This window comes from Macrotis lagotis, chromosome 1 (assembly GCF_037893015.1).
Source record: "Macrotis lagotis isolate mMagLag1 chromosome 1, bilby.v1.9.chrom.fasta, whole genome shotgun sequence".
NCBI classification, from domain to species: domain Eukaryota; kingdom Metazoa; phylum Chordata; class Mammalia; order Peramelemorphia; family Peramelidae; genus Macrotis; species Macrotis lagotis.
In genome coordinates, this window is record NC_133658.1 from 252,015,213 (window position 1) to 252,076,160 (window position 60,948).

General features: G+C 39.4%; 1 long non-coding RNA gene across 8 annotated transcripts; it reads right to left on the bottom strand.

Annotated features, from left to right (window-relative positions):
• Positions 1-10,708: 10,708 nt before the first annotated feature.
• LOC141515901 (uncharacterized) lies at positions 10,709-60,697 on the bottom strand. 8 transcript variants are annotated; one of them, XR_012476568.1, is made up of 8 exons: positions 60,509-60,697; positions 55,563-55,668; positions 49,899-50,028; positions 49,449-49,581; positions 49,291-49,355; positions 44,566-44,672; positions 43,958-44,060; positions 14,770-15,034 (listed from the first exon to the last, which is right to left on the bottom strand). It is a non-coding gene; the product is annotated as an uncharacterized LOC141515901 (long non-coding RNA). The 8 variants fall into 8 exon arrangements; XR_012476564.1 differs by lacking the exons at positions 14,770-15,034; positions 55,563-55,668 and adding an exon at positions 10,709-10,791; XR_012476562.1 differs by lacking the exon at positions 55,563-55,668.
• Between the last annotated feature and the right edge of the window lie 251 nt (positions 60,698-60,948).

A 60,948-nucleotide genomic window follows, 5' to 3' on the forward strand; every position in this document is an offset into this window, starting at 1 on the left:
TTTATCATGGATAAAAACTTGGGGCATAGAAAGTCAATGCTGGAAGAGACCTATGAGATAGTCTAGTTCAGTCTTTATCATTTTATGTTAGTTTTAGAAAAGCTTTTGCTTTTATGCTCATCTCTCAATGTGCCAACCCTCCATCACTGAAAAACTTTTTTTGTAATTAAGTCATGGGTGGAGAGGTGGAGGAAAGGGGGTCAGCGGAGAGGGGTAGAGGAAGAAGCAAACATTTTTTAATCACCTACTATTTTGTAGGTGTGGGCACTATGAGTACTTAGATATTATCCTCACAATAATCCTGTGAAGTAGATGATATTATTATAATATTACATTACATTATATTATATTATTATGATATTATATTATGTTATCTGCATTTTACTGAGGGAGAAAGAGGTTACCCAAGGTCACACAGCTAGTAAATGTCTGAAACTTGAATTTAATGTAGTCTTACTGACTCCAGGTCCAGCATCCTCCACTGTGTCACTTAGCTGCCCACTTACCAACACAGTGACAGAATCTGGCAGTATTCAAAAAGAGAATTCCTCACCCATAAGCATCTACTTTCTGCATTCATTGCTGGTCATTATGAATAATCAGTTTAGCGAATGGCTTAGTTATTCTCAACAATACAATGATCCAAGACAACTCTGGTCTTGAAAAATAATGAAAAATGTTATTCATTCCCAGAGAAAGAACTGATGGATTCTGAATACAGATTGAAGCATATTTTTTTACTTTATTTTTCTTGGGTTTTTATTTTGGTTTATATTTCTTTTACAGCATGACTAATACGGAAATATGTTTTACATGACTACACGTGTATCATCCATATCAAATTGCTTGCCTACTCAATGAGGGGGTGAGGGAAAGGAGGGAGAGAATTTTAAAAACTAATGTTGAAAATTGTTTCATATGTAATTGAGTAAAAATAAAATACTAAATAAGGCTTAGTTTCATTTAAGTATTTTTTTTTCACCAATACCTCCATGCATCCTCATTTTATAGCAAAAGTAACTGAGTTTGAGAGTTTAGGTGACTCTCTCCTGGTCAGAAAACCAGTAAGCAGTAGAGTTGAATCCATGGGTGAAGCTTATGTGACTCAAGCCTCTGAGCAAAGACTCTGAAACTTTTCCATTAATCCATCTAACACTTATCATATATCATCTGGCATCTTTGGGCATATGTTCAGATGTATGAGTCTTAACCTTTCTAAATAGGCTTTTTGGTCTTAATGTCCCCCACATGCCAAGCCTATACCAGTATACACTAGTTGACCAGCTTTCATTGATGTACCCATATTTGTCAATGCAGACAACTAAAAAGAGAAATGTACAAAGGAGCAGGCATCATCATTTGGTCAATAAACATTTATTAAACATCTATGATGTTCCAGACCCCATTAAGTACTGCATATACAAATACCGACAAAAAATGAAAAATAATTACTGTTCTCTAGGAGCTTACAATCTAATAAGGAAGCTCAATAGGGAGTAAGAGGAAGCTTGATGGAGAAGTATAAGGACGTCCAAAAGAGTGCAGAGCTTCATAAGAAATGACAAGATGAGGGCAGCTAGGTGGGGTAGTGGATAGAGCATGCCCTGGAGTCAGGAGGACCTGAATTCAAATGTGACCTCGGACACAGTAATTACCTAGCTGTGTGACCTTCGGCAAGTCACTTAATCTTGTTGCCTTGCAAAAATTAAAAAAAAAAAAAAAAGAAATGACAAGATGGCTGGCCTGGGTCTCCTCCTTAATGGAACTAAGTATGGCATAATGGAGAGAACACTGAAATTGGAGTCAAAGTCCTGGGTTCAAATTTTACCTTAGACACCTACTGGTTGTGTGATTCTGGAAAAGCACTTAAATTCTCTCTGCTTCAATTTTCTCATCTAAATGAGGGAGGTAGATGTGATGACCTCCTAAAGTCCTTTTAGCTCCAAACCTATGTCTTGTTTCTGATTAAATAACTCAAAGGCCAAGCCTCTGTGGGGCTATGGATTGGAGGTATTATATTTGTGGCCAGAGGACTGCATTGTTATTTAGCAAATCACAAGGAAAATTTAAAAAAAAAACTAGAAATGAGGAGGAGGAATAGAGGATTTAAGAATGAAGACTATGGAACATAGATTGCTAGAGCTAAGAGAGACCTTAGAGATCATAGAGTCCAAGGAATTCATCTTACATATGAGAAAACTAAGAACAAGGCAGGGAATATGACTTGGAAGGAGATAAAATAGAAAAAGGAGCATTTGAAAGAGAAGAGATTAAGAAACTTTTCTAGGTTTAGTCCCAGACCAGTATGAAGGAGGAGTTGCAATAGACTGAACATGTACCAACCCTCTGGTCCTTTCATCTTCTATCTGCTGACTGCATGCCCCACATTATTCTCCTCCTTTCTCTCTCTCAGTATAAACTCTTCTCTCTACTGATTCCTCTTGGTCACCATATCTTCTCCCATCTACCAAAAATGACTTTGGAGAAACAGCTTTGCTGTTCAATTATAAGAAGATGAAGGCTTAATAAACAAGACAAAAGATAACCAAAAAATTCTGGTGTTTCCAGCAATGCTTTCACTGTTCCTGAGTCAGACCAGAGGCAGCTTTGGGCCTCCTCTGTGGTTATGTGTTTATTTACAGAATTGGAATCTCTAGTCACTCCCTCTTTCACATACTAATCATTCACTCATTTTTTTTCATTCCCTCATTCATTTATTTACTCCACTGCAGGGTTTTATCAAGCTCCTCCAGTGAACTCAGACCTCTGCTAGGTTTTGTGGGGAACTATAGGCCAAACTCAACTTCCAGCTCTCACTGCTTTTCCTATTGATGAGTTTTCAAGGAGTATGCCACCACTCCCACCAGTCATAATTCCTAAGGACCCTTAGTTGAGCCTTCTTCCATGTATCCACTGACCTATAAGTCACTTGTTTCATATCCTTGTCCAATCACTTATCACCCATAGGAATACACTCTAAAATTTCACAAAGGTACCCCTACCTCTCATCTCAATTGGGAGAGTAGAAATGGCTGCACATTTGATGTTGAAGGACCTACATACAAATCCCAGCTCTGTTATTTACTCACTCTGTAACTAGAGGAAAGTCATTTTGCCTTCTGTGCTAAGCTTCCTCTCCTATAAATGAGGCAAATGAACATGATTATATCTCAGGTTCTTCCAAGCTCAGACATCTTAACTTATGATGTTAAAGCACTATAATTCAGATAGGGAGACCTGGGAGTGGTCAGGGAGGTCTTCACTGGGGCAGCTATATGTTGCAGTAGATAGGACAGTGACCCTGGAGTCAGAAGGACCTGAGTTCATAATCAGCCTCTGATACTTAATAATTACCTTGGGCAAGTCACTTAACCACATTGCCTTGCAAAAACAAATAATAAAAAACAAAAAAAAACTAATCTGTCTCAAAGGTAGGTTGAGAAAAGAGAAAGGGTATCCTGGGAAGAGGAAACTATTCAGTCTTGAAGACATATATATATATATATATGGAAAAGAAAACATATGGTAGAAAGAATGACTTCATTTGGGGTAAGATGAATTAAAGTCACAAGCTGACTCTGTTACTTTTTATCAGTGTAATTCTATACAAATTGTTTCATTTCCCTAGGACTTGATTTCCTTATCTTTCAATCAAAGTGGGATGGAATAGGTCACTTCTAAGGTCCCTTTTTCCTCCAAATTCTGTAAAAAATAAATAGGACATAGGCTCAAAGTATATAGAGCTGGAAAGAACCATAGAGAGCATCTAGTCCAGCCCCAATTTAAACATGGAATGGAGATGGGGCCCTGATAGAAAGCTGAATTTAATTGCCCAAAGTCACCCAGGTAATGAATGACAAACAAGTCTTCTGACTTTAAGCTCAGGGCTCTTTCTACCATATAACTAATTGGTTTGATCAGAATGTAGGGGGACACATGCAGGAGAGCAGAGAGGCAAGATACAAGCAAAGAGACAGTGTTAAACACTAACATCATATGTTTGACCTTTTTAAGTTGCTTGACTAACCTACCATCCAAGGTATAGATTGAGGGCTGGATAGCCATCATACAAGGCTTACCCAGGGTTCAGCCCATTGTCTTGCTGACCAGGGAGAGTTTTTTCCAGAGTACAAGATTTAAGAATTTCCAATCCCCAAAGAGAGTGGAACTGGGAATGGATCCCATCAATGTTTCACTAAAACCAAAGGAGCAAGAAGTCCTGCTTCTTCTCCCTCTCTTCCTCTCCAAGATGCTGGGGGTTTGAGATGGTTGAGTTATTCAGGCCCTAGACTCTAAACCTTTTGGCAACCACCCTGCCTCCTTGAAATGGCCAACAACAAACTCTCCCAAAAAAGACATTAAACTTTGCAAATCCTGAAACAGAGAGGCCAGACAGCTGGAAGCCACTGACACATGAGACCTGCATCAGATGCTGACCTAGTTCTAGGGTAAAACCCAACAGCACAGGCCAGATGAGTCTCACTAAAGCAAAACTTCCTTCTAGATGTGTTTTCAGGACCTGCCTCCTCCTCCCCCACCTGACTCAAGCTTTGACAGGGAGAGGAAGAGTTGGAGAACTTAACTTAATGGATTTCTGGACACCAGCTTGCCTTTCCAAGAAGTGAATGACTTATGAGACTTTATGGTCAGTCAATAAACATTTGTTAACTTTATGGGAATCACCCTTGGGCCACCACCATCTAGACAAGCAGACATTACAGGGCAGTGGGAGGCAGAAAGAGGACCAGGTTAGAAATCAGTCCATGGTCCCCACCTAAAGCAGGTCAGTCTCAAGTCTTGTATCAGCCCCATTTGGGAAACTAAAGACCTATTTCCTGATACCTCTTTCAATACTTCCTTAAAAGGAAGAAACCACTGAATTAACCAACTTAAATATCTCTATTTCCCTCATTTGGAATCTACCCTTGATTAGACCCTTTAAAGTTTGTCAGTATTTTTTCCTCCAAATGATCCTGTGAGATAGGTTGAGCAAGCCAATGTAATTATTACAGGTCCTCCATCTACTCTATTAGGGTGACTTCAGAGATAAGCATAGGGACTGAAAGTGGGATTTTATTAGTATAGGAGACTTCAAGATGAAAAAATGCCCTTCACTTAAACAGAGAGGTATCTGGTCCACAAATTCTATTTTCCAAGAGATACGTAGGACACTGAGAGGTCATGTTTCCAAGTTACCCAGTCAATATATGCAGTTAGAACTTCAATTTAACTCTTCCTGTCTCCAAGGCTAGCAGGTTAACCATTATACTATGAAGCACATCATGTTCTCTTATAATCACAGAATTCTAGAATCACAACATGTAGATTTGTAGACTCATGGTATTTCTAGATGTTTTTTAGTCCAACCTCATCCAAAAAAAATTATATTCCAGTCTGTCAAATGTTCAGTCAATAAACATTTGTTAAGAACCAAATGTTAAGAGCTTTTGTTAAGGCTCTATGATATGTACTAAAAATACAAACAAATATAAGAGACAATCCCTGCCCTCAAGGAATTTACAATCTAACATACAATATAATATACTACATATAATGGATAAATTGGAAATCATCTAAATCAGTACTCTCCAGTTCCCTAGAACTCTAGAATTCTTTGTATAGGGCTGCTAGGTAGTGAAGTGGATAGAGCACTGGCCTTGGAGTCAGGAGCATGGGAATTCAAATTCAGCCTCAGGTACTTGATACTTACTAGCTGTGTGACCTTGGGCAAGTCACTTAACCCTGAATGCCTTGCAATCAGGGCTGTCTCCAGTCATCCGGATTCATATCTGGCCACTGGACCCAGATGGCTGTGGAGGAGCGAGTGAGACTGGTGACTTACCACAGTCCCCATCACCCAAATCCAATTCATGTGCTTGCTGTGATTTCACCTCCCTGATGTCATGATCTTTTTAGAGAATGAAAGACAAACTTCATCAGAATTCTCAGTTTCCACCTCTAGGCCTTTGCTTTTGCTTTATCTCTACCTAGAACACCATAGTGTTGAAGTCTGTCCCCTTGGTGAACTGCCTCATAATGTTTTCGTTTATTATTATCCTTTTAACATTTTTAAATTAAAAAATTGTACCACCTTTGTAGGAATGGGGAGCTATGAGTGTAGAATATTGCCTATGCAATATTCTATATATGATTGATTTTTCTGAATGACTTTTTTTTAGATTTTTCAAGGCAATGGGGTTAAGTGGCTTGCCCAAGGCCACAAGGCTAGGTAATTATCAAGTGTTCTGAGGTCAGATTTGAACCCAGGTACTCCTGACTCCAAGGCTGGTGCTCTATTCACTGCTCCACCTAGCCACCCCATGACTTTCTTTTTAAAATTTTTAGGGATTGTTCCCTGGATACATGAAAGGAAAGATAGTAATAATGTGTGTGTGTGTGTGTGTGTGTGTGTGTGTGTGTGTGATTCTTGGTTATCCACAAAGGAGAATGAGTGAGTTTAGGCCCTTTCTGAGAGTAAATTTCCATAGAAGACAAAAAAAGCAAGAAAGTTCTGGAAGCCTGGGGGGAAGGGGGGAAGGACCAAGAAAGGTCTCAGACTTCTGAGGACTTTATTGTGGATTGTTAGCTTTTCCAATTAGACCACTATCTTGACTTTCCTCTTCCTTTCTGGGAAGTTGGAGTGTGTTGGGTTTTTTTCCCTGTGGTGTCTAGGTTTTGTTATTATTTTGTTCTTTTCTCAGCCTGTCTTTGGTTTGGATTCTGGCCCTTTGTCCTGCCTGGGGACCTTCAACCCAAGCAGGTCATTCCCTCTCTCATGACTGCACGTCCCTCCTTCTGTACCTTAATAGTCTCCTCTGTCTCCCTGCCCTGCCTCTACCCAGTCTCCAGAGCACACCATTGAGTTCCAAGATGCTGGCATCCTAACCTGTCCTGGAAATACCAGCCCTGACTGAGGACCATAGGCAGTGCTGCCCAACAGTGACATAAGTCATACTGAGGAGGTTAAAAGGATGCGATTATAAGATGTCAAACTTGGGAAATGAGGAAATCAAAAGCCCCAGTCAGAATCATCTAGGAGCTACATGTGATTTTCTATCTAGCCTTCATCCTGTTTCCATAGCCCAATGAGTCTTTACCTTATTTGTGTACTGGACCCCTCTGACAGTCTGGTGAAGCCCTTGGACCCCTTCTCAAAATAATGCTTTGTTTTTGTTTTTTAGGTTTTTGCAAGGCAAATGGGGTTAAGTGGCTTGCCCAAGGCCACACAGCTAGGCAATTACTAAGTGTCTGAGGTCGGATTTGAACTCAGGTACTCCTGACTCCAGGGCCGGTGCTTTATCCACTGCGCCACCTAGCTGCCCCCAAAATAATGTTTTTAAATAATTGAAGAAAATGCTCAATTCCTCTTAGGGGGCTAATGAAAAGAAGTGGATTTTTCCTCATTCAGATTCATGCATCTTTGACATATATCCCTGGACTTCAGGTTCAGAACTTGAGGCACAGATCCTCCAGGCCTAGAAGGCCTGGGCAGGACTAAGCCTGACTCTTAGCCCCTCTGCTGATCTCCTTTTGGAATGACCTTCTCCTTGACTTGTTCCATAGGGAACAGGACCCTGGAGACCCTAGCAAGTTTGAAGACTCACAGCCTCTGTTGTAATTTCAGCCAGGCCCCTCCTTGCAGCCTGGAGAGATTCTGTATCACAGGGACCCATGGAAAAAGTGAAACTTCTGTGGTTTCCACCCCATTTCTACCACTGGCAAGGAAATCTTGGCTGTAGTTAGACTTAGAGCTCATTAAAAAGTGGCTCAGGAGAAAAACATTTCCACTGAGCATTCCTGTGCTAGGAAGAGTCACTGTGTAAGCTTGGCACATGCTTGTGTATATACAGGAAACTGAGAAAGTACCCTTATGAGAAAGGCAAGAAGCCAGGTATGTGCAAGCAAGGACTCCTTGTATGTGAGGCGTGCTCTTGGGGGAGGGAAGATGGGGGGCAATTTCTGAGAAGGGGAAGGGAATCCCTGCTTTCCATAGGGACCCTTTCCATAGGGATCCTAGATCCAAGTCATTCTCCCTTTTTCAATTTATAATAAAGTCCTTTCATTCATATTAGAAAGAAGTCCTGAGTTACTACTATTTTTGCAGTCCCAGACGGGGGACAGAAAGACTCAAGTGCATAACATTTCTAGTCAGAAGATCAGGGTTCAAATCTTGCCTGTTACTTCCTCCTTGGGTCACCTTGAACAAGTTGTTTACTTTCTCAGCTTCAGGTCATCTGAACCATGAGCGGTTCCCTTTCATCTCTAGAATTCAAATAATACACACTCCTATGCCCCTATCCCTCATTCTCAAGGAGCTGCCATTATTGTAGAGAAGTATTCTGGTACTGCCCAGAATAGAAGTTCCAGTAAAATGGATAAGGGGTGGGAAACCATGAATTCCCACTTCCTTCCCATCCTTCATGTCTCTGGGCCAAGCAGAAAATTGAGACTGGTAGAAGATGGTTGGCTGACCACCAGGAATTCTTGAGCTGTGATGGTGACTTTAGTGAGTGATAACTAGAGTTTTAGATCTGGTTCTGCCCCTTACTAACCAAGATATGACTGTAGGCAATTTATTTCTCTCCAAGCTTCTTTCCTCATCTATGAAACGGGTATTATAATATGTACGAGCTCCTTTGCAAGTTTGCCATGAAGATCAAATGATGGGGCAGCGAGGTGGTGTAGTGGATGGAGCACCCACCCTGGGGTCAGGAGGACATGAGTTCAAATCCAGCCTCAGACACTTGAATCTTACTGTGTGACCTTGGGTAAGTCACTTAACCCCACTGCTTCACAAAAACAAAAACAAAAAAATGAAGATCAAATGAGACAACATATTTGAATTGTTTGATGTAATATAACTGTCATCCACTGAGAGGTCCTGCAGCTAATGACATGAATACCAGGCATGGAATCAGGAAGACCTAAGTTCAAATCCTGCCTCAGATGCTGATCAGCTGTGTGTCCCTGGCCCAATCTCAGTTCGTTCCTCTCTAAAATGAGAATACTAATAGCTCTTACAGAGTTGATGTAAGATTAAATGAGTTAATTCATGCAAAGCATTTTATAAACCTTGAGGCTCTGTGTAAATGTTAGTTTTAATATTGTTGTTTTTCAAGGTCCTCACAACCTAGTTCTAAGACCCCCTTTTTTGGCAATTACACACTTTTCTCCTTAAATACTTTATAGTGTTCAGTCCTATGCCTCTTAGACTTCCTTGCTTCTTTCAAATCTCAGTTCAAATGTCACTTTCTCTAGGAGGCCTTGCCTGATTCCCTCCAGCTGCTAGTGCCTCCCTTACCCCTAGCAATTACTTTGCTTAATTTTTACATATTTTTGTGGTTGTGTTGTTATTGCTATTCAGTCACTTCAGTTGTAGCTGAGTTTTCACAACCCCTTTTAGGATTTTCCTGGCAGAGTTACTGGAGTGTTTGCTATTTCTTTCTCCAGCTCATTTTTCAAATTAGGGAACTGAGGCAAACAGGTTTAAGTGCCCAGGGCCACACAGCTAATAAGTGTCTGGGGAGGGATTTAAATTCAGGTCTTCTTGTCTCTTGGCACTCTATCCGCTGTACCACCTAACTGCCCTTCTTTATATACTTTATATATACAGATAAGTTTACTCTTTACATGTTTCTTCTAATAAAATTTAAGTTCCTTGAGGACAGGGATTGTTGCATTTTTGTCTTTGCAATCCCAGTGCTGAGTAAATAGAACTCAATGAAGGCTTGGTGATTGATGGAGCAATCCATCACAGGGTTGTTGGGAGGATAAAATGAGATAATGAATAAAAAAGGTTTAAAATACTAAATAAATATGAATTATTGTCATTACTTATGGAGCTCTCCACCCTCCCCATCAGAACCAGAAGTCAATGTGGGGAACATAGGAGTGAAACATAGGAGTCTTTGGATTCAATCCTCTCCTTTTATAGCAAAAAACCTGAGACCTAGAGAAGGAAATGACTCATCCAAGATCACACAGCAAGTTCTTGGCAGAATGATTCTCAGGGAATAGTAAATGGAGAACAGATTGATATTTTTTTAAAGTCAGCTGAGGCAGATTCTAGCAGCCTAGAGCCTCCACCAGATGGACAGTGTCTGAAAAAATTCTATTGATTTCCAAGTCTGATATGACTGTGATCACTGAATCCGCCCTGCCTGAGAGTAATGAGGGCCAAAACTGAGAAGAAATTCTCAAACTGATTTGTTTCATACCTCCCTCTCACCCTAGACCTGGCAGACTGGATCTAGAGGCCAGGAACAAGCCTTGAGCCCCAGTTCCCCATTTGAAGGAGAAAGTATTGAGCTGCCAAGACCTTGGAGGATGGAGACCAAGGCTGGGGGCTTTTGTCTGTTATTGTTTAATAAAAAATTATCCTAGATGACCTCTAAGGTTCTTTACAGTTATCAATCCTATAATCTAATGATCTGAAACTACAGTGCAACCTGGGCTAGGATTGACTTTTAAGCCATACAGCAATAGGAAAACACATACCTCCTGGGGCCATGAAGGGGAGAAATGTGTAGTAAGTCTGGAAAGGGAATCTAAAAGCAAGTTGTAGGGAGTTTTAATAGTAGGTACTGTTATTATCTTCATTTTAGAGATAAGGAAATGGAGCCTGAATAAGTTCTTTTTCAGAAAGATTTTATTTATTTTGAGTTTTACACTATTTCCCCCATTCTTCCTTCCCTCCCCCCACCCCCCACAGAAGGCAATCTGTTAGTCTTTACATTGTTTCCATGGAATACATTGATCTCAGTTGAATGTGATGAGAAAGAAATCATATCCCTAAGGAAGAAAAATAAAGTATAAGAGATAGCAGAATTACATAATAAGACAACATTTTTTCCCCTAAATTGAAGGTAATAGTCTTTGGTCTTTGTTCAAGTCCACAATTCTTTCTCTGGATACAGATGGTATTCTCCATTGCAGACAGCCCAAAATTGCCCCTGATGTTGCACTGATGGAATAGAAAGTCCATCAAGCTTGATCATCAGCCCCATGTTGCTGTTAGGGCGTACAGTGTTTTTCTGGTTCTGCTCATCTCACTCAACATCAGTCAATGCAAATCCATCCAGGCTTCCCTGAATTCCCATCCCTCCTGGTTTCTAATAGAACAATGGTGTTCCATGACATACATATACCACAGTTTGTTAAGCTATTCCCCAAATGAAGGACATTCACTTAATTTCTAATACTTTGCCACCATAAACAGGGATGCTATGAATATTTCTGTACAAGTGATGTTTTTACCCTTTCTCATCATCTCTTCAGGGTATAGACCCAGTAGTGGTATTGCTGGATCAAAAGGTATGCCCATTTTTTTGCCCTTTGGGCATAGTTCCAAATTGCTCTTCAGAAAGGTTGGATGAGTAGAGCCTAAGTAAGTTTCACTGGATAATGACTTACCCAAGATAATACAAATATCCAAGGCAGTATTTGAGTCTAAATATTCCTGATTCCAAGTCCCTCTTTTCACTACCTGTATTAGCTCTCAGGATGTATAATGTCTAAATATATATAATATATATTAAAAAGCATTTAAATACATTATCTCATTTCAGATTTACAACCACCTTGTGAGAAAGGTGGTATAATTGTGAGCTTTACTTTGTAGATGAGGACATTGGGGAAGATGAAAAGTAGGATGAAGCTGGGCATTGTGAAATAGGTAAGAAGCACCCTTGTCATTTCCTCTCTCCCTCACCCCCATTAGCCTTTTTGGAACTCCCTCCTGTTCTAATCTTGGACTTCTATTATATCAGAGTTAGAAGAGATGGGAGGGCTCACACATATTATAATGACAAAGTTGGAAGGAATCATTTAATTCAATTCATTCTTTTATCAATGCAAAAACCAAGACCTAGAAGGGAGAATGACTTTCTCCAAAGTCACAGAGATAAATAATGTTTGTGGTTATTAGTAATATATATTCATAACTACAACTGACTAATGAGTTTTCCCTGTCAGATAAAAAATAACAATAACTTACATTTGTATTATGCTCTACAGTTTATAAAGCTAATTGACTTTGGACTTCTTTGTGCTTCAGGTTTGTCTTCTAGAAAAGAAGAGGGTTCTAGACATTTGCTCAGTCATTCCGTGTCCTACAAAGGCTGATGTATAGGTGAAATGACAGGAACTGGAATCAAAGAGTCTTTATTCTAAGCCCAACTCAGGCCTTAGGACCTGTGTGACCTGGGACAACTAGTTTGATTTTTCTTGCCTTGCCCCTTCCAGCTCAAAAGCCCATGACCTATGTGTTCAAAAGACCCTCCCAGCTCTGACCTCTGATTTTTTTGGATTCCACAAGAATAACATCACAATCAGTCACCTCCCTGGGCTGCTGCACCCACCAGTTATTACTTGACATGACGTTTCTATGGCAAACCAGGGAGCTGGACTCAGCTCAGTGGGGCTGCCTTATCTCTTCCCTGCCTGGAAGGATGTGGGAGAGTTATCGTTCTGCGGGTGGGTGATTTCCAGACGATGGTGTGAGCAGACAGTGAACAAAAACATGGAGATAAAGCCAAAGATTGGGTGCCAAGGGTTCTGGCCCTGAGATCAGCATGGGGGAGAATCCTTAATAAATTTCTTTTAACCTCATAGAGGGCCAACAACTTGGTAAGAGGTTCAGGGTGGGGAGCGGGGAAAGAGGAAAAAAACAGGGTATAGAATATTTGTAGACAGAGCTGGTGGGTGGAACCCTCAAGTCTGGCGAGCCTTAGACTTAGTCACATAATAGCTACTGTCCTTTCTGTGATAAACGGAATTTCTTTGGGGACTTCAAACAGTTGGACTCTCTCCTCAGCTTTCTTATGACTGGAATAACATTAGAAACTTTCTCTTAGTCAAAAATGATGCATGAAATGATGGGTTCTACTTTTCCCCTCATCCCTAAAGGATACCATACATCCTGTCTTGTCAGTAGATGACTTCAGGCAAGTCATTTCCTCCCTTTGGCCCTTAGGATCACCTACATATTTGTTTGCCTGTTGTCTCCCCCAGTTCTGGAAGGGTGGAGATTGTCTTTTGCCTTTATTTCCCCAGTCCTTGACCCAGAAGACTACTAGATGAGGTTGTTCAGTCATGTGTATGAGGTTTTCTTGGCAAAGATACTGGGAATGGTTTGTCATTTCCAACTTTAATATGTGCCCATTTTACAAATGAGGAATTGAGACAAGTAGGGGCTAAGTGACTTGCCCATCTCGCTAGTCTGAGACGGGATTTGAGCTCACACCTTCCTGGCTCCAGGGCCTAACGCTCTATTATCCACTGTTACCACCCAGCTTCTAGAAAAAGGCCATGACAAGCAAGTGAATTAGATTTGAGTGAGGGGGGTGTGCTAAGTCACCAGATCCAGTGACCAGATAATATGAATCAGGATGACTGGAGATGGACCTAGATGTGAGGCAATCAGAGTGAAGTGACAACCAAGATCACACAGCTAATAGCATCAAGTACCTGAGGTTACATTTGAACTCAGGTCCTCTTGACTCTAGAGCTGGTACTCTATCCATGTAGCTGCCAAATAGGAGGGGCTTATTGATTTTCTAAATGAAAGTACATTGACCAAAGCAGTGGAAGACCTGGGATCAAATGATAGTTCAGCTGCCAAGCTTGCTGAGACTCAGTGATCACAAATACTACAACTAACATTTTTCAGATTCTAAGAAGTCTCCCATTGATATTGTGAGGAATGAAATGTAAAAAAGTACATTTGAAAAACTAGTGTGTGTTCTATTTAAACTTGGTGGAGGGGCAGCTAGGTGGCACAGTGGATAGAGCACCAGTCCTGGAATCAGGAGGACCTGAGTTCAAATCCACCCTCAGACACTTAATAATTGCCTGGTTGTGTGACCTTGGGCAAGTCACTTAACCCCATTACTTTAAAAAATAAATAAAATTAGAAAAAAAATTTAAATTTAAACTTGTTGGTGGGGACTGGACCTGTGACTTCATCGGTAGGGAACTTCCTGTGAGTGGCGCCTACTTTGTAACTGAAACCCACAGAGTTTCTTGGAGCCAGAAAAATGGTGATCTGTCATAATTCCTGGATGCCAGGGTTCCCTAGCCCATGTGTGTCAGACCCTTCTCACTGAGGTCAGCTCTCTATCCTCTATATGGCACTAATTCTCTACACAAGCTTAAGAGGGTATTACTAATATGATAATCTCTTATCTGTCCATAGCATTTTATTCTTGCTAAGGAACTTTGAAATCTATTCTCTGATTTGATAGTGGTTTGTTGAATGGATCCTCCCAACATCTCTGGGGGCTAAGGAGTATAAAATATCAATTTCTTAAGGACAGGGGCTGTTCTCCTGTTGTCTTGGTGAGTGAACGCAGGATCACAGAGTTCCAAAGAATCAGAAAGACAAAAGATTCTCCTAAGGCTGGATTTGGATGAAAACTCTGGGAATTCTCTAGAGATGGGGGGGGGGTGGAAATAATTGCAAAAGCAATGGAGAATTTGACCAGTCAGTCATCAGCAAGGGGACCTCCCAATCAGAGTGTCTGAAGCCTAAAAGCTAGATCCCTGCCTTGAACTTCTGTGATCCAAGCAACAGAGTGACCACTTCTGTGTCTTCAAGTTCATAACCTTTGTACTGTCTCTACTGATCAGGAACAGGGGCAGGGCTTCTGGCTAACCCAGAACACACTCTTTAGCTGATCCCTCAGAACTGCCCTGCTTTAGCATCAGTTTGGGGACTGGGTTCAGAGCACCAACTTTAGAAGAGATGTTGACAGACTAGAGCATGTTCAGTGATGTTTACTCAGAAAGAGCATCCAGAAATCAGATCAAATGAGGATCAGTTGGAAAAACTGATTTTTATGGCCAATCAGGAGAGGACTATATATAAGAGAGATGGTTAATTCTGGCCTCTCAGGAGAGGACCAGAGATGATCATTTCTGGTCTTCCATTCTTGCAGTGACACACCAACTTCCTTTCAATCAGATAAATCTGCTTCCTTGCCTCAATTTCCTCATCCTACAGGAATGTCATTCCCTTAGAACAAGAGTTCTTAACCTGGAGATAGTCAATGATGAAATACATTAATTAATAAATTAGCATTTATTAAGTACCTAGTATAGACCAGGCAAAGAATTAACTCTGGGGATGCAAAGAAAGGAAAAAAAATTTAGTCCCAGATCTCAGAGAGTTCATCATGTATTGAGGAGACACCATATACATAAACACATACCACATACACCACACATACTGCACGCACAACATGTAACACATACCCACACACTACACATACCACATACACTACACACACTACATATACACTATACATACCACATACTACACACATCACACACCACACACATTACACATAACACACATCACACTTCAAATACCACACACACCACATACACTACACACACCTTACACACACTCTCCACATACACATAATACACATACACACACACACACACACACACACACACACAAACTACGTTCAAATGAAATAAACAGACAATAAATTGGAGATAGTTTCAGAGAGAAGACACTAAAATTAAGCAGAATTGGAAAAGTCTATTGCAGAAGATGGGCCTTTAACTGAAGTTCAAAAAAAGCCAAGAAGTCAGGAGGTAGAGATGAGAAGGAAGAATGTTTCAAGCAAAAGGGACAGTCGGAGAAAATGCTCTGAGGTTGGGATGAAGAGTCTTGTGGGAAGTATAAAAAAAGGCCAATGTCACTAGACCCTAAGGAACATGGAAGGGGAGGATGAAGCAAGAAGACTAGAAAACTAGGAAGGTATCAGGCTATGAAGGGCTTTAAAAGTTTAGCAGATTTCAGATTTGATCCTGGAAGTAACAGGGAGCTCCTGGAGTTGATTAGTAGAGGGGGGGTGACAAGGTCAAGATTAGTTTGACAGCTGAGTGGAGGATAGATTGCAGTAGGGAGAGACTTGAGGCAGGGTATTGCCAGTAGAATATTCAATAGTCCAGGCAAGAGGCAATGAGGACCTGCCCTAGGATGATTTTAGCTTCAGAGGAAATAAGGAGCATATGTCCCCAAAGATTTTACAAAAATAGAAATGAGAAGATTAATTAGATATGGGAATGAGAGCAAGGTGTCAGGGATGACATCTAGATTTTAAGTGTCAGTTACTAGAAAAATGATGGTTCCCTTGTCAATTATACAAAGGTTAGAAAAAGGGGAAAGTTTTGGGGAAAAGATAATGAATTTAGTTTTGTACATGCCAAGTTAAAAGTGTCTTTGGGATATTCAATTCCAAATGTCTAATAAGAAGTTGAAGATTTTAGATTGGAAGTCAGAAAAAAAAAGTTAGGACTGGACAAGTAGATCTGAAAGTCAACCGTATAGAGATGATAATTGAAACTGTGGGAACTAGTGAAATTATCAAGGGAAAGGGTATAGAGGGAGAAGAGAAAATGGGTCAGAACTGAGCCTTGAAGAATACCCTCTATGGTTAGTATATGTGACTTAACAAAGGAGACAGAGAAGGAGCAGTCAGGTAGTAGAAGGAGAATTGGGAACAGTTCATTGAAAACCTAGATAGAAGAGACTATCAAGGGTCTTTGAACTTGTTTCTTAAAAATCTGATAATTGTATTTCAATATAATTGGTTCCTTAGTAATCCTATGTATTTTATTTTTTTCGTTTGAAAACATCATTCTGAGGAGTCCAAAGGCTTCATCAGATAGATAAGGATGTCTATGACACAAATAAAGTTAAAAACCCCTGCCTTAAAGACTTATTGCTAATTAACGTTCTGAAATGAATCAGTGGCCAGAAAATGTCTAAGTCACTGGAGGGACCTGGGAGTAAAATTCTAAAGAATTCCCTGAACCCTTGTAACATGCTAATGACAGCATGGTAGTGACCTGGGTCCAGATTCAAGCTCCAATATTTCTATGTAACTGTAGACAAATCTTGGTCCCATTGAGCCTCAGTCTCTTCCTCCACATTTGAAGGATAGGAACTCCCTCACTAGGTTTTTATGAGGCTTAAATGAGATAATATGTGTGTGTGTGTGTGTGTGTGTGTGTGTGTGTGTGTGTGTGTGTGTGTGTATATTATGAGGCGGGGGAAGGTTTAGATGATACGTATTTTCATGGATTTCATAGGCTCGTAGATTTAGAGCTGGAGAGGACCTAAGAGATCAGTCAGGCCAACCACTAATTTTATTGTTCAGGAAACTGAGGGCTAGACAAGTAAAAGTGACTTTCCATATATAAGAACTGCCAGAGCCAAGAACTGAATCCAGGTCTTCTGATTACAAATCCAGAACTCTTGCCACTGTGCTAGAAGAACTGCTGTAGGGGAAAAGGATTAGACTTGCCCCAAGAGAAAGTCAAAACTTCAGAGAGGCAGTTTTGGGTTCCATTATCAGGAAATACAATTAAAACTGTCTAAAAGTAGAATTGCCTTGGGATGGAGTGAGTTTTCTCCCACAGAAGTCTTTTGGTCAAATTTAGGAAAACAATTTGTTAGAGATGTTGTTGGGGGGCTTCAGTTGGGGCTAAACTGAATAATCCTTGAGTTCCCTCCCAACTCTGAGATTCTATGATGATATGAGCTCATGACCCAAACCTTCTCATTGGGTGTCATTCATCAAAGTCTTCTAACAAGCTTCTCTTGAGCTCTACTTTGAAGAGAAAATGGAACATTAGCTAGATGGATCCAGATATTCAATACTATTTATAGCACTATTTTTCATGGTGGCAAAGACTTAGAAACTAAAGGAGTACTCATCAACTAGGGAATGGTTGAATAATTTATGATTAGTGAATATACTTTAAGGAATGATGAAGGAATTGAGTTCAGAGAAATCTGGAAAAACTTGTATGAACTGATGCAGAGTGTAGTAAGCATAACCAGAACAATTTATATAATAACAACAATACTGTAAAGACACACAACTTTGAAAGACTCAGAAACTTTGATCAACACAAGTCCAGATAAACTCAGGATAAATATGCTCTCAACTCCTGACAGAGAGTGTTGATAAACTCAGGGTACAGACTTAGACATATACACACACACATTATAGATACAGATATGTATATGTATATATATATACATATATATATATAAAATGAATGAAGTTAATATGGTAATTTGTTTTTCTTGATTATATATGTATATAATGAATTTTGTTTTTCTTTCTTCATGGAAGATAAGGAGAAGGTCAGAGGGAGAGAATTTGAGCTGAAAATAAAATAAAATAAAATTGAATTTATAAAACAATTACAAATGTTAAATTAATGAATTCGATTTTGTGAGAATCTGCCATTTTACCCGAGATCAGAGAAACATAGAAACTCACTTAAAAGAGGTGTCACAGTTTTCAGATGAAGAAATCAATACTATCTATAATCATGAGAAAAATTCTCTAAATCACTATTGATTGGAGAAATGCAAATTGAAACTGAAGGTACCACTTCATACCTATAAGATTAGCTACCAGAACAGAAAAGGAGAATGAAAAATATTGGAGGGGATGTGAAAAAATTGGGATGCTAATGTTATGTTGGGGGAGTTGAGACTCTGGAGGCTAAAGCTAAATTAGATCATGAATATTTGATTGAGCAATACCACTACTAGGTCTGAACCCAGAGAGATTCCAAAAAAGAGGGAGAGGGGAGAAGGATATATTTGTATAAAAATATTTATAGCAGCTCCTTTTGTGATAGTAAAAATTTAGAAAGTAAGGAGATATCCATCAGTTGGGGAATGACTGAATTAGTCTGTGGTATATGATTGTAAAAGAATACTATTTATTCAATGAGAAATGATAAGTAGGCAGAGATTAGGAATATCTGAAAAGACTTGTACAAACTAATGTAAAGTGAAATGAACAAAAGGAGGAAAATATTGTATACAATATCAACAACATTGATCAACTATCAGCTCATCTCAGCAACACAATGATCCAAGACTAGTACAAAGAATTCATGAGTGAAAATGCTATTCACATCCAGAGAAAGAATTAATGGACTCTGAATGCAGATTGAAGCAGATTTTTTTACTTTATTTTTACATGTTTTTTTCTTTTGATGTTTCTTCTTTTACAGCTGTGACTAATATGGAAATATGTTTTATATAATTACTTATGTATAAAATCTATATCAAATTGCCTACCATTTTAGGGAGGAAGGAGAAAAATTTGGAACTCAAAATCTTATAACATTGAATGCTAAAAATTGTCTTGACATATAATTTGGAAAAAGACAAAATGCTAATTTTTTAAAAAAAGAAATAATGAGCAGGCTGATTTCAGAAAAACCTAGAAAGACATTAACTGATGCAAAGTGAAGTGAGCAGAAATAAGGGAAGAGTGTACACAGTAATACCAATAATCAATTGTAAATGACTTAACTATTTGCAGTAATATAGTGAACTAAGACAAGTCCAAAATATTCATTATGAAAAATACTAATATTAATCATCCAGAGAAAGAAAAAATACTAACCACATCCATAGAAAGAATTTTAATTCAGATCAAAGCATAATATTTTTTTTAGGTTTTTTGCAAGGCAAACGGGGTTAAGTGGCTTGCCCAAGGCCACACAAGTAATTATTAAGTGTCTGAGACCAGATTTGAACCCAGATACTCCTGACTCCAGGGCCGGTGCTTTATCCACTACGCCACCTAGCTGCCCCCAAAGCATAATATTTTTAACCTTATTTTTAGTGGTTTTTTCCCTTTTGGTCTGTTTATTTCTTCACATGACTAATGTGGAAATATGATATACATGATTGCAATATAGAACCTGTATCAAATTACTTACCATTGTAGAGAACCAAAAGATGAGGGAGAAAATTTGAAACTCAAAATTTAAAAAAATAAATGTTTAAAAGTAACTTTACATGTAATTGGAAAAAAATTAAAATACTATTTAAAAAAAACAGGCCTCAAAGTTTATTTGGGTGGCAGCTAGGTGGCAGAGCACTGGCCCTGAAGTCAGGAGGACCTGAGTTTGAATTCAACCTCAGACACTTAATAATTACTTAGTTGTATGAATTTGGGCAAGTTACTTATTTGTATTGTCTTGCAAAAAAAAGTTTATCTGGTCCACTCTAGACATGAATTCAATTCAATTTAAAATTTTTTATTAATTCTCAATTATATGCAAAATATTGAATAGAAGACCCTTCTATAATATACCAGACAAATTTCTATCAAGTCTCTGCTCTGAGATCCACAAGAGTGAGAGACCCATCACCCACTGAGGCAGCTCTCATGTATTACTCTAATTAGGAAACATTCCCCTCTTATATCTTTTACCTAACTTCTATTTCTGCTTACTATCCTTTTGCATTAAAGTAGATGATCCTAGCATGAAAACTGAATGGGGTACTCAGGCATGACTTCATTTTATCCTGGGTGGGTCTTTGGCCAATAGTTTCTTTATATTACTTTGTCAAAACTACAGTAGTATCAGTGATGTCTGGGCACTTTGCCAAGCACCAGGGGTTGTACCAAGTTATGAAAGGCACTGTTCTTAACCTCCAGGACCTTTTGATTTTAATAGAGGGAGATAAAACAAACAAAATATCAGTAGGATCTCTGACAAAAGGTGCAAAATGTCACGGGAATGAAGCAGTAAAAAGCACAACACAGTTCAGAGGAGGGAGGGATCCCTTCCAGCTGGGGGTAGGAAGGAGAGGGTGATAATGTCAGGGAAGGTCTTTTAGGAGATGGTACTTGGACCATGCCTTAAAAGATGAGGACATTTAAGGTTAAAGTTGGAATGAGGAAGGTAGATATTGTAGATGGAGGGAAGATGTTGCCCAAAAGTCTGGAGGTGGGAAAGCAATGTTCAGAATGCAAGAAATCTCACTTGTCTTGGCTACCAGTCATCCATTCCAACTCTAAAAATTAATAGTTTTTATTCCCAAACTCAGTGAGTTTGGGAACACTGAAGGATATATTGTAAATAATGCAAAATCAAGATATCAATAAAAATATATATCTAAATTCTTAAAAAAAAACCTTCTTTGTTCTATGTTTAAAGTCTTTTCTAGTTCTAATATTCTGTAATACAAGGTCTCTTCTAACTCTACTATTCTCTGCTCTGACTCCAGAGCTAGTATTCTTTCTACTGTATTCATTGCCTTCTACTGTTTCATACTTAGAGGATTAGAAAAAAACAATACAAAATTTAAAAAGTCCCATTTCAAAAAGGAAATTTAAGATTTACACTAATTAATTTGTCCAAAGAGGCAAAGCTTGAACTCTATCTCAGATTTCCTTACTCCCAATTCAGTATTCCTTCCACTATGACACAATATTTGTGGCTACCCTTTATTTTTAGCTTTTTTCTGTTCCTGAAATTATTTTCCAGCAGGAAATAGCTTTGAATTTTGAGAATTTTCTGTCAAAAATAACAGATTTAACTAAAGTCATAGTTCCAGGTGCAGGGTGGGTCACAAATTCACTAAAAAACATCTATATTGGGCACCTCCTGAGATCGGCCCTGTGCTTAACCAATTGGATGAGGCAGGAAAAGACCTCATCTCTGTCCTCCAAGAAGTCAATGAGAAGAGGTAAACACAGAGAATGTTAACTTGAAATCCCTAGCAATCTATGCTTATGGCCCAATGAAGAGTCCAGACACTGAGGGCTAGAAGAAATCAAGATTGAGAACAATGAGGAGCTTCTGGGGAGTTGGGCTGGTTAGGAAGGGCTTCCTGGAGGAGATGGTTCTGGAGTTTGTTCTCAAAAGGCTGGGTGAGACTTGTAGAGGTTGGGTACCCTCCAGGTGAGGAGAAGAATGAGCAAAGGAATAGAAGGGGAAATGCACAAGCTGTGTTTGGCTAAGAACAAGTTATCCTGTCTATAGTTTTATTAGAGACAGTCATTTAGAACAGGGTAATGAGAAAAACAAGGTGATAAGATGAAAGAACACTGAAATGGAAATCAAGAAATCAGGATTAGTGACCTATTTTTGCCACCTCCTAGATAGGGAATGTTAGATAAATTAGTTCTCATCTCCAAGTCTCAGCTTTACCTTCTATAAAATGAAGGGGTAGGTGTTAGGGACTGTTGTGTCTGGGAGCATTGTAAACTATCATCACCTGGTGTCCTTGAGCACAAGTCTTATCTTACTAAGTGCCAGGGGAGTGGGAGTGGATTAGAGACTGGAAAGGTATTTAAGCACTGGTGTTTTGGTAAATAAATGGAGCACTTGAAGATCTTGATGGAGTACTTGTCTCCCTTGTCATCCTTGTCTCCTGCCCCTCCAACGCTGGCCTGGGAAAGATTGAAGGAGTCCAGAAGGTGACTCAACATATGAGTCCGGAGGGGGACTAAACAGGTAGGATTAAGTAGTCTCTAAAATCCCTTCCTTACATTTGGGTGACCCAATGAATAGAGTGCAGCAGGACCTGACATCAATAAAAACTGTGTTCCAATTCAGCCTCAGACATTTATTAGTTGTGCAAGTCACTTAAATCCATTTGCCTCAGTTTCCTCAACTGTAAAATGAGCTGAAGAAGGAAATGGCAAGCTGCTTCAATATTTTTGCTCAAAAAACAAAACAAAACAAAAAACCAACAGTTCCCCCCTCTACCTGTCACCCAGGTTCACAGACTCAAGAGTTATCAACTCCTCCCCATTCCTCCCTGCAACAGATTTTAACTTTTAGATTTCCTTGAAAACTATAGAATCCCTAAACTAATCACAATTTGACAAATATGACTAATTTGCATTTTCATGCTTTATTTATTAATAAAGCATTTCTGAGATTATCACCCCCCCCTCCTGGGGCTTCCATTTTGTAGAAGGGCCCAAGCCAACTTCATCCCCTACCTACCCTGTTCTTGAATTCTGGACTTTAAAACCATTCCTCTGTGGCTCTCATTATCCTGGAGCTTCTCTCGGTTCCTAGGGCCTCTTCAGCCTGGAATATCCAGCTTTCTCTTGTGGCCTTCTTAATCATGCCCTTGTGCAGGTCCAAAGTAACTCCAAAGTTACTAATGATATCTCAATTGCTAAATCCAATGACTTTCCTCAATCCTTATTCTCTTGGATACCCCACAGCCTTTGACACTGTTGATCATTCTCTTTCCTTGATACCCTCTTCTCTGTGGGTTTTAGTTCACCCTCTGTCCTGGTTCCCCTCTGACCTACCTGACCACTCCTTCTTTGTCCTTGCCTCTTCCAGACCACATCCTCTAACCACAGGTTTCCTTAAGGTTCTGCCCCAGGCCTTCTCTTCTCCCTCTATACCTCTTCATTTGATGTTTATACTACTTCATTTGATAGTCTCATCAGCGTCTATGAATTTAATTATCATCTCTATGCTAATGATTCTCAAATTTACCTATTCAGATCCAACTTCTCTGTTGACCTCCCAATATCCCATCTCCAATTGGATCTCAAGAAGACAACTTAAATTCAATATGTCCAAAACTGAACTCATTTTCTTTCCCCCTAAACCTACCTTCCCCATTATTGTAGAGGACAACAGTATTCTCCCAGGTTCTCAGGTTCTCATACTAGGTCAACCTTAACTCCTCACTGTCTCTCACTTCCCATATACAATCTGTTGCCAAGGCATCTTGATTTTATCTTTACAACATCTCTCAAATACACCCCCTTCTCTTCTCTGATGCCACCACCACTCTGGTACAGGCCCTCATCACCTCACATTTGATCTATTGTTGGTGAGCCTGACTGCCCCAAGTCTCTCTTCACTCCAAACCTTCCTCCATTCAACTTCTATAATGATTTTCCTAAAGAACAAGTCTGATCTTACTATTCCCCTATTCAATAAACTCTATCAACCTCCTACTGCCTCCATTTTTAAACTGTTCTGCTTGACCTTCAGAATACTCTGTAACCTAGCCCCCTCCTATCTTTTTGGTCCTTTTCCATAGTGGCCTCCCCCACAAACAAGATATTCCTTCTCTCAGTTCTGGTCATCCTTTGGTCCCCATATCTAACTGCCCCCTCCTTCCTTCACTCCAACTACTGATCTCTTTGGCTTCCTTTAAGTCCCAACTAAAATTCATCCTTCTACAGGAAGTTTTCTCTAATTCCTCTTAAATCTAGTGCCTTCCCTCTAGCAATTATTTTCTATTCATCTTGTATGTAGTTTGCTTTGTATATATTTGTATGTTCTCTTCCTCATTCAATGATAAGCTCCTTATAAACAAAGGATAAGCTCCTTGAGGGTAGAAATTGTTTTTGGCCTATTTTTGTGTCCCCAGCACTTAGTACAGTGTCTAGTAATTTATAAATGTTTGCTCTCTCTTTCTTCCCTTTTCTCCTTTGTAAATATCCATTCATGTTTGGTGATGACTGTCAAATTCATAATAAAAATCACATATTAAGCAAAGATAATCATTGAAAAATTTTCTAAATTAAGAAATAACTGAAAAATAAGTAAAGGGCAGCCTTGGATGTAATTGATTTCTATTGTTTCTATCAATCTGAATATATCATGGATTGGGTCCTCTCTCCACCCACTCACTAGAGAAAATCTTCTTCATATTAGAAAGCAATTTTAAGTGAAGCACTTTACAAAACTACATCCCCAAAGTCACTGAACTGTGCCCAATCTTGGAACCAGCTACACCTTAATTCCCATTTTATAGATATAAAAAAAGCAGGGCAATGTTGAAACTACCATGTTAAACTTAATATATATTAAAGGAGCAACTGTAAATATGTGGACAGCTAGGTGGCACAGCAGATAAAGTGCCAGGCCTTGGAAGGATTTTCATGAACTGATGCTGAGTGAGATGAGCAGAGCCAGAAGAACAACATTGTACACCCTAACAGCAACATGGGTGATCAGCCTTAATGAACTTGCTCATTTCATCAGTGCAACAATCAGGGACAATTTTGGCATATCTGCAATGGAGAATACCATATGTATCCAAAGAAATAATTGTGGAGTTTGAACAAAGACCAAGACTATTACCTTTAATTAAAAAAAAAACCCAAAACATTATCTTATTAATCTTGCTATCTCTTGTATTTTGTTTTTTCCTTAAGGGTATGATTTCTCTCTCAACACATTCAATATTGATCAATATATAGCATGGAAACAATGTAAAGACTATCAGACTGCCTTCTGTGGGGGGTGGGGGGAGGGAAAATTTGTAAAATTCAAAAATAAATAAATTATTTTTTTTTAAAAAGTGCTAGGCTTGGAGTTAGGAAGACTCATCTTCTAGAGCTCAAATCTGTCCTCAGATACTTACTAGCTGTGTGACCCTGGGCAAGTCACTTAACCCTGTTTGTCTCAGTTTCCTCATCTGTAAAATGATCTAGAAAAGGAAATGGCAAACCACTCCATTATCTCTGTCAAGAAAACCCTGTATATTTGAGAGGAAAAGAAAATTGTATATAGTAGATTTGCAGTTTAGTGTATAACCAGCTTTTTTATTATACTATGTTAAAGAAATTCTTGTTTATCCCATAAATTAAACATAAAATTTTAAAAAAGAAAACTCCAAAGAGAGTCATAAAGAATTGAACATAACTAAAAATTGGCTGAACAAGTAAATATATGTTTTTATATACACACATATATACATGTACATATATGTATATATTTTTTCATTTATTAATGTATTTGTCTATGAACCAAATATAACAAGTGTGAGAAGAATATTGTCAATGTAATCCCCATATGAATTAGACTGCAGTGTCCAGTGTCTAATTAGGTCCAGTGTCTAATCACATTCACTGGTAGGTCACCCAATCTCAGTCTGTCACTTGACTCTTTGCTATAATTAAGTTCATTAATCCCAAACTTTCTAGAGAGTTAAGGGTATGTTGGATAATTTATTTCTTCATTAATAAACTGTAATAATTCACATTAATGAATTAGCAAAGCATCTACTCCAATTCATTAAATATTAATTATTCAATGAATAGAAAAACATTATTTCCCATTAGTAATATTATTTATATTTAAATACATATTACAATTTTACAATACAATGTATTAACAATTGAGAGCAATAATAAACATATAAAGATTTATGTAAATATTTTAATAATTTAACTAAGACCAATAGCTACACCCAAAGCCATCACAAATGCTTAAAATAATAGTAGCTCCTTCTTCACTTTTCTGAAAGTCAGTCTTACATCATTCAAATCCCTATAGAGAACAGTTCTCTTCAGGATTAGTCTTTTCTCTTTGATTTCCCTTCAAAAATCACAGAAAACAGTCTGGCTCCTCACAGTTTGTTCATAAAGTTCTCTTTATAGGATTTCTTCTAGCAATAACACTTGACCATTGCCATGAGAAGTCCATTTCCACCATCTGTCTGTTGCATAGCTGCATAGCTCTTCTAAAGATGCTTATCAAGTACAGATAATATTACTCCTTTTCCCTGACTCCATAAGGAAAAGTATACACATTACAAATTCTCCCTAGATCCTCACCAACAGACACACATGTTCTCATTGATTCTATCATCATCAAGACAAATTTTAATTATAGCCATTAACCACCAGATTGTCTCTTCCTCAACATGCCATTTGAACTTCTAAACAGACAGTAATATTTTTTCCATTAATTCTATGCAACAGATATTTGAAGCAAAGTTTACAATGGAACTTAAGAGTTTGAAAGAAACCTTAAGGATCCTCAGGTACAAGGGTTCTTGATCTTTTTTTGTGTCATGGTTTCCTTTGGCAGTCTAGGGGAGCCTGTGAATCCCTTCTCAGACCAATGGTTTTAAATGCAGAAAATTACAAAGGAAACTAATTTTATTGAAGTACAATTATTAAAATATTTTTAGGATTTTTTTATTTTTGCAAGGTAATGGGGTTAAGTGGCTTGCCCAAGGTCACACAATTAAGTCTGAGGCTGCATTTGAACTCTAGTTCTCCTGACTCCAGGGTCAGTGCTCTATCCAAAAAAATTTTTCTTTAAAAAAGCAAGTTCACAGACCCCAGATTAAGAATTTCTGAGGAGGGCAGAGCCAAGATGGCGACATGAAGGGATCTAGTCTTAGGAGCTCTCTGATAAAAACTCATAAACTAAGGACTCTAACTAAACTTTTGAGAGACAGAACCCACAAAGGGACCCAGTGAGGCAGTTCTCCTACTCAAGGTAACCTGGAAAAGAGCAGAAAGGCTCTGCTCCCCGGGGTCGGAGGGGCGGCCCACCAGAGGAGTGGCCCGCCAGAGCAAAAGAACTTCAGCCTCCTGGAGGCAGCCCCAGGGCGCAAGCAGCTTGGTCTTTCTGCAGCCCAGACCCGGAAACAGAAGCAGGTGGAGCCAGTAAGCAGGAGCCCCCAGGGCATGAGCCCATTGAGCTGAGGAAGGGGAGTGAAGAGAGAGAGACTGCAGAGCTCTGTCCTCTGCCCCTGGAACAGGACGCTGGGGTTCTGACCACATTCAGATCCTGATCCCAGTCTAGCCCCCCCCATAGAACAACAGGGCCCCCCCACCTCAGCCCCGTGACAGAGAGGGGGGAGCTTATGGTCATTCACAGACAAGGAGGGAGGACAGAACCTCACACAGCACCCCAAAAATCAGGCTTAGGCTGGGAAAATGAACAAGCAAAGAAACAAGAGGAAGACTATTGAGAAATATTTTGCAAATGAGCCCAAGAAGGATCAAAATACTCAGTCTGAAGATGAGGAAGCAAAAGCTCCTGCATCTAAAGACTCCAAGAAAAACAGAAATTGGGCTCAGGCTATGATAGAGCTCAAAAAAGACTTGGAAAATCAAATGAGGGAGTTGGAAGAAAACCTGGGAAAAGAAAGGAGAGAGATGCAGGAAAAACATGAAAATAAAGTCAGCAGCTTAGTCAAGGAAATCCAAAAAAATGCTGAAGAAAATAGCATGCTAAAAACCAGCTTAGGTCAAATGGATAAAACAGTTCAAAAAGTTATTGAGGAGAAGAATGCTTTAAAAAGCAAAATTGGCCAGATGGAAAAAGAGATAAGAAAACTCTCTGAGGAGAACAAATCCTTCAGACAAAGAATAGAATTCAGGGAGATTGATGAATTTACCAGAAATCAGGAATCAATACTTCAAAACCAAAAAAATGAAAAATTAGAAGAAAATGTGAAATATCTCATTGAAAAAACAACTGATATGGAAAACAGACTTAGGAAAGATAATTTGAAAATTATTGGAATACCTGAAAGTCATGATCAGGAAAAGAGCCTTGACATCATTTTCAAAGAATTACTACAGGAAAATTGCCCTGATATTCTAGAAGCAGAGGGCAAAATAGAAATGGAGAGAATCCACCGATCCCCCCGAGAAAGAGATCCCAAAAAACCAACCCCCAGGAATATTATAGCCAAGTTCCAGGACTCCCAAGTCAAAGAGAAAATATTACAAGCAGCCAGAAGGACACAGTTCAAATATCGTGGAGCTGCAGTCAGGATCACACAGGACTTAGCAGCAACTACATTGGAAGCTCATAGGGCTTGGAATACAATATACCAGAAGGCAAAAGAGCTTAGAATGCAGCCAAGAATGAACTACCCAGCAAGGCTGAATATCCTCTTCCAGGGAAAAAGATGGACTTTCAATGAACCAGGGGAATTTCAAAGGTTCCTTTTGGAATGGCCAGAGCTGAACAGAAGGTTTGATCTTCAGATACAGGACTCAGGTGAAGCATGGAGATTGGAGGAGAGGGGGGAAATATGAGGGACTTAATGAGGATGAACTGCATGTATAGACAAATGATACTGATAATATTCATATGAACCATCTCAGTTAATAGAGCAGGTAGAGGGAGCTTTTATAGTTGAAGCACAGGAGAAAGCGGAATTCGAAGATAAAATATGGTGTAAAAATGGAGTCAATAGGAAAAAAAGGGAAATGGAATGGGATAAAGAAAAAGGAGAGGGGGAATAGTCCAAGATATTTCACATAATAAGATTTTTTTTTATTACAATGAGCTATTGCAATGATATGGAAGGGGGAGGCAAGGGGGAATGAGGGAACCTTTGCTCTCATCAGAGATGGCTAGGAGAGGAAACAGCAAATATACTCAATGGGGTATAGACAACTGGAGTAAGAAGGAGGGGGTAGCAGGGGGAAGGGGTGGGGATGTGAATAAAGGAGGAGAGGATGGACCATGGGGGGAGAGTGGCCAGATATAACACATTTTCTTTTTTACTTCTTGCAAGGGGCTGGGATTGGATGGCCTGCCCAGGATCACAAGGCCAGGTGGATTCTGGGCCTAAGGGCTGGTACGGGGGCTCAGGGCTTCTTGGCCCCAGGACCAGGGATTTGTCTGCTGTGCCACTCAGTGACCCTACAGCAGAGTCAGAGTGAAAGGAGAGAGAAAATAGAGTACATGGTAGTGGAGAAATAAGAAAGGAGGGAGTTGTGATCAGCAATGGCAACGGTGGAAAAATATGGAAGTAACTTTTGTGATGGACTTATCATAAAGAATGTGATCCATTCACAACAGAGTTCATGGTGTTGAAACAAACACTGAAGCACATTTTTTGTTATTATTATTTGGGGGAGGGTGCAGGGCAAGCGGGGCTGGGTGGCCTGCCTAGGGCCACATAGCAGGGTGATCTTTGGATGTCTGGGGCCGGATTTGGACCCAGGTGCTCCTGGCTCAAGGGCCAATGCTCTGTCTGCCACCCAGCCACCCCTACTATTATTACTATTTTATTTTATTTTGGGTCTTTTTTTTTCCTTCTTTTTGGTTTTTACAGGGCAGTGGGGAGCGGGTGGCTTGCATGTCACATGGCTGGGTGATTATGGGGTTTACGAGGTTGGATGTGGACTCGGGTGCTCGTGGCTCCAGGGCTGGTGCTTCGTCCATTGCGTCACCTGGCCATACCTACAATTATTACTATTATTTTTTTAATTTTAATTTTTTTTCTCTCCCCTTTACTTTTTCGCCCAAGCAAGTCTATCTATATTCAAGGGGGGAGGGGTATTTTGTTTACTTGTAAGCAAGTATATTTTATTAATGTAAAAAAAAATTTGTACAAAATGAGAATAAAAAATAAATTTTAAAAAAAAAAGAATTTCTGATCTAGGGGTGGCTAGGTGGCATAGTGGATAAAGCACCAGGCCTGGAGTCTGGAGTACCTGGGTTCAAATCTGGTCTCAGACACTTAATAACTACCTAGCTGTGAGGCCTTGGGCAAGCCACTTAACCTCATTTGCCTTGCAAAAAAACCTAAAAAAAAAAATTTCTGATCTACAACCTTGATGGACTTGTACATTCTATCAGTGCAACAATCAGGGACAATTTGAGGCACTCTGCAATGGAGGATACCATCTATATCCAGAGAAATAACTGTGAAGTTTGAACAAAGACCAAGGACTATTACCTTAAATTTAAGGAAAAAAAACTGATATCTTATTGTCTGATCCTGCTATCTCTTATACTTTGTTTCTTCCTTAAGGATATGATTCCTCTCTCATCACACTCAATTTGGATCAATGTATACCATGGAGACAATGTAAAAACTGAAAAAGTGCCTTCTGTGGGGGGTGGGGGAGAGAAGTAAAACTGGGAGAAAATTGTAAAACTCAAAATAAATAAAATATTTAATTAAAAAAATAATTTCTGATCTAGTCCAACTCCCTAGCTTTTTAGGTAGGGAAAATGAGGGTCAGATAGAAAAAGTAACTAATTCACTTCAAGCAAGCATTAAGAATTTATTAAGGAGGGGTGGCTAGGTGGCTTAGTGGATAAAGCACTGACCTTGGAGTCAGGAGTACCTGGGTTCAAATCTGGGTTCAGACACTTAATAATTACCTAGCTGTGTGGCCTTGGGCAAGCCACTTAACCCTGTTTGCCTTGTAAAAACCTAAAAAAAAAATTATTAAAGGGGTGGAGCCAAGATGGCAACAGGAGAAGAACCTCTCTTAGGTGCTCTTTCATTATAATATTTCAAAACTTATAAAATAAGGACTCTAACTACATTTTTGAGAGACAGAACCCACAGAGGGATCTAGTGAGACAATTTTCTAGCCCAAGGTAACCTGGAAAACAGTGGAAAGGCTCTGCTCCACAAGGTTGGAGGGGTGGTCCTCTCACAGCAGCAGGGGCAGTTTCCTGACCTACACCCTGGGGAGCACCAAGCACAACTTGGAAGATCAGCCGGGGGACTGCATGAAACCCATCCCTCAGGGCACTCAGGTAGCAGCTTGGCCAGACAGCCCAGATCCAAGAAATGGAAGCAGGTAGAGCAAGTAAGCAGGAGCCCCCAGGCAACTTAGCCTTGAGTGCTCAGCCTAGGTAGGGCAGTGGAGAAAGACTTCCAAGGTCTGTCCTATGTACCTGGAACAGGACTCTGGGGCTCTGACCACATTCAGATCCTGATCACAGTCTAGGTCCCCCATAAAAAAGCAGCCCCCCCCACCTCAGCTCTGTGGCAGAGGGGTGTGCTTGTGGTCATTCACAGACCAGGCGGGAAGACAAAGCTTCACACACTGAGATCCTTGTGGGGGGGGGGGGTGTCCCAATAATACTCAGAAGCTCAGGAAGCACCCCCAAAACCAGGCACAGGGTGGGGAAATGTGTAAACAGAGAAAAAAGGGGAACAGCATTGAGAAATACATTGTCTATGATCCCAAGAAGGATCAAAATACTCAATCTGAAAATGAGGAAGTACAAACTCCTGCATCTAAAGGCTCCAAGAAAAATGGAAATTGGACTCAGGCTGATAGAGTTCAAAAAAGATTTTGAAAATCAAGTTAGGGAGATAGAAGAAAAATTGGGAAAAGAAATGAGAGAGATGCAGGAAAAACATGAAAAAGAAGTCAGCAGCTTAGTCAGGGAGATGTAAAAAAATGTGGAAGAAAAATAACATGCTAAGAACCAGCATAGGTCAAATGGATAAAAGTTCAAAAAGTTATTGAGAAGAATGCTTTAAAAAGCAGAATTGGACCAATGGAAAAGGAGATAAGAAAGCTCTCTGAGGAAAATAAAATCCTTCAAATGTAGAATGGAACTGAGGGAAACTGCTGACTTTATGAGAAATCAAGACACAATTTTTCAAAACCAAAAGAATGAAAAATTAGAAGAAAATTGAAAAAACATTGAAAAAACAACTGATCTGGAAAACAGATTCAGAAAAGATAATTTAAAAATTATTGGGATACCTGAAAGTCATGATCAGGAAAAGAGCCTTGACATCATTTTTAAAGAATTCTTACAGGAAAATTACCCAGATATCCTAGAAGCAGAGGGCAAAATAGAAATGGAGAGAATCCACCGATCTCCCCTGGAGAGAGATCTGGAAAAAACAACCCCCAGGAATATCATAGCCAAGTTCCAGAACTTCCAAGTCAAAGAAAAAATATTACAAGCAGCCAGAAGACACAATTCAAATATCGTGGAGCTGCAGTCAGGATCACACAGGACTTAGCAACTACATTAAAGGCTCATAGGGCTTGGAATATAATATTCCAGAAGGCAAAAGAGCTCAGAATGCAATCAAGAATTGACTACCCAGCAAAACTGAATGTCCTCTTCCAGGGAAAAAGATGGATTTTCAATGAACCAGGGGAATTTCAATTGTTCCTGTCGAAATGGCCAGAGCTAAACAGAAGGTTTGATCTTCAAATACAGGCCTCAGGTGAAGCATAGAGAGTGGAGGAGAAGGGTAAAATATGAGGGACTTAATGATGATGAACTACATGTATTCCTATATAGAAAAATGAAACTGATAATACTCATAAGAAACTTCTCATTTAATAGAGCAGGTAGAAGGAGCTTTTATAGATGAAGCACAGGAGAGAGCTGAATTTGAAGATAATAATAAATTGTAAAACTGGAGTCAATGGCTAAAAGGGAAATGTAATGGGAGTAAGAGAAAGGAGAGGTGAAATAGGCCAAGATATTTCATATAATATTTTTTTTTATTACAATGAGCTATTGTAATGACATGGAAGGGGGAAAGGCAAGGGGGAATGAGGAAACCTTCGCTCTCATTAGAGGTGGCTAGGAGAGGAAACAGCATATATACTTAGTGGGGTATAGACATCTAGAGTAAGAAGGAGAGAAGGAGGATTGGGGGGAAGGGGGGATGTGAGCGATGGAGGAGAGGGTGGACCATGGGGGAGAGTGGTCAGATATAACACATTTTCTTTTTTTACTTCTTCCAAAGGGCTGGGATTGGATGGCCTGTCTAGGACCACAGGGACAGATGGTTGCTGGGCCTTAGGGCTGGTATGTGGGCTCAGGACCTCAGCCCCAGGACCAGTGATCTGTCTCATGCACCACTCAGCTACCCTACAGCACATTTGAGAAGAGGGACGGAGTGGAAGGAGAGCAGGAATATAGTATATGGTAGTGGGGAAGTACAAATGGAGGGAGTTGCAATCAGCAATGGCAATGGTGGAAAAATATGGAAGTAGTTTTTGTGATGGACTTATCATAAAGAAAGTGACCCATCCGCGACAAAGCTGGAAGTGTTGGAGCACAGACTGAAGCACATTTATTATTATTATTATTATTATTATTATTGTTGTTGTTGTTGTTGTTGTTTGGGGGGGGTTGCAGGGCAAATGGGGTTGGATGGCTTGCCCAGGGTCACAAAGATGGGTGACTGTTGGGTGTCTGAGGCTGGATTTGGACCCAAGTGCTCCTGGCTCTGGGGCCAGTGCTCCATCCACTGCACCACCTGGCTGCCCCTATTATTATCATTATTATTATTTTTATTTTAATTTTAAATTTTTTTCTCTTTACTTTATTGCTCATTAGGGTCTATATTTTGGGGGGAGGGGTATTATGTTTACTCTTAAACAATATTTTTGTAATTATTAAAAAAATTTGTACAAAAATAAAAATAAATATATATTTAAACATTTTTTAAAGAATTTATTAAGCACATACTATGTACTTATTTCTACACCAGGCTTTGTCTATGACAGCTTTTGCCCAGAGAAGTTCTAAACACAAAGATCAGTTTGAAGATCTAGATCATAGTTATCTGTGGTTGTTTGTTTAATGAGTTAGATCCATGCTTTCTGTCATCTCTATCCACAGTCTTATCTCCCACCTAACTTATATCTCTACTATCCCACCCAACTCAAATCCACAATACATGTATAGCACATCATTCATCTGGAGGGACGGGGGCAGAGGGAGGAAGCATGACAGCATGGCTAAGTAGTACCTCTCAGTCCCATGGCAACAATGGACAAATTCAACAAAAGAGTGACAGAAAGGATGGAGGAATGAGAGAACAGTTATTTACATTTATGCCTTTGCCTTTCTCCCAAACACACAAATAGGATGAATTGCAATTTCTCCAAGAGATAAGGACTCTCCTCTAATTCCATACATGAAACAGAAATGAAATGGTACCTATGCTCAAGAAGTTTACATAATATGGAAGGAGACAATATAAGAATATATATGAATTTGTAAATATGTGTGTATGAGCATGTATGTTTAAATATGTGATAATGTGTATATAGACATGTGAGGTAGCTTCAGGAGGAAGAACACTAGCAATCGGGGCATGAGGAAAGACTTCACATTGAAGCTGATGCTTAAATTGAGTACTAAAAGAAATAAGGATTTTAACAAGGAAGAAGTGAAAAAGGAATGCACTCTGGAACATGGAGGATAGTCAGTGCAGAAGACAGTCATAGGAGATGGAATGTTGGAAATGAGGTCCTGGAAAGGGTACGAAATTCAATAAAATCTAAAATGGTTAGAAAGTATTTTACATCCAAGCTGCAAATGCCTCTAAAAGCTTAATAGAGAAGGATTTATATTTTATCCTGGAGGCAACAGTAACCACTGAAATTTCTTGAGTAACATGGTCACAACTGCAAAAACCACATAGAAAGTAAGTAGCATAAATATGAACCAAAAAAAAAAATACTGTATCACCTAGCTGTGTGGCCTTGGGCAAGCCACTTAACCCCATTTGCCTTGCCAAAAAAAAAACCTAAAAAAAATACTGTATCTATTAGACTCTCAATTAATGGACAGGTTTAAATTCAATTAGTTTTTGGATACATAAAGCACTTACAAATTGCTATTTCATAGTAGTGAAAATATTATTCCCATTTTTCAGAAGAGATAAGCTCAGAGAGATGAAGGTACTTGCTCAAGGACACATAGTTAACAAGTGGCAATACTATTAATCATTCAATAAACATTTATTGAGTTCCTATTACAAAGCTATCTTCCTAAGTGTACCACAAAAGAGAGATGATCTTGACAAAGATCCATGGGAATGGAGTTTGATTTGAGTCCTACCCCAAGGCCACTATGAGACTTTAGTTGAGTCCCATCATCACATGTGATCAGATAACAACAGGATTATAGATCTGGAGCTAGAAAAGACTCCAAAGGACAGTTAACCCAACAACCTCATTCTGAGGAATCTGAGGCACAGAAAAGTTAAGGTAAAGACTTTTAAATTCAGAAAGAAATGAGAAGGGAATAGGAAGGATACTGAGTTAAAGAGTGGGGGGGGGGTAGCTAGGTGGTGCAGTGGTGGCACAGTGGATAGAACACCGGCCCTGGAGTCAAGAGTACCTGGGTTCAAATCTGGCCTTGGGCAAGCCACTTAACCTCATTGCCTTGCAAAAAACAAAAAATAGGGGGCGGAACCAAGATGGTGACAAGAAAGGATCGTGTCTTAGGCTCTCTCTCATAAAACTCATAAGCTAAGGACTCTAACTAAACTTTCAAGAGACAGAACCCACAGAGAGACCCAATGGGGCAGTTCTCCTACTCAAGGTAACCTGGAAAAGAGCAGAAAGGCTCTGCTCCCTGGGGTTGGAGGGCGGCCCACCAGAGGGGTGGCCCACCAGAGCGAAAGAACTTCAGCCTCCCCGAGGCAGCCCCAGGGCACTGGGAGCCCCAGCTCACAGCAGCAGGGGAGTCTCCTGAGCTACACCCTGGGGAGCACCAGGCACAACCTGGGGGAAAAGTGGGGGACCTCTGCCACAGAGAGCGAGTGAAGCCCAGCCCTCAGGGCACACAGCTCAGATCCAGGAACATAAGCAGGTGGAGCCAGTAAACAGGAGACCCAGGGCATGAGCCCATTGAACCTAGGGAGGGTAGTGAAGAGAGAGAGACTGCAGAGCTCTGTCCTCTGCCCCTGGAACAGGACTCTGGGGCTCTGACCACATTCAGATACTGATCGCAGTCTAGGCCCCACCACAGAACAGCAGGGGCCCCCTCCACCTCAGCCCTGTGGCAGAGGGGGGGAGCATATGGTCATTCACAGACCAGGAAGGAGGACAGAGTCTCACACAGTGAGACCCTTGTGGGAGTGTCCTAAAAGCTCAGGAAGCACCCCAAAACCAGGCTCAGGCTGGGAAAATGAGCAAACAGCAAAAAAAGAGGAACACCATTGAGAAATATTTTGCTTATGAGCCCAAGAAGGATCAAAATATTCAGTCTGAAGATGAGGAAGCACAAGCTCCTACATCTAAAGACTCCAGGAAAAACAGAAATTGGGCTCAGGCTATGAAAGAGCTCAAAAAAGAGTTTGAAAAATCAAATGAGGGAGTTAGAAGAAAAACTGGGAAAAGAAATGAGAGAGATGCAGAAAAAAACATGAAAATGAAGTCAAGGAAATCCAAAAAATGCTGAAGAAAATAGCATGCTAAAAACCAGCTTAGGTCAAATGGATAAAACAGTTCAAAAAGTTATTGAGAAGAAGAATGCTTTAAAAAGCAAAACTGGCCAGATGGAAAAAGAGATAAGAACACTCTCTGAGGAAAACAAATCCTTCAGACAAAGAATAGAACTCAGGGAGATTGATGAATTTACGAGAAACCAGGATACATTACTTCAAAACCAAAATATGAAAAATTAGAAGAAAATGTGAAACATCTCATTGAAAAAACAACTGATATGGAAAACAGACTTAGGAAAGAGAATTTAAAAATTATTGGAATACCTGAAAGTCATGATCAGGAAAAGAGCCTTGACATCATTTTCAAAGAATTACTACAGGAAAATTGCCCTGATATTCTAGGAGCAGAGGGCAAAATAGAAATGGAGAGAATCCACCAATCCCCCCCGAGAAAGAGATCCCAAAAAACCAACTCCTAGGAATATTATAGCCAAATTCCAGAACTCCCAAGTCAAAGAGAAAATATTACAAGCAGACAGAAGGACACAGTTCAAATATCGTGGAGCTGCAGTCAGGATCACACAGGACTTAGCAGCAACTACAATATACCAGAAGGCAAAAGAGCTTGGAATGCAACCGAGAATCAATTACCCAGCAAAACTGAATGTCCTCTTCCAGGGAAAAAGATGGACTTTCAATGAACCAGGGGAATTTCAAATATTCCTGTTGGAATGGCCAGAGCTGAACAGAAGGTTTGATCTTCAGATACAGGACTCAGGTGAAGCATGGAGATTGAAGGAGAAGGGGAAAATATGAGGGACTTAATGATGATGAACTGCATGTATTCCTGCATAGAAAAATGACACTGATAATACTCATATGAACCTTCTCAGTTAATAGAGCAGGTAGAGGGAGCTATTATAGTTGAAGCACAGGAGAAAGCTGAAATTGAAGATAGAATATAGTTTAAAAATGGAGTCAATAGAAAAAAGGGAAATGTAATGGGAGAAAGAAAAAAGGAGAGGGGGGAATAGGTCAAGATAACAAGTTTTTTCTTTATTACAATGAGCTATTGCAATGATATGGAAGGGGGGAAGGCAAGGGGGAATGAGGGAATCTTCGCTCTCATCAGAAGTGGCTAGGAGAGGACAGAGCATATATACTCAATGGGGTATAGACATCTGCATTAAGAAGAAAAGGTGGGGACAGGGGGAAGGGGGGATGTGAATGATGGAAGAGAGGATGGACCATGAGGGGAGAGTGGTCAGATATAACACATTTTCCTTTTTTACTTCTTGCAAGGGGCTGGGGTTGGATGACCTGTCCGGGACCATAGGGCCAGGTGGATGCTGGGCCTAAGGGGTGGTAGGGGGGCTCAGGGCCTCTTGGCCTCAGGACCCAGGATCTGTCTGCTGCACCACTCAGATACCCCACAGCAGAGTCAGAGTGAAAGGAGAGAGAAAATATAGTGCATGGTAGTGGAGAAATATGAAAGGAGGGAGTTGCCATCAGCAATGGCAACAGTGGAAAAATATGGAAGTAACTTTTGTGATGGACTTACCATAAAGAATGGGATCCACCCACAACAGAGTTATTGGTATTGGAACAAAGACTGAAGCACATTTTTTATTATTATTTGGGGGGGGTGCAGGGCAAATGGGGCTGGGTGGCCTACCTGGAGCCTCAGAGTAGGGTGATCGTTGGGTGTCTGAGGCTGGATTTGGACCTGGGTGCTCCTGACTCAAGGGCCAATGCTCTATCTGCCACCCAGCCACCTCTACTATTATTACTATTTTATTTTATTTTGGGTCTTTTTTTTTCTTTTTTTGGTTTTTGCAGGGCAGTGGGGTTGGGGTAGCTTGCATGTCACACGGCTGGGTAATTGTTGGGTGTATGGGGCCCAATATGGGCTCAGGTGCCCCTGGCTCCAGGGCTGGTGCTCCATCCATTGCGCCACCTGGCCATAACTACAATTATTACTATTTTTTTATTTTAATTTTTTCTCTCCCCTTTACATTATCGCTCAAGCAAGTTTATATTTTGTGGGGGGGGTAGTCTGTTTACTCTTAAACAAGAATATTTTATTAATGTATAAAAACATTATTTGTACAAAAAGAGAATAAATAAATATTAAAATAAAATAAAAAAATTAAAAATTAAAAATAAATTAAAAAGAGAGAGAGTGAGGGAACAGAACAAGAGGGTACATCAGGGCAGCTAGGTGGCATAGAGGATAGAGCAACAGCCCTGGAGTCAGGAGGGCCTGAGTTCAAATTTGACCTCAGATACTTAATAATTACCTAGCTGTGTGAACTTCAGCAAGTCACTTAACCCCATTACCTTGTAAAAAGTTTTTTTTTTAAAGGGTATATAGATTAATGGGGAGGGGGAGAGGGAGGGGGCCATAGAACAATATGTAAGTGAGAAATTCTTCACCTAGATACTAGGCTGTCAGAGATGGGTTTTGTATTTGTGTCCTCTTGTTACAGAGTTATTGTTTTTTTTTCCTTGGGTTTCAGTTTCCCTTTATGAAAGAAAGAAAAGATTCTAGTTTCAACTGCCCTGGGCCTCAGTTTCCTTATAAATAATGTGAAAGGATTAAACTAGATGATGTTTAAGGTGATTTCCAGTTCTTGAGGACAATGTCACTTGTCCTTTCAACTGATGTTTTCCATCTGTGTTGCTAGCATTTCATATATCTACAGGCTGTTGTTGGAGATTCCAGAATGAAAGTGGTATAATTAAGGCTGTTCTGGAGTCAGCTTGAATTAAATTCACAAGAGAGGATTGTGGGGTGGAGCCAAGATGGCAGCATGAAGGCAGGAATTCCTGGAAACTTGTTCCCCAAAAAACTCCAAAAGCCATGAAATTATGACTCTAACCAAATAGAGGGGCAGAAGCCACAGAAAGACTGAATGATACAATTTCCCAGTCTAAGACAACTTAGAAGTTCTGTGGGAAAGGTCTGTTTCACCAGAACCAGGAGTTGGAAAAGGTTGCTGAGAGTGCAACTGCAGAGCAGCATAGCAGGGCTGGGTGCCTAGATCCCTGGGGATACCTGGGTCCATGGCAGAGGGTGTGGTTTCCAGACCTCCTGGACCAAGGATCAGCAAAAACAGCTTGAAGGGGTGGTGAAAGAACTCTGATGCACCAGAGTGAGTGAGGAGCAAGCTCCAGCCTCAGAGCAGCCCTGAAATGAGAACCTGTAGCCAGAATCGGGGAAGCTAGCCTGCACCTCCAGAGAGCAGCCCACAGAAGGTAAGGTGGTTGGGGGAGACTGCAGAGGTCTCTCTGCTCTCCCTGGAGCAGGACTCAGCTATTTTCCCACACCCAAATCCAAGTTGCAGTTTGGGCTCCCATACCACCATAGTCGAGCAGAAACTCTCCTCAAAGCTCTAAAGGAGAGGGCCTGTGTTTATCCACATGCCAAAGCATAGGCAAGAGAGCCTCTCATAAGACCTTGGAGGAATTAAGATGCCTGTGGGTTGTCCCAAAAAAAACCCCAAAGCCTTGGAAGTATGGTAAATCAGTCATAGTCTGAGGAAATGAGCAAACAAAAGAAGAATCTGACCATAAAAAATTACTTTGGTCCCATGGAAGATTCAGAAGATGACAAAATCGAAGCTTCTGTACCCATAACCACCAAGAGAAATAGAAAATAGTCTCAGGCTATGGATGAGCTCAAAAAATACTTTGAAAAGCAATTAAGGCAGGTAGAGGAAAAATTGGGAGGAGAAATGAGAGCAATGCAGATAAATCATGAAAAACAAATCAGCAGTTTGGTGAAAGAAATACAAAAAAAAAATACTGAAGAAAATAATATGTTAAAAACCAGTTTAGGCCAAAATGAAAAAGCAACACAAAAGGCAAATGAGGAGAAGAATGCCTGAAAAAGCAGAATTGGCCAACTGGAAAAGGAGATAAAAAAGCTCTCTGAAGAAAATAACTCCTTCAAATGCATAATGGAACTAAAGGAAGCTGATGGTTTTGTGAGAAATCAGGAAGAAATAAACTATTCCCAAAAAAAACAAAAATTAGAAGAAAATATGAAATAACTCACTGGAAAAACAACCAACCTTGAAAACAGATCCAGAAGAGATAATTTAAAAAGTATTGGGCTACCTGAAAGTCACAACCAGGAAAAGAGCCTAGACTTCATTTTTTCAAGAAATAATACAGCAAAATTGCCCTGAGATCCTAGAAGCAGAGGGTAAAATAGAAATTGAGGAAATTCACCAATTCCCTCCTGAAAGATCCCAAAAGAAAAACTTCCTGGAATATTATAGCTAAATTCTGAAACTCCCAAGTCAAAGAGAAAATACTAAAAGCTTCCAGAAACAAACAATTCAACTACCATGGCTCTATAGTCAGGATTACACAGGATCTGGCAGCATCTACATTAAGGACTCATAGGGCTTGGAATATGATATTCCAGGAGGCAAAAGATCAAGATCAACCTAGAATCAACTACTCAGCAAAACTGAATGGGGAAAAGATGGATTTTCAATGAAACAAGGGACTTTCAAACTTTCTGAATGAAACAACCAGAGCTGAATAGAAAGTTTGATCTCCAAGTACAGGACTCAGGTGAACCATAGAGAGGGCAGATGAGAAGGACTAACTATGAGGAACTTAATGATGTTGAACTGTTTGTATTCCTGCATGGGAAGAAGATACTGACAACTCACATGAACTTTCTCATTTATAAGAGCAGTTAGAAGGAGCATATATAGACAAGGCAAAGGAAGGAGTTGCATATAATGGTATAATACAGTTAAAAGATGGAGTCAATGGGTGATAAAGAAAGTACTGGGAGGAAGAGAAAGGAGAGTTAGAAGGGGTTAAGATATTTCACATAAGAGTCAAGAAAAAGTTTTTTCAATGGAGTGGAATGGAGAAAAGCAAGGGGGAATGAGTGAGTCTTCATTAGAATCAGAAATGTCTCAGAGGAAATAATGTACACATTTAATAGGGTATAGAACTCTATCTTACTCTAGAGAAAAATGAGAAGAAAGGGAAGGGATAAGGGGGAATAGGGGGAGGGAAGGGGGAATAGGGGGAGGGAAGGGGAATGGGGGAGGGAAGGGGGAATAGGTAATAGAAGAGAGGGAAGATTGTGAGAGAGGGTACTCAGATACAACAACACACTTCTAGAGAATAGAATGAGAGTGGGAAGGAATAGAGTAGAGGGGAATACAGCTAGTAATAGCAACTGTGGGGAAAATATTGAAACAACTTCTTTGGTGGACTTATGATAAAAAAGGCAACTCATCCCAGAGACAGAGCCATTGGAATCTGAACACAGGCTGAAGTACATTTTTTCCCTCTCTCACTATTATTGAGGTTTCTCATCTTTTTGGGGGGGGGGAGGAGGGGGGTTTATGTTTACTCTCACACCAAGATTATTGTAATAATATGAAATAAATAAACCCCCAAAAAAGAGAATTGTTAAATTTTCAGCATTTGTACCTTGGAAATTTGCAAATGTTACAAATCAGGCCTTGATATGTATATATGCATATCTATATCTTAATTTCTATTTTGTTAATTGTTTAGACTTAAGTAATGGAGAAAATATTAATAATGCTAATTTTTAAATGTGTTTTTATTTTAAATTTTAATATAAAATAAGAAAACATCATCATGTATATGACAAAACATAAGAGAGGATTCATAATATAAATATTCATTTCAAGAAAGCCTATATAATAAATATTACATATTGTGTTCAAAATTGCCCATCTTTTCTTTGCTTCCTTATAGGTTTTCTTCTATTCTCTGAATGGTTTACTTTTTCTCCTTTTCCCCTCAGGACATCTACAATTATGCATGGATCTACACACACACACACATGTATATATACATATATATGGACACTCATATATATATACATACTCACATGTATGCACTCATATATATTTATATCTATATATAATCTTTCTACACATAGACACACATATATATATTCATAGATAGCTATGTATTTGATTTGTGTGCATCTCTCATTTTTCTGTTTCCTGAAAACATCTCCTCTTTACTCCTGTATTTACTTCTACTCTCTGTCTTGCCCTCCTATTCCTTAATACCTTTCTTCCAAGAATTCCTGCCTCCCACACCCTTCTATACCCTCTTCTTATTAATTTACTCACCCTTCTATATATACCCTCTTGTCCTATTCCCTCACTCTCTCACTCAAGACCCTCTCCATTCACTTCTCATATATTCATATACAAATAGATATACAAGCACAGTAAATATACATACATATACACACACATATTGTTCCCTCTTCAACCCAGCCCCAATGAGAGTAGGTTTCCAGAACTACCATCTCTTCTTCCTCATCTAATTTCTCTGAATCAATTCTTCCTCACAACTCTTTTGTATAAGATAACACTTTTTTCTTTTCCTACACAATTTTACTTTTAAGAATGTCATCCTATTCAGCTTTACCCCAATCTTTTCTTCAAAGCAGAAGAAATTTTAAAAGTGTGTTGTATTTTGTAATGATCAACTATATCTCAACATAGAGATAATTCCAAAAGATTTTGATGGAAAATATCATTCACATCCAGAGAAAGAACTATGGAGTCTGAATGCAGACTAAAGCAAACTATTTTCACTTTTTAAAAATTTGCTTTTTTTCTTTCTCATGTCCTTTCCCTTATGTTCTATTTCTAGTTTCATAATATGTAAATATATTTAACATGACTATGCATGTGTAGCCTATATCAGATTACAAGAGGGGAGAGAAGAGATGGAGGTAGAAAAATGTGGAACTCAAAATTTTACAAAAAATGAATGTTGAAAACTATTTTTACATGTAATAGGGAAAAAAGAAAATAAAATTATAATTAACTTTGAAAAAAAGTGTGTTGTGCATGCACGTTTTTCCCAGAGAGCAGCCTGTTAAACATTTACCAACAGAGGTTAAGAGATGATGATGATATTTGTCCTTTGTTCTAGAAGAAGAGGTACAGCTGAAAGGGGGGGATTTGAAATCTGAGAATTTGGTTTTGAATCACTTCTTTTACTTTCTGTGTGACAAATCACTTAACTTCTATAGGTCTCAGTTTCTTCATCTGTAAAATAGTTGAATCAAATAAGCTCTAAGTTTCCTTTCTATTCTAAATCTAAGATTCTAAAATTCTATGATCAATCAGGGTTTATGTTTGAACCCATCTAGCCCAGTCTCCTATCTCCCCCTGCTGATTAATGCAAAAAATAACAGCTTTTCCAGTGAGCTGGACTTTATTCTCTCCCTTCAGGTCATGTAGCCAGACTGGCCTGGGAGAGGTCTCTTATGAATGGGCATGGCTCTAAAGGCAGAAAAGGAAGTCAGAGTAATCCTGCCAGGTAGGCAAGGAAGCAGTCTCCTTAAGGTCAGAATTGATTTTTAATTAACTGTACAAGGCTGTCCCTGCCTTTCCATGCCTCACCTGCTATCCTTACCTTGGTCTATATTATCAGCCTCCTGGATGATGTCATTGCTAGTATACCAGGTCTTATGAGGAATTCTGAAAGTTGAAGAGTTCAGGCTTCTGTTGATTTGTCCCTTAACAATAATTAGACAGGTTTAAGTCTCTCTCTCTCTCTCTCTCTCTCTCTCTCTCTCTCTCTCTCTCTCTCTCTCTCTCCCCCCCCCTCTCTTCTCTATTTCTGTTAACACCCAACTAACTCAAAATAAAACCTAAGGAGACAAAGTTTATCTAAAGCATCCCCTCACCCTCACCCTCCTTCCATCAATGCCTTCTGACTACCCTATGCAGATCCCATCACTCTACTCATTGTATATGACTTGAAGCAAGTTGCTTCTTTTCTCTAGACATCTTCATTGGTGATATAATAAGAGAACTATACAACACTTCTCATCTGGACTATTGTAGTCATCCTTTAACTTGACTCCCCTTCAAGCTATTCTCTTCAATCCATTCTTCACAAAAATCCCCTCTAAAAGATAACCCACAAGGGGGCATTCAAATTTAATTGAAGATTACTGTGGGGGGAGGGACTTTCAATCCCTTCATAATTCTCTCCAAACTCTACCTCCTTCCTCTCACCTGCTGAAATGATACCATGAGAAACCTCTACATTCAGACTCTCCTCTCTTCATAGGTGATTTCCTCCTGAGGTCACTATTTTGGGAAGAACACTAGCAATGTTAAACCTGAAAAAGAAGTTGTTTAAATGTGTGTTTATGTAAAAATATACACACACATATGTGTATGTATATATGTAGCCAGATACCATAAAGAGTAGTTCCACTTTAAGAGTTTCCTAGTTGAGCTATCCAGAAATACAGAGATGATTTTTTTTAAGGTGCTGTGCTAATTGATCAATAAAGTCCATGATTTTGTTGCCAGAAAATACAGCGGGCTAAAGACTTTATGGGTTGGAATAAACAGGAAAGAATTCACTTAAAGGATTGATGTAGACTCAGAAGAATTTAGGAACAAAAAAAAGGTTATTTACATATTACTGTGGTTAACTGAAGCTAAGAGAGAAAATAAAATCAATTGGCTGATCCCCTGAGGGGGTGAGCAAGAAAGAAAGTAAAGACATTAATAGGAGCAGCCCGAATAAGCAGTAAAGAAGGAAAAGCAAAGGGCAGTTACAAAGTGTTGTAACTAGGTTGATCCCAGGGGATCTGCAGCACATGAGAGATTAAAGTCTATTAGGGTGATCACCCCACCCCAAGATTGACTTCCCAAAGGGAGACTGCAAATCAATTAAGGAGTGGTTAAGCTTTTAAAGGGACAAGAAGATGAGGTAATTAGGGATACTTTGTTGGGGGCTGTATCTCAGAGATAGGTAATTAGGAACAAGTAGATGAGAGAAAGTAGTTAGGGTAGGAATCCATTGTTTTTATTTATTTATTTATTTTTGTTAGGGACTTGTCTTATGCCTGGGGTAGATGATTTAGAGTCCTTGCCAGGGAGAGGATAAGTACTTTGCTAAAGTTCATTGACCTCATCTTACTAACTTGGACAATGGGATGGGAGAGAGATGTATAGCTGAGTCAGTGGTCTTGAGCAATGAGATGGAGGTCAGTATTAAATATAACACGGTCAGCACAGAGGGAACAGTTTAATTATAGAACATGTTTCTCTGTCCAGTATTTCCTCTACTACAATCTCAGATGTCTGGATTCTAATATACAAAGTATGGTAAACAAATTCAAGTCGAATTCTTAATGTCAGAAGGTAAATTTGATCTTGTAACATAAACAGGGATTTGGTAGGATAGGACTGGAATTTATTCAACCATCTATTTATGCATCTCATTTTCACCTTGACTCTCCTTGCTCAACCTCTTTCTCCTTGCCTGCCAAATTTCATTCTTCTCCTTTCCAATACCCCAACCAGTATAGGATTGAAGAATATAAGATTTTCTGGCTTGCTTTATTTGTGTCCCCAGCACAGCATCTGGGACTTAACTGGAGCTTGAAAAATTCATTTTCTCTCTCTCTCTCTCTCTCTCTCTCTCTCTCTCTCTCTCTCTCTCTCTCTCTCTGTCTTTTTGTCTCTATCTCTGTCTCTTCTCTGACCCTGTCTCTTTCTCTATCTCTATCTCTTTCCTTTTCTCAAGATAATTCATTCCACTCTGATATAATTTTATTAGAAAGTTTTTTCTTGGGCTGGCTAGGTGGTGTAGTGGATAAAGCACCAGCCTTGGAGTCAGGAGTACCTGGGTTCAAATCTGGTCTCAGACACTTAATTAATTGCCTAGCTGTGTGGACTTGGGCAAGCCACTTAAACCCATTTGCCTTGCAAAAACCTAAAAAAAAAAATAAAAAGGTTTTCCTTAAATCAAACCTAATGTACTACTGTTCATGCTACATCTTTCTACCTTGACTCTAAAAATAACATGAGAGACTCACAAATGGTTAGCTAACATCTAGACCATCTAAATCAATAATATTCCTTCAATCTGCCAGATGGGTCAAACTGTCATATAATGAAACAAGCTCAGAATGATGAAACAGATATGATTACTACTTGTGATCAGCACTTCCTTTTTCTAAGTAGTCACTAATCATCCCTTTCATAAAAGAATTTTCCCAGAAAATGAAGTCAAACTGGTTAACATATACTCTATAGAATCTACTCTCTTCCCTTCATTGAAAGCTGAAACATTTATCCTCCTAGAATCCTGAGATCTTTTTCTCTTTCTCCACAATTTTCCCATGATAAAAGTCTCAGCAATTCCATTCACCACATCCTTTAGTACCATCTGAATTGATGACTTGTACAAACCTAGGGCATCAAGTAGCTTTCTTATAATGTCCCTACTTATCTTGGGGTTATGAATGATAAGATATATATATATATATATTATTTTTCTATGCCTCTAAAAATAGAAGTGGTTGCAAAGTTACTTTTCACTCTTTCCTATCCTTTTAATCTAAAGTCTCTTTTTAATAAGATCAAATTAGCAATTACAAAAGGTGAAACTGGTCTTTAAGAAAAGCCTCCTCTCTAAAAAAAAAAAAGCCTCATCTAGATCCCATCAAGATAAGACCTAAGGCTTATCTTAGTGAAGGTCTTTTAGCAAAACTGATAAAGTCCCAAGATCCAGAGGGAGGAGGACTGTTTTCCTGAAAATAATGAAATTATTGACACCTTCTACCCTTAGTGGACCTGACTCAAAACATTTAAAGGAATTCCTTTGATAAACAAGTACTGAAAATTTCACCTACCAAAGACTTCACCTTCTGATTGTGCCAATTTAGAACTGTGCTTCCCTCAAAAGCTTCTTTGAGTTCAGTTCCATTGAACTCTGCTTCCTACATGATTGACTGCAGGCCTAGATGAATGATAAACAACTGCCATTAACCCAACTGTATTTTATTGAGGTCAAACTCTAGGACTCTTATTATCCATTATGCTCTGACTTTTCAGTTCAAAGATGATTCTCAGAAATAATCTCTAAACATTTTTTTTAAATCAATGTGATAAGGTCACTGAACCTCAGTGAAATACCTTACTTCCCCCCCACCACTCCCTTTACCAAGGACTCAGTAGATCCCTGACCTTAGGCACAAGACAAGCCCCTATGGCAAAACAATGGATCCCTAGTCTAAAAGGATTCAATTTTTGAGCTGCTGCCCCTCATTTATAAATCCTTCATTACTTCATTTTTAGCTCTTTGAGCTATGCCTCCCAAGTGTGTATTCCTAATTACCTCATCTCTTTCTGAGTAGGCTTTACATTAACACTGACCCCCATCCTATTGTCTGTTATCTAAACTATTTGAGACCCACTTAATATGCTCCTACCTCCATCTCATTGCTCTGGGCTGTGAAACTACTTGAAACTTACTCAAATTTACATTTATTCCATTGTCTACTTTATGGATACCACTTGAAGACATTAATTTGACCCTTCAGGATTTCACAATCTGTCACCCACTCCATAATCCTTCCCTAGCACCTTCCCTTACCCATTAACCCTTTCCACCCTAGCACATAGCCTATATAAATCCTGGTCTTACTGCTGTTATTAGCCTAGTTGTAATGCTCTTGCAACTGTCCTAACTTTCTCTTTTAGCTTGGTTACTTTCTTCTTTATGCTGCTCTCTCCCCAAGTTGTTTATCCCCTGATGACTGCTGCTATTGATTAGCCTAGATGCAACACTCTTATGACTGTCCTTACTTTCCTTCTTTACATTGCTAAATTCCCATTACTGTTTAATTCTTTTACTTTATTGCTTTAACATTATAAACCTTTTTTTGTCCCTAAATACCTCTGGGTCAAGAGCAGGTCCTTTAAATTAATTCATTCACATTCTCAAAACTTATAGACCACCCGGTATTTTTTTCTTTCATCAAATGGAGAACTCAACATTTTATAGAACTATTCTATAAAAACAAGGAGCATCAGACATTTAATTTTTTTTTAAATCAGTTGGTAAATTCACTATACATCTTTATCAGTTTCTTTAGACCAGGGGTGGGGAACCTTTTTTCTACAAAGGGCCATTTAGATATTTATAACATAATAAAATAAGTAAAAATACAATATAATAACAATGATATTTGCATGGCACTTTCAGACTATGATCTCTGAGATTCCTCCAAATATAAAGAACCAAGATAAGGCTCTTATCTAGTAACTCACCTACCACTGCCCAACAACATACCTCTGGGTTCAATCACCTGCCAAGTCCAGGAGGACCAGACCCTCAGATGCCTCATTTCTAGCCTAAGAATTCCATGCCCACAAATTAAATTAAATTAAACATTTAATTAATCTACCCCTAAAAAGCTGCTAGATTTATTGAAATTCATGTCCTGACTATGGTTGTCTTGGCAATGCCACACCAATATGTCCCAAGGGGTAGGGGTTCCCTGATCCTGCTTTAGTTCCCCTTTCCTTCATATTAGAACCATTTATCTTTGTATCCTTAGAATTTCATTCTTGAGACTTTCTCAGAAAGTTTGATTTCTGCAGAATTTTAAACCAGGGAATCCTATCTATCTCTTCTCTGAGCCTTTGAAATCTGGAATGCAAAGCCAGTATGTTTAGATGTCTTCTCTTTATTACAAATTATTCCATCTTGGTGTGAATTTATCCTGGAATGGAAATTTTCCATAATAACTCCTTCACTTTTTGAAAGGTGAAACTATCATTCATACATGTCAAGAAAATATGAACACCAGCTTTCCAGATTAGTGATGTCTCTTACTATCAAGATGATAAATAGTTGATTCATTAACCCATCTCTTATTCTTTGACCTCTCCCTGGGTCATATAAGGGTATCTGTGGATTCATATCACAATTACTTGGAAATCCAAGATCTGTTTCTTCTTCAGACATCATAATCCCTTCCTCTTCAGAAAATGTCTCACTTAAAAAAAAAGAAAGAAAAGAAAATGCCCCATAGCTGTTATTTAACTACAAGTATTCATCACTCTTTCTCCATCCCCATCCCTATACCCACCTCCCTTCACTTGAATTGTCCACGTCATTTTCTTCCACCACTATTTCCCCTGTTCCCAATCTTTTGGCACATGATTCCTCTTTGCCCCTTCAGATGACTTCTTCTTTGTTTTCACAATGGAACCTGTAACAACCTGAATGGAACCTGAATCAGATTAAAATATAACTTGGAAATTTTTAATAAAATAAGTAAAAATACAATAGAATATAGAAAATGTTAATATGTGGTTTTCCAAATCAATTTAAGTGCCCAAAAGGATCCTTATGAACAGTGTAATGGCTCCTTTTTCTATCTACTACCAGTATTCCTTAGAAAAGTTATTTGACACCAATAATAACAATGATATTTACATGGCACTTTCAGACTATGATCTCTGAGATTCCTCCAAATATAAAGAACCAAGATAAGGCTCTTATCTAGTAATTCACCTACCACTGCCCAGCAACATACCTCTGGGTTCAATCACCTGCCAAGTCCAGGAGGACTAGACCCTCAGATGCCTCACTTCTATTTCAAGAATTCCATGCCACACGGACAGTGCCCACCTTGGTCTGGGAACTTAGTCTTCATATTCTTACCTCTAATGAGAAAGATTCAAAGAAGAAAAACAAAATCAGCCCAAGAGTTAGAGTCAAGGCCCTGTGTTTCAAAGGCAACTTAACTTCTTACTAGCTCTGTGACATAGGGAAAATCTCTCAAACTTTCTGGGTTTCATTTCAAATATAAAGTGAAGAAGTTGGACTCAATGATCTCAAAGCTCCGTTTTAGACACCTGTGAGAGAGAACCTGTGATTGCCAAATTCTGGCCCCTGAAGCACAAAGGCTAAGGGGCCAGCAGATGGCGTTGCCTCACTACATCTCAGGAGCTGGAACTTGAATCAGCCAAGAAACCAAAGGCTCCTTGGAATGAACGATTGAGCCATTCAAAAATCTTGTGAGAAGGGACACTAGGGATGAGATAGGTGTTCATTAGCTCCAGAAATACCACCATGGAGCCAACCATAATCATTCAAGGTTCTCCCTCCAAGAAACCCCCCCATCCTTTGAAATCATCATTTATGATTTTCCCCTCCTCTGAATCTCCATACCATGCACAGCTTGCCTCACAGTTTCTGCCATTTGATAATCTTGGATGTTTCAGGAGAGGCAGCATGACATAGGGAGCTTTCCCTGGAATCTGGACCACCTGGGTTCAAATCTGACCCTGTCAAGTACTAACCATGGGACCTTTCCAATCTCAATACCCCTAGGCAATACTCCAAGATCATACAATTCAGGGAAGGTTCTGAATCACTGTCAGAAAAGTTTCATCATGGAGCATTTTTCCCCAAACCAATAAAATGACTAGTCTGGTTCTTGTCCTTATGTGTCATAGGATTTCTGGTTTCTGTTCATCATTCTATCTCAACTACGAGGTTTCCAGTCACCAAACTCATCCTTAACTTCTGAACTTCTTTCACACCCTCCCTCCCATATTCAATCTGTTGTCAAGCATTGTCATTTCCACCTTCACAGTATCTCTCATATGTGTACTTTTCCATTCACAAAGTCACCACCCTGGTACAGATCTCCATCATCTTATACCTGGACTATTGCAATAACCTCTTAACTGGTCTCCTTCCCTCAAGTTCCTCCCCATCCCCCCTAACACATCCTTTACTTAGCTATCAAAATGATCTCTTCCCCTCTTTCCAACTACCCTGTTACTCTGGAGGGTATAACCATGTCCCAGTCATCCAGTCATAATCATCTTGGTATAACAAATGTCCTTGGGGCAGCTAGATGGTGCAGTGGATAGAGCACGGGCCCTGGAGTCAGTGGATGTCAGTTCAAATCCAGCCTCAGACACTTAATAATTACCTAGTGGTCTTGGGCAAGCCACTTAACCCCATTTGCCCTGTAAAAACCTAAAAAATAAAATAAAATAACAAGTGTCCTTAACTCTTGATTTTCACTCAGCCCCCTCCCACAACACCACCACCATATCCAATCACTTACCAAGTCTTGTCATTTTAACTTTTTAACATTTATGCACATACCCCCTTTTCTCTTCCGATTCTGCCACCAACCTAGCTCAGGCCCTCATCACCAGACCTCATCAGGCCTGGAATAATTGCAATAATCTTCTGGTTAGTCTCCCATCCCAAGTCTCTTCACACTTCAGTCTATCCTCCATTCACATACTAAACTAATCTTCCTAAAGTACAGTTTTAATTATATCAACACTATTTCCAATCAATAAACTCCAGTAACTTCTCATTACCACAAGAATCAAATACCCTCAGTTTGGCTTTCAAAGTTTTTCACAGGAGGGCAGAACCAAGATGGTGAAGTGAAGGCAAGGAATCCCCCAAACTCTCCCTCAGACCACTCCAAATGCCTTAAAATTATGATTCTAACCAAATTCTAGAATAGTAGAACCCACAGAAAGACTGGGTGAAAAAATTTTCAAGCACAAGACCACTTGGAAGATCGTTGGGAAGAGTCTGTTCCACTAGGGTTGGAAAGGGCTGCAATGCAGCCCCAGTTGTACCTGAGTGAACCAGCTCCAGCCATCCAGGAACAGCCCACAGGGCACCTTGGTCCCTGGAGGCATTTGGGTCTATGGCAGAGGGGGTGGTTTCCAGACCACTCAGCCCAGGGATTGCTAAGGACAACTTGAAAGGTCAGCAAGAAAACTTTGTTGCATCAGAGTGAGCATGGATCCCAGGCCAACACAGGTCTCAGCATAGCCCTACCCAGGCAACCTATGGAGCCACCAGAAGCTGCTTCCAGAGTGCTCAGCCCATGGATGATAACGGGGTCCTGGGAGACTGTAGGTGTCTCTCTGCTATCCCTGGGAAGGACTCTGTTGCTTTGCCCCTATTCAGATCCAGGTAGCAATCTAGAGGGGAGCTCCTGTGGTCATCCACTGACCAAGCACAAGACAGGAGAGCAGTAAGCCTCTCATAAGAGTTTGAAGGAACTGAGGTCCCTGGGGGTGGGGTATCTCAAAAACCCTCAAAAGCTTCAGAAAGTGCATCCTCCACCCTGGAAGCAGAATCCCACCTTAACAAAGAGTTAAAATCAAGTTATAGGCTGGGGAAATGAACAAACAGCAGAAGAAAAAGACTTTGACCATAGACAAATAGTTTGATCCCATGAATGATCAAAATACATACCAGAAGATGACAAAGTCAAAGTTTCTATATCCAAAACCTCCAAGAAAAATATGAATTTGTCTTAGACTATGGAAGAGTTCAAAAAAGATTTTGAAAATCAAGAAAAGAGGGGCAGCTAGGTTGTACAATGGCTAGAGCACTGACCCTGGAGTCAGGAGGATCAGACCTAGGTTCAAATTCAGCCTCAAACACTTAATAATTATCTAACTGTGTAACCTTGGGCAAGTCACTTAAGCCCTTTGACTTGGAGGGGGGGGAATCAAGTAAGGGAGGTAGAGGAAAAATTAGAAAGAGAAATGAGAGCAATGTGGGAAAATCATGAAAACCAAGTCAGGAGCTTGGAGCAGGAGATTCAAATAACATGTTAAAACCAGTTTAGATCAAATGGAAAAAAAGCACAGTCCAAAAAGGTCAATGAGCTGAAAAATACATTAAAAAGCAGAATTGGCCAGATAGAAAAGAAGATTAAAAAGGCTCTATGAAAAAAATAATTCCTTCAAAAATAGAATGGAGCTCAGGGAAGATAATGACTTTGTTAGAAATCAAGAAAAAAATAAAACAAAATCAAAAGAATGAAAAACTAGAAGAAAATGTGAAATATCTCATTGGAAAATCAACTGCCCTGGAAAACAAATTCAGAAGAGATAATTTAAAAATTATTGGGCTACATGAAAGTCACGACCAGGAATAGAGTGTAGACTTCATTTTAAAGAAATTCTCCAGGCAAATTGCCCTGATATCCTGGAAGCAGAGGGTAAAATAGAAATTAAGAGAATCCACTAATCACCTCTTAAAAGAGATCCCTAAATAAAATCTCCCAGAAATATTATAGCCAAATTTCAGGACTCCCAAGTCAAAAAGGAAATATTAGAAGCAACCAGAAAGAAACAATTCAAATATTGTGGAGCTATAGTAAGGATTATACAGGAGTTAGCAGCTTCTACATTAAGGGCTCATAGAACTTAGAATATAATATTCCAAAAGGTGAAAGAACTTGGATTACAACTGAGAATCAACTACCCAGAAAAACTGAACACCCTTTTTCAGGGGAAAAGATGGATATTCAATGAAATAGTGCACATTCACACTTTCCTGTTGAAGTGACCAGAACTGAACAGAAAATTTGGTCTTCAAGTACAGGACTCAGGTGAAGCATAGAGAGGGTGGATGGAAGGAGGAAATTATGAAGGATTTAATGATATTGAACTGCTTGTATTCCTGCATGGAAAAATGATACTGATAAGTCAAAAGAACCTTCTCATTTATTAGAGCAATTAGAAGAATCATATATAAACAGGAGGGAGCTGAATATGAAGGTATAATAAATTATAAAGATGGAGACAATGAGTGAGAAAGAAATGTATTGGAGAAAGAGAAAGAAGAGGTAGATATTTCACATAAAAGAGTCAAGAAATAGGGGCGGTTAGGTGGCGTAGTGGATAAAGCACTGGCCTTGGAGTCAGGAGTACCTGGGTTCAGATCTGGCTTCAGACACTTAATAATTACCTAGCTGTGTGGCCTTGGGCAAGTCACTTAACCCCATTTGCCTTGCAAAAACCTAAAAAAAAAGAGTCAAGAAAAAGTTTATGCAGTGGAGTGGAAGGTGGGGAAGTGAGACTTCACTCTTATAGGAAGTGGCTCAGAGAGGAAGTAACATACACACTCAAAAGTGTACAGACATCTGTCTTGCCCTAGAGGGAAAAAGGAGAGGAAAGAGATGGAAGAAAGAGGACAGGGGAGGGGAGTGTAAGTGATAAAAGAGAAGATGAAGGGAGAGGGTAGTCAGATACAACACACTTTTGAGGAGGGGCAGGGTGAAAGGAGAGAGAGAATAAAATAAATGGGGGGTGGGGAGGAATAGAATGGAAGGAAATACAGCTAGCAATAGCAACTGTGGGAAAAAAAATATTGAAGGAACTTCTCTGATGGACTTATGAAAAAGAATGTGATCCATCCTAGAGATAGAGCTGATGGTATCTGAACACAGACCAAAGTATCCTTTTTGTTCCTCTCACTCTTGAGATTTCTCTATCTTTGTGGGGGGAAGGGGAACTATGTTTACTTTTACAAGACTATTATAGTAATGTGAAAATAAATAATAAACAAAACCCATCATAGCCTGACCTCTTCTATCTTTCTAGTTTTCTTATACTTTGCTCCACATCATGTATTCTGCAGTGTGATACTGTCTTCTTATATTTGACACTCTAACCCCTGACTTCATTTTCTGTCTGTCTCCCATGTCTGGTAGATTCTCCCCTCCTCACTTCCACCTCCTTGGATCCCTATTAGATTCAGCTCAAATCCTACTTCAGGAAATAGATCTCTTCTATATCTATATCCATATCTATCTATATCTATCTATCTATCTATATCTATCTATCTATCTATCTATCTATATATATAAATGGGGAGAGAGAGAAAGAGAGAGAGAGAAAGGAAGGGGGAGGAGACAGAGATAGAGACAAAAAGACAGAGAAAGAGAGAGAGAGAGAGAGAGAGAGAGAGAGAGCTACACAAAATCATTGGTCTCACTCTCTCTTCCAGATTCATTGAAGACCAATAGTAAGACAAAAGATAGACTGGCAATGGCCCAGGATGCAGTGGATGATCTTGGCATCCTCAGTGTCTCACCAAGATCTACATGCTCCACAGCATCTGCTTCAACCACCTTCATAGTGATTGAAACATATTGTTCTCATCTTTCCAATCCACTGAAGGAATGAGCAACCCTCAAAGAGGCTCAGCAACCCTTACACCAGATGCACTAGTCCTCCCTGAGCATTAAATGGATAGAAGCAATATACATATCCTTTATGTATACATTTTTTTGCATATTGTCTCATTAGAATATGATTTCCTTGAGGGCAAAGATCATGTTTTTGCCTTTCTTTGAATCCCCATACCAGTCTAGTGCTAGTATGTAGTAAGTGTTTAATATCTGTTGACTTACTGAACTAGATAGAACTCTATCTCCCCAGGAGAGGGACTTCTTTCTCTATGTGTCCTCCACAAGTAGTACTGGGTAAACCCTTCTGGAAATGACTTGTCTTGCTGGCCTGAGGGAGTAAGAACACTACCTAATCGCATGCTCTGGACCTTACTGGAGCTTATTAGTGACAGACCACTACCCTAGAGTCTCCTTCCTAAAGAAGCTTCCACTGAAGGTAGGCATCATCAACTATTGTAAACATTCAACATATAAATTTGTTATTAAGATCATTATCAGATCATTCTGAATATTTGGAGCTGGAGTCCAGGGATACAAGATTTTTTTCAATATTAAAAATTTTGCTTGACTGATTCTTGATGTCTCATAAAGTAAATAGGTTCCACTTGAGCCATTCTAATTTTTCAGGAATTATTTTCATCAGTTAGTTTTTACATCTCCCTTTCCATTTGGTCAAATCTAATTTTTTTTGTTTTAGGTTTTTTCAAGGCAAATGGGGTTAAGTGGCTTGCCCAAGGCCACACAGCTAGGTAATTATTATGTGTCTGAGACCGGATTTGAACCCAGGTACTTGACTCCAGGGCCGGTGCTCTATCCACTATGCCACCTAGCCGCCCCCAAATCTATTTTTAAGAGGATATTTTCTTCTTCCATTTGTTCAATTCTACTTTTTAAAAAGTTGCTTTCTTTGTTCATTTTTGTCAATTGTGTTTTTGAAGTTTTTTTAGTTAATTTTTGTGATTCCTTTTCTAAGCTGTTGACTCTCTTTTACCTACCTCTCATCTCTTTTCCCAATTTTTCCACTTAATTTTTAACATTTTTTTTGAGTTCTTCCAAGAAGACTTTTGGTTGAGTTCAATTCATATTCCCCTCTGAGGAATATGTTGACCTTTTTCCAATTTCCTCTTCATAGATGGTGTTTGGATCTCATTGCCATAGTAGTTCTCTATGGTTAGGGTTTTTTGTTTGTTTGTTTGTTTGTTTTAGGTTTTTGCAAGGTAAATGGGGTTAAGTGGCTTGCCCAAGGCCACACAGCTAGGTAATTATTAATTATCTGAGACCAGATTTTAACCCAGGTACTCCTGACTCCAGGGCTGGTGCTTTATCCACTGTGCCACCTAGCCGCCCCTTTTCTCTATTTCTTACTTATGTTTAGCTTAGTTTGTAATTTTTAATGTTGAACTTTGCTCCTGGGATATATGAAGGCACTGTCTCAAGTTTCTTGGACTGGGGGTCAGAGGACTCCTCATCCAGTACTTGCAATGGGGCCTCAGGTATTAGTGACTTCCCACTGAGCTGGCCTCAGCTTCCCTCACAGCTTGCCTTCTGAGTATAGACTCAGGAGCCTCAGTTGTTGATCTGTGTTATGGCTGAAAGTCTCCCACTGGTTTCCCTGTCCCTACCTGCCTTCATCCAGAACATTCCTAAAGTCCTTCCAAGATATCTGGAGCATTTTTCAGCTCCATTCTGTGGTTTATTCGGGTTTTTTTTTGGTAGGTTCTGCCACTCCAGAATCTGTTCAGAGACTTGATTAACATTTCTGAGGGAAACTGGGGAAGAGCTCAGGGAAATTTCAGGTTTTTCTCTGCCATCTTGGTTCTGGGTCCCACCCTAGCCCCCCAGGGGTATGTGATGAACAGAGTGGTAGTACCATACCTGGAAGCCAAGAAACCTAGGTTCCTTGTCTTGGTTCTGAAATAACTGCAGAAAAAATTTTTAAGATTATCTAGTCCAGAGATCTTAATGTAGTTTACAGTATTATGGGCTCCTGATGTGCAGTGTGGTAAAGTTTAAAAGATCCCTTCTCAAAATTAATATTTCAATATGCACAAAATATACTACATAGGATTTACAAAGGAAACAAGTTCTATTAAAATGGTTTATTGATGTGGGGAGGCCCACATCAATAAAAGTGTAGAAAGGCCAACCTATGTTGAGACTTGTCATTGTGTGGCTCTAAAGAGACAGAATAAACATCACAAGTTTCTTCTCTGTGACCTACCCCCAACCCTTCTCCAAGGGACACTTTCATTCTGCCAAGAGGGGAAGCAGGAGGCTAGAATCAGAAGCTACCTCTCTGCTCTCCTCAGAGAGTGGGAGGACCAGGCTAGAATTATATCTGTTTGTTCTCTTAAATATCATTAGTCTAGGGGCTATGATCAGTCTGATCTAACTTCTGAATACTTTATCATTATTAAGGGGAGGAAGGAGAACCCTAAGCTATATGTCCAAGACTTGACCCCTTTTCCACCAAATACCAACAATACAGGGTAAAGAGTCCTCCCCATTGGATAACAGTTCAACAAAGAGGGAGGGGAGAGAGAGAGAGAGAGAGAGAGAGAGAGAGAGAGAGAGAGAGAGAGAGAGAGAGAGAGAGAGAGAGAGAGAGAGAGAGAGAGAATTTCAACCAAGAAGAAAGATGCCACCCACCCCAAAGAATCTAGTATAATTAAATTGGAAATAGGATCCCGGAGTCTTTTCTTTCACCAGCTCGAAGTGGGAGAGTTACTTCCATCTTCTGTCTCAGATCTGGAAATCAGAAACACCTGAAACAAAGCTTAAAGAATCCTGAAGAAGACTTGAAATCTGAAGACTTCCAAAGAGGACTGGAAAATGACTGGAACTCTCAACAACTTGTAGACATCAGCAAATTGTCTTTCATCTCCACCCTTAAGGAGTCCCATACTAATGGGTCAAAGATCACAATCAAAATTTTATAAGTTCGACCTCAGACACTTAATAATTACCTAGCTGTGTGGTCTTGGGCAAACCACTTAACCCCATTGCCTTGTAAAAACTAAAAAAAAAAAAGTTTTATAAGTTCACAAGTTTAATCTCCAACACAACCCCAGGAAAAGTTATGAAGTCAGAAACTTCAGTACCATAAGGAATCTTAGAGTCATTCGACATAATTAGTACAAAAAAAACTCCTCTATGTCATATCTAACAGATCGTCCCTTAGCCTTTGCTTCCAGAAGCAACATATCCCACTTTAGGGGAGGAGGGGGAAAGGGGAGCAAGATATAATAGTTAGAAAACTTTTCCTAAATGTAAATATTTTAAGCTTTCTAGTTTTACATAGATGAAGCCAAGCAGAAAAGAAGATCCATCCCTTTTCCTTTTAACACTTTTTCAAATAATTGTATATTGTTATCAGGTCCCACAAGCTTTGCTTCTCTAGACTGAACATTCCCTGGTCCTTGAAACAATGCTGATATGTTCACTCCAGCCTCTTCACCATCTTGGTCATTCAGAAAAGAACAAGATGTATTCTGACCAGAGCAGAGGATTTCAAGACCCTCACCTCCCAAGACCTAGACAATACTGTCTCTGTTAATGCAGTCTAAGGCCTTATTTATCTTTTTTTGTCTCCTATTTAGCTTGCAATCCACTAAGATTTCCAGATCTTTTTTTATAATTCAGTCCAGCCATGTCTTTCCAATCTTGCCCCAGGACACTGATTTTTTTTAAACTTTGCTAAGAGTTTACATTTATTCCTTTGAATTTTACCTCAGTAGAACTGATCCAATATTCTATTTCATTGAGACCATTTTTATCTCTTGAATCTACCATTCCAATATGTAAGCCATCACTCTGGCTTTGTGTAATTTGTAATTTTGATAAGTTATTCAACTACGGTTTTATTTAAGGCTAAACTAAGATTAAGATAGCCAAGAATTACAAGCATATTCTTCTATTTCTTTTCATTCCAAAGATGACTAATAACTATCTGCACTTTGAGTCTAGTCACTCAACCATTTCCAAATTCTCTAATTGACCTATTATCTAGACAACATGTCTCCACCTAATTCAATGAGACATGAGACACTGCTTAATTCTTTGCTATAATCTAGACAGGAAGAACTCAGCAGCATCCTTCTGCATTATCAATGAGGTTAATCTAAGATGGTCTGTTTTTGATGAAGCCATGCTGGTCCTTATTTAACTTCCTTTTCTAATGGTTCATTAATTCTCCTTTACAAAAAGCATTCTAGAATTTTACCAGAAATCAAAACCACAAGATTTCATTCCCCTTTTCTCAACCCAGGAAGATTAAGTCTTGGATTGCTGGTGACCTACCTGGACCTAGTGAAATCATCCCATCTCATTGTTCACTCAGCAGCACTGCCTAACTTAACTCTAAAAGATCTTGAGATTCCACAACCTAGGAAATGACAGGGGAAATTTAGCACTTCTACTATATTCATTTCCTGAGTGTCCAAAGCCCCCACAAGATTGTTCTCAATAGAAGATTAAATGGAACAAATGAGAGGGGAATATAAAGGTAGGAGCAAGGATTTGACATTTGTCCTTTGTTCTTGAAGAAGACTGTAACATCAGGGTGCAAAGTCACTAGACTCGCTTTCTCCTCTGGAGCCATCTGGGTCAAGATCAGATATGGATCAGAACACCTGGAATTGGCCCTGGATGCAGTGGAGACCTTGGTCTTTCCCTTCCAGGTAGGAGAAAGGATCTTAACCTCATCTAACCACCCAGTTTCTATCTTCTGGGTTAGGTCTTCTTCTAACTACAAACCTTTTAAAAGCATTTTGGGTAAGACATTTTTATTCACTTCACTTATCTGTAAAATGAAAATACTGGTCAGATCAAAGGTAACAAACTCAAAGCCAGCTGCTGCATATGGCATCTACCACTCCCAAGTGAAGTCCAAACCAGATAAAATGTAATTGGGAAATATTTAATAAAATAAATAAAAATACAAGGAAACATAGATCATGTTACACTTTAAAACTAAGTCAAATTACCTAGCTGTGTGGCCTTGGGCAAGTCACTTAACCCCATTGCCTTGAAAAAAGTCTAAAAAAAAAAACCTAAGTCAAGATGTGGCCAATAGAGATTCTTATAGATGGATTAGTGGTCCCTATTTCTATTTTAATCTGACACCACTGGTCTTTCATAAGGGATCTTAAATCTCTTTAAGGACTGACCCCTTCTACTTAGCCTCTAGAAGCAGGCATCTGATTGAAAGCAGGGGAGAAACAGTAATTCTTAGCAGTGGAATAGCATGGAGGTAGATGTCCTTGAGTAGGCCCTGTTCATCTTTGCTCTGTTCTCTTGGCTTGGGAGCCAACTATTCCTGACAAACATCAGGCTGGAAGTCTGACGTCAATGCTATTTCCACTAGGTCATAGTCCTCTTTGAAGTAACTGGTAGAGAGTCACATATATTCAGTGAATGAAGCTGACCACACAAAGCCCCATTGATAGATGTAGAATGGGGGGAGGGGAAGGGAGGCGTGCAGGCAAGGAAGGAAGAAAGGCATGACAGCTCATCTCAGCCCTCTCATCATGACTGGAGCCTCAGGACAGAAACAAATCATGTGCTAGGAAGGGCACGGGGAAAATTGGGGAAGGGATGTAGTGAGAAT